Source organism: Atractosteus spatula, chromosome 3, assembly GCF_055471065.1.
Source record: "Atractosteus spatula isolate fAtrSpa1 chromosome 3, fAtrSpa1.hap1, whole genome shotgun sequence".
Taxonomy (NCBI): domain Eukaryota; kingdom Metazoa; phylum Chordata; class Actinopteri; order Semionotiformes; family Lepisosteidae; genus Atractosteus; species Atractosteus spatula.
The window spans coordinates 61,188,094-61,260,182 of NC_142708.1; the positions used below are offsets into that span (position 1 = coordinate 61,188,094).

Genomic DNA, 72,089 nt, shown 5'->3' on the forward strand with positions numbered 1-72,089 from the left:
CTGCTGGATAAAAAGAATATTGTTATTAACAACAATATCAGAAAATGTGATGTTTTCATTGAAATTAGTTCATTGTCAAAATAGTTTGATTATGTGCATGATAATTAAAATAGTGTTAAAAAAGCATATACGTTACACACCTGAAGTACTGGGAATGAATAATAAATAGCTGGCATTATCATTAATTTATTCACTCAGCTTTCTCTGAAATGCAAACTAATCCAGACATGCATTATTAACTAATATGGCACACTTCCTCATTCAATAATTCACAGCAGGATAGTCAGTGTTTTTGTTATAAAGGTTTAGATCGCTTAGCTTTATTGAATGGGCTTGAAAAGAATACGAGTGCACAAGTTTAGCTGTGCCACAACGTGAAGTCCATACTAATGCTACAGTATATAAAGCTATTATACAGTACTGTATATCAGATAATATTAGAAAGGAAGGTGTTAGTTGTCTCCTACACTGACAATAAATAATTTGGAAAGATATCAACAGAAATGTTATACAGTAAGGCAGTTTTTGAGGACAATTTTCAATATTTTGTGGAGCTGCAATGTTCTGTAATTTTGGACAAAACACAAGATGTCATATGTCACTCACAGTATGACAAAAGTACCTTTAATCCTCCAATAATCTGCTTTCTGTCCCTTGTCCTCATGCTATACTCTTTTGAAGTTTTCTCCATCATGATTTAAAGAATCAGTTTTAAATTCTTCCTGTGGTTCAGTACGGGTCTACACACTTTGGTTATTTGAGTGTTCCCTTATGGAAGAACATTTTGAATGAACTGTTATAGCCTTTATGACTAGTGAAACATTTACAGTACCTGTGCAGTATGTTGTCTCTTTAAACCAGAGGTGTCCACACCTGGTTCAGCCCCAACCCAGTAAATTTAGGTAGGTAACCCTACTGTAAATCATCATTCCCTTGTAAGTTACTGATGCATTTAGCAATGAATTTTTAATAACACATTGTTGCAATTAATTATAGCACACAGTGATAGCTGAATAGAGAGATGGAGATGTGCCTGAAATATGATTTATTAAAAACAGTTGTATTTTTAAAAATTATCTATCGCTGATCAGTTAACTTCTTGGTTCTGAAAAGACTTATTCGAACTTAGCAGAAGCTATCCCAGCAGGCACAGGGCAAGACAAAATCCTGGACAAGATGCCAGTTTGTCAGGTACTGTACACATACATTACATAGGCATTGTGATGTACAGTATATTAGGTAGCATATGTAGGGATTGCTAATATACTGTATACAGTATATAGTTTTAAGAATATATTTTAACTTTTCATTTGTTAAGCTTATCACAGAATTATGCAGAAATTTTATTTTTATTTCATGGTTATACAATGACACTGAAAAAAATAATTCCAGAACGCATTTTAAATATTTTCCAAGTGATCATCATCATAAACTACATTTACAGTAGTTTAATATGAGCAATTTGGCATCCAACAATGTGTCATTTGTAAATTCTTCTAAATTAAATGCATTTAAAGCTGACAATGTGTTTGTAGCTCAACAATGGCACAATTTCACAATAGATTGAAAAGTCAACAAATACAACAATAACTTGAGTATGATGACTTGGCTGCATTAGCTTGAGTTTAATGTTTAGGATGTGCTTGTTTCAGGACAGCTTCAGTCAATTCAAGTCTTTATTATGATCCTCTTCGGGTGATACAGATGCAGTTCTAATTGTCTTAATGTAAAGTCCTCTTACTTTACTGCATCTTCTACAGTATATTGTATATGCATTTGCTAATTCACCTTTTAATTACAGCTTGTCGGTCACGTATTTTAAGTCCTGGCTCTGTGAGATTCCTGTGTTCTTTAGTTTTTGCTACTGCAAAGTTAATAATCACAGCCTAAATGATTTCAATTCTCTATTACAGGCCTATTTTAAATGAGCTTTTAACGGTTAAGAATTTGAATGGGATATGTTACTGGTATGAACTCTGCTAACTAATTTAGGGGAGCCAGCAAAAATATGACCAATTTCTTGTAAGTAAAAGGAAAAACCATCACTTACTGTGGGAGGGTATGATACAGCATCATTCCAAGCTGTGTCTGTTCATCATGAACTGGTCACCAATTAAAAGCTTTTTTGTCCAAAACAGGACAATAAATTAGTAAGAGATAGTGCATGAAAGAATACTTACATTGTTGAAAATAATATACTTTTAACTAGGCTATTTTGAAAAGAAGGCCTAAGTGCAAAAATCAGTGTAAACCAGCAGGCAGATCAGCTATAGGCACCAATTGAGATAAGATCACTTTTTTAGCCATATACAATTTCTTGCATTAGGAATTTGTCTTTTTCACATACCCCACCTTGCTCTCCATGAGACATAGACACACAGACAGAGAGAAGCTTAGGGTCGGAGCGCAGGGTCAGCCATTGTGCAGCACCCCTGGAGTAGCTGGGGGTAGGGGCCTTATTCAGGGGCCCAACAGAGCAGGTTTTCTCTGCCAGCCACAGAACTTAAACCAGCAACCTTGCAGCCACAGGTGCAGATCCTTAGTCACAGAGCCACCGCCCTACCCCAATAAGTACTGGAGATTAAAGGTCTGATTGGAACAAAAACCAAAAGACACAGGGGCCCCTAAGGACTCAGACTGAAAACTACTGATTAAGGGTATGAATACATTTGGTGACTACTATAAGGTTAAACATTTACCTAATAGACTGTATTGTAACATCTGTTACCTTTACTCTGATGTTGTACAGTATTTAGCAGTTGGTTAATTTAAGCAATAAAAACTAATCAAGATTGCAACAACAATAATAGCAATTAAAACAATAAACATATTTTTGTGACAAAAGTAGACTCAGCTTGAAACATGGCATAAAAAGCAAACAAAGCAGTTAGACAAGCAAGCTAATTACAGTCTTCGAAAAGCAGCATTCTGAATTACATTTTATATTTTGTACTGTCATTTACTACACTTGCTTTTTACCACCTTACTGAGTGCAGATATTATACTATGTGACATGTATACTGTAAATTAACTTTTAAACCAAAAAACAGTGGTTTCAGACAGATACAAAAGGTCTTTCTTCTTCAAGAAAAGTCAAAGCCTATTTTCTCTATCCAGAACTTAGGTTTCTCAACATAAGCATCATCTATCACAGCTGACAAATTTATCAATGGGTACATCTTAAATGTTTATAATGATTAAACTTGGCGGTGCCTGAAAAATTGAAGGAGGTACAATCTCTAACCAAGTAAGTTGATACTATGAGAAACATTGGCAACACATGAGGAAACAATCGAAAACTGTCTGAAGCATTATACATTTGACGACCAGATAAATGTGCCATTCTACTTGAGAGCAGAAGCAGTATTCAACCCCCTTGTCATTTCAGTCTCTTGGTGGGAAGATTTACAGAAGCTGTCTGTAAGCAAGAAGTAATAACTGTTGTTTGCAATTAAGGAGCTCCTACTTTTACAAAAGTCTGCATACAGTATGTCAGAGTACTATTACCATTGTTTGTTGGTATCACAGAGGAAATAATTAAAAGTGATGCATTAAAGCATGGTTCTTTTCACTGCTCTTCAATAAAACATTAGGATACACTCATCCACATTATACACAATAAATGTTCAATCACACAATTATGCATCATGCTCCTTGGTCCACTCATAAACAGAATTATTTCCTTTCTAATCCCTTGTTGCAGCAAATATCTCTATGAAGGCATGCACGAACATGTTCGGTAGGCAGCTGTCCAGTGTCTTTGCCTATTCTGTGTGCTTATTTTGTACTGTATATGACAGTATTAGGTAGGACTAAGCATGCAACCAAGCAAAGTGAATGTCATAGCAGGAAACTCCAGGATTCTCAAAGTATGCATGTACTGTACAGTACTGTACAGTATGTGCATGCTTGTACCATATGTACTGTATGTGGAAACTAGCACTTACTTGACAAGAAATTGATGAATGCATTCAATGAAGGAGAGGGAGGCATTTTCTAAGCTACTTACAGTACTGTACAGTATAGCAATCAGTCCCACTGTATTTTTACTGTACATATACCCCTGTCTCCCCAGCTTTCATGACACTATTCAAGAAGGATTTACAGCACACCAGCCCCTACAACAACATTGCAGCTGATCAGGCAAGCTAAGCTTTAAAAATGTTGCTCAGAAGGCAAGTGGTACATTCAAGGAGGTGGTCTAAAGTCACTTCTGCAAAACAAATGAATGCAATGCTTCGTAAACAGCTACTCACACTTCCCCGTTGAATTGCAGAGTTTTCCTGACTGCTGCAATTTGACATTATACATACTGTATTGCATCAAAAATATATTTGAAAAATTTAAGAAAATACACTTATCATTTATTAATCAGAAATCATGTCTCTACCTCACTTCAAATGTATATTTTATAGAGAGCCTTTCTTCAGAAAGGCTTTTACTTAATTGGTTCTGTGTCTGCTCCTTGCACCTTCTTCTGCATTCTAAACCCTTTATTTTAATTGTGCTGATTTTGTTACCTCTTCCCCCTGTTAGATTTTTTTCTTACTATAAAGTGCTTTGGGAAGTTACTTTTAAAGGCGCTACATATAAAATCTAAAATAAAACATAAATATATGCATATAATAACAGAATTTCTGAAATAGGCTCGGAGTGAAAAAAAAACATTAGTGAAATGATGTTTGGTGTACAGTATGTTAATAGGATTCCTTACAATGTTGCCAAGTTCTGCTCCAACTTGTCCTTTACAGTACAATAACCAGATTGTGAATTATTTTCTGCACAAAAACTATACAATCATAAGCTTTTCTTCAGCTTTAACATTAAGCTTTGCTCTGAAGTTGTATATAGTGTTTCAGTTAGTAGTAGTAAGCCGTTCTCTACATTAACTAAGCCTCATTCACGATGGAAACAACAACAGCAATAAGAAGCAATAAACATCAAAGTTCATGAGACAAAAATGCTCTTAAACAAAAGGCCATGATATTTAATTGAAAAAAGATCAAAATCTTTAGCTGCTTTCAGTGAGTCAACCATCTTGGCCTGCAACCAAGACTTACATTGCACATTCTTTTTGCAAAAAGCTTTTTTTATTTTTCTTAGGTGCACTGTACACCACATTTGAATATTTTAAGACAGATTACAGTAGGAATGCCACTTGCAAAAAAATAAATTCACCTGGGATGAAAGACCTGAAAAGTAAATCAGGCCAGTGTTGTAAGTGGACCAGTAGGTGGTGCTCTTCCCTCTGGAACAGAATGAACACTGTAGAGAGTGGGGACACAGTAAAGAGGTGCTGTCTTTCTAATGAGATGTTCAGATCCTGAAGCCCTGGGTGCATTAAGATCACTTTATTGGCCATATACAATTTCTTGTATTAGGAATTTGTCTTTCCACATACCCCCAACTTGCTCTCCATGTGACACACACTCACAGGGAGAGAAGCTTGGGGTCAGAGCACAGTGTCAGCCATTTACACAGCATCCCTGGAGCAGCTGGGGTTAAGGGCCTTGTTCATGGGCCCAACAGAGGAGGATTTGCCAACAGCAGGATACAAACCGGCAACCTTTCAGCCACAGGCATAGATCCTTAGCCACAGAGCTACTGTAACACCCCTGGTTTCCTTGGTTAACTCCACTGGCCCTTAACATGATCAGGAAATTACTCAAAAGGCTCTGTCATTGGACTTTCAGCATATTAACTAAATCCTTATTCAAACGAATGATTTCATTAATGTGACCTTTTTAATTATTCATACTAATAAAAAGATGCAGTTCTCACGTTAAAACTTTTTATAGACTAATTAAAATGTCCAACTGAAGACAATTCACAAAGGAAAATTTAGTAAATTAGTAATTAAATTTGGAATTCAAGCAAATCACCGTTTGAACAAAATCAAGTGGACCCTGAGGTCTTGAAGACCTGAATTAGGTAGTCCTAGTAGAGACCTTTCCATAAAAAAAATTGGTGTAAAGTTAAAACGTACTGTAAGTAGTTGGAAATGTACTATTTTTGTCTAATTTCACCACTAAAAAATAAAGTCATCATTTACAGAAATCAAAATGTGGCTTGTGATTTCATTCATATTAATTTGATGGGCTTACAAAAGCTAATGCTTTTATGTCACCAGTTTGAATAAAATAGGTGCTTGGCTAAGCAAATATGTATATATATGTCTGAACAATAATGAGTGCTCAGGAGGGAGTGAGGAGAGGTTAAAATCTTGAAAGAATATTACACATTTTGATGCAAAGCAGTAACAAATCAAAAATACAATTTTACATTTTTATTATGTTTTTGCAGGTGAAGTATGCTTTAATTTCAAACAATGATTGCAAACTTTTCTAATTTGTCATTTCATGCCTTATACAGTATATTTACATAAGGTAGCTTTGATCTCATTAGACCTTTAAGACAGTCCAGTCTCATTCTGTATGTTTCTTTGGCGAGGGGGATTCCTTATTTTTAAAGGCTAATTTCCTTTGCAGTTTTAAACTTGTAAATCACAATTCAGTTAATCCTGTGAAAAACGCTTGAGAATGACAAAGAGAGGGAAAAAAATGGAAACCTCCGGTCTGAATTCTTAGCCTGAAACAATTCTTTTCAACCTGAACAGTGGAACAACTAATAAAGGAGTCTATTAAGCTCTGATTATTGCTACTAAAAAGCCAGGTAGAATTTCACCCCCTTTGAAGTAACAGAAAATGATTCAGCCCTCATTACTGAGATAAAATCTACATTCATACACGCATGTTAGTGATTCAAATCTATTGGGACAGATTGAATTCCGCTAAATAGTGCTTCTTTGCTAGGGAGATGTTTCTCAGGTTCGGCCAGTAGGTGAGTGAACAATGAGAATCACTGGAGGACATTCTGAGTCTGGCTTTGGCTGAAAACTAAAGCACTAAAGCTTATAAAGAAAGGACAGGCATCAAGCCGAGTGACGGATAAAGGATTCTTGCACACAATAAACATCTTACATGAAAAAATAACAATAAGATACTTGCATTGTAGCAACCTTATGGAATGTTGAAAGGTCTATAGATGTTCAGGGAGAGTCAAAAGCAGGTAGAGATTATATTTAAATGTTAATGTTGTCCTTGTGAGCAGTACCTTGTTGAAGACTATACTGCATATTCCTTCAAAGAATCCAAAGCTCACAGAAATCTTAGGGGTCTATCTTGCAGAAGGACTTATGAGTCTTTGAGAAGAGTCTTCTTGGCAATCTAAAGATGTCATAGTGACTGATTTCTAGGTCTGTGAATTGTTGCAGACTTTCTGAACAAAAACAATTGGCCAGTTCTAACAAGTGTTACCCAGTTTTCTGAAGTCATATCTTGACGCTGTGGATCATTAAAGTTACCAAGATAGTTGTAATAAGATTAGCTTGTGTTCTGACTGATATACTGATTTATACTGTACCTTAATGTCTTTCTTTTAATTATCAAATATTATGTACTGTACCTTGCATTTTTCTTGTCCAATCATTTAACCCAAAACATTGACACCCAAAAACCTTGTAACATAATTTACTGTCCTGCTACCCCTACTTGGCCTTATCTTGTGGCCTTATGAGTAAAACAATACTTTTTGTCACCTACAGTACCTTACGGTAAAACATTGTCTCCATATCTTACATACTGTAATCATTTTTCTGATATGGTTTTCAAAGAAACTGTTGTGTGCTCTTCTCTATTTTCAACAGCTGTATGCAGTTTGTTTTCTGCTCTGTTGGTGTGTCTTGAATTTATATCGGTGAGAAAGATGCATTAACTCGGAGAGCTTGAATGACCGTTCACTCTGAGCAAAAGTGCAGAGAGGCACTAAGAGCCACAGTATTTGTTTGAAACACAGAACTTTGGCAGAGGTTACTCAACAATGTCTCCCAGCCTGCACTGAAGAAGGGGGAGGTATGGACTGGCCCAGTTTTGATGACAGACACTGTATTGCAATGGCCCATCGAAACAAAATATTGGTTCTCCAAGTTGTAGTGCTGAGTAACAGGATAGCTAAGGCATTAAGATGTCCAGCAAATTGTTTTCTTGTGTGACGAAAACTACTTTACTTAAGGTTTTCTTTCCAACATCTGAACTTCATTAGGATTACTGAAAAAAAAATAAAGCTTTTACAAATACTGAGTGAAATCTGCAAAATTAAATAGCAGGTTGTCTCTTAATCGAATTGGTGCAGAGGAAGGAGGGTGCACTGCAATAGTGCATGTGAACAGAAAAAAAGCACAAGCCCTAAAAATTATTCAAAACTATTTTTCAAAGAAACAAAAACCTAAGGTAATCAATTGCTTCAGCGTGGATCAATTGACCCTATTTTATGTGCACTTTCTTGCTCCTGCCAAATTGCTTTTACTGCAGTGGGCAGGCAAACACAACAAAAGGAAGCTAATGATAACATCATTCCTTTCCTGAAGCAGAAGATTAGACACTAAGCCGACAGAGCAGGCTAGACCTGAGAGCCATGGGTGGAGAGAAGACAGATAGGCAGGAGAGAGGCTGACAGTTGAAAAAAAGTAAGTGCATTTTAACTGTAAATAGAAGACGGGCCTAGAACATGTTACGTAAGATAGGATTCATCTAAAGAAGAATAATGTCTCATTTATCTCCAAGATAAATTTCCTGACCCTGTTATAAACATTTACCACACTAGGGGGACCTAGTGAAGTTTCTAAATGCTTCAGTCTTCAACCCTGTACAGTATTTCTCCTGAGGCAGAGTATTTTATAAAAGTGAAAAACTTATGACCTTTTCAGAAATTTAACACTGACTTAATCCAATCTTCTAAGATATATGTTTCACTGAACGGCACAGTTTTGGCATTGTTACTGTGGCAAGAAGCTGTTTCATATTTTATTATCAAGCTAACAAAATTCTCCGGAGGTAACTTTCTCTTCTTTGTCAAACGAGAAACAAAAAAAATTACCTCATGTATAGGAGCATACAGCTTTAGGAAAATGCAAGATTAATTTATTGAAAGATGTACACACATAAAACAGCAATTCTTTTAAAAATCATTAATTTTTTAAACTCATGTTACATTAAGTGATTCAAATCTAAAATAATGTCTTCACTCTTCTTCAAAGTGTGCTAAGGGTCATTATTTGCTCAGAAGAAGAGGTTATGCTTAATTATTTTCTTAGACCACATAGTAGAAATGCTGTCGTACTACTACCAGTCTGTTTAATTAATAAAGATAACCAGCATCAAACTTCTGAAGAAAAAATCCCAAAGATTTGTTGTTTGTGACTATGGGTTTGTTGTCTCCTATTATTTTAAATAAATTGCATATGTGGAATACTAAACTTAACTTTAAATTAGATATCTTGTCAATAAATTATCTATTTATCGTAACTAGAGTTAAACTAGTTTAATTTCATTGCACATAAAATTAAGTTTGTGAAAGTCAGTTTTCACATGTGTAATTCCTAAATTAAATCATATTCATAAGTGCATTCAGCTTCAGAAAGTAATCTACAAATCTACTAAATATGTTTAATAAGAAATCATAGAACTGAATTTTTTTACATTTTTCATTTGAAAACATGTGTGGCTTTTAGGTGCATCTGTGCAACATAATGAAGTCAGTTTTGTTTCCAGTTTCTCTGTGGTTCATAATAACTGTCTCTCAGGGTCAGTTAAGCTACCAGGGACACGGCTCAAACAGATGCTGACTTTTCTTCTTTTCCATCAATTTCTACTGTAGGTTGATTTTTTTAAGCTCGCCCACTGTAGCATCTGCCTTCTGAGGAACTGTTATAACTCTTAGTTAGTCTAGTTACATACAGTATATAGTTCCAGCCATAAACATTCCAGCCATCATAGTTCACATTGATGGTTGTTAGTTGTTATATATTACAGAATCAACACCAGATGTATCTCTCTGAAGAAGATCAAAGAAGAATGATTGAAACTGAATGCAACAATACTTGCCATAGTTTAAGAAGGAAAAGGAGACAGAATAACTTAAGGATCAATTTCTGATTGATATTTGTCTCAGTTACTGGTAATCTAGTGATTGAGTAGAATCTATTTTAGGCACTTGCCGACAGTTAACATACTGTTGTGGTGCATTCTGGCACAAAAAAAGTGAAACAGAATAATCATGTTTTAATTTCCCAAGTGAGTAGTCCATTTGGTTCTTTCAGCATTATCTGTTATATACATACTCATTGATCATTGTTTGCGTCATGGTTTATGTTTAAAATACAGTAGATGTATTTTCTTGTTTGCATTTTACTCTGTTTCATCAAAATTTGTAAACTTTTGAATATTCGTTCCCTGGGTTTCACTTTGTGTGGTGTCTTAAAAATGATATATTTTATATTTGTTTGGCTAGGGTTTGAGAGAGGGAATTTTGTTACTGTAACAGAAGGATCATAAACTTTTCAACCCCATTTTTTCACCCATATGAATTCTACTCCTTTTCCAGTCTGGTTTATCTGGAGGATGAACTGGCAGTAAATAAATGCAATATTTTGAGTATGTTTTCATGCGGTTATATTGACAATCTTCACCTGCTTTTACCATTATTAAGGTCATTCTAGCGTTTAGGATAACATGAAATAAATACAAAAATTTCAGTAGATGATGATTTTGTTAGAGAAAAAATCTGACTTCATACTATACCTGGGTGGATTGTCTTTTAAAAACTAGCAATGGTCTGATTTACAGGACTAGGAGAAGCTGTTCTCATGCATGAAATATAACCCACAGCTCTGGCAGAGAATCAGTCAAAACACAAAAAATATTTATTTGTCTGCAAAAAAAAAAGAAAAGCTGTTTAGAAACAGGTAGTGAGAGAAGCAGTGGAGATATGGTTTGAGAATAAAATGTGAAAAGGAAATTAAACAATTCAGACACTGGATTCTAAGACCAAGATTTTATGATGAGATCTTTCAAAACACGGAAAGGTCCCTTTTCGCTCTCATGTTAAAGCATTATTTGGCAAATGGCTCGTTAGCATTTGCAAATTGTTTGTGTATGTCTGTTTTCTTTCTAGAAATCTGGGGGGGGGGAGGGGAGTGGTAGAGGATGTTATTGGTGGGTCTGGGGGCTTGGATACTGTTGTGGAAACAGAAAGTAAATATATGTATATTAGGAGATGGGATGTGAGGCTGTTGGTAGTGGCTAACTTTAGCTTTCAAGTTCTCGCTAATTAGGAAAAGAAAGAAAATATTTTTTTTGTTTGTTTGTTTTACAGACAGTAATTTATCTGGTCCGGCTAGCCTGCTGTACGATACTGCATTCCGTGCACAGAGGGCGTAAATAAGGGAACCCTCTCTCTCCATATCGAAAAAGGCAGAAGAGACGAAAACAGAGGATTAAAAACCGAAGAGGGTGGAAGGAGCCACTAAGTTAGGACACGAAGCAATGTGCTCCAGGTGGCTCTAAAAACAGTTCAATGCCAAAAAAGTGGCCACTGGGAAGTCTGTCCAACAAAGAGGCTCCCTAGAGGGAGCTGGATGCGGTGCGAGAGACAGAGAGATTAGCAAAGCCATGAGTACACAGCCCATTCTGTTGGCCAGCCTTTAGTGGAGGAAAAAAAAAAAGAAAAACTGAGAGCAATTAGCCAGGGCTGAAAGTCTGCCTCAAAAAGGGGTAGCAGTTGGGAATCTTCTGAACTTCCCCTCCCCTCCTACCTCCCCCCCACCACCCGCTCCAACCCCACCCCCCTCCCTTAAGGAATTTTGCAACTCTGCTGCCTGGTTTCAGATGTCTTCTTTTGCTCTGACCCAAGAGACTGACTGACTACCACCTCCAACTACCTCTGTAGGCACATCCCACCTCGGCAGAATAATCACTGACATTATTCACCAGTCTCTGACCTGTTTACTGCTAAGCAAGTTGGTGGTGGTTGGTGTGTGTGTGTGTTGGGGGGGGGGGGGTGGGGTGGGGGGGGAAGAGAGAGAGAAAAAACACGCTCACTCAACACACACACACATCTTCAAAGCCAACTGTTTTTCATAGACTGCCAATTAGCTAAAGAGATTACATCTGGTCCCTGTGCTGAATAAATAAGGTGAAAAGAGTGACACGAATCAGACACTTCGGAGAGGAGATCGGCTGTGTTCAAGAAACCCCTAAGTGCTTCAGCTGTGGGGGGGGGGGGAGAAGCGTCATTCACAGAGGGAACTCCCGACAATATAAAACCCACAGACTTCAGAGGGATTACACTTACGGATTTTTCTTTGCTTTCCTTTTATTTATTTTTTTGGGTCCAAGAGAAAATTTATTGTGAAAACTTTCTGTTTCAAGGAAGGAGCCTTCAAGGGGGGGGAATTCAGGCTGCACGCTGGAGGTGGTTTGAGTTATGGATGTTGGTGCACTCCGTTCGACAGAAAGAGGAGCTAGAGAGGGGATAACAAGCGACGGGACCTCCACTTGCCTCCTTCCACTTCTCCCCAGTATTCCAGTATGTTTCTTTCTGTGAGACTTTTTCCAGTCCCAAGAGCTTCAGTACAATGTGGAAATGGATACTGACAAAGGGTGCCTTAGCCTTTTCACACCTGTCCTGTGTCTCCCTGCTTGTCTTGATCTACACTGTGTCTATCACCTGCAATGACATCGGCAAAGACATGCATTCAGCAGGGGTCACCAACTCTTCTGTGGTTGTTGGGAGACATGTGCGCAGCTACAATCACCTCCAAGGAGACGTTCGCAAGAGGAAGCTCTTTTCCTTCCAGAAGTTCTTTCTCAGGATTGATAAAAATGGCAAAGTTAATGGGACGAAGAGCAAGGATGATCCCTACAGTAAGTAACTTATCCTAACAAATCTCTTCCAGATGTAGGTGAGAGAATGAGACTAATATTTCCACCCAAATGTCCTGAAAAATGATTAATGTAATGTTTTAACACTGCAAGAAACTATTTACAACTGTAGATAATACCCTGTTACCTCTTATGTTTGGTGTCTATCGTTTGCGATAGAAAAGGCAGTGAAATAATTTATCACAACGGAAGCTGGAGAGCTTGTGAATTTGCCGTTCTGTCTCTTCCATTTTCTATTACAGCACTAAGCTCTGAAAATGTAGAAAAAGCCTTGTAGTTTCTCTCATCAATAGGGTGCCTTTGTGATATTTTTTTACATTTGCATGTTTTAATCAGTGGCTGTTCACGTATGAAAGATGGAATCTGAAAACAATTATGCTGTGCCATTTCAGTGGTTTTTCTAAAAACTTTAAACATTAATTTCTTTAGAAGAGAAGAGGGTCTCTTGTGGTTTAGATATTATTTATTTCTGCACTTCATGCTGGTTTGAAATGATCAGAGAGTCTGAAGAAGCTAGGCTGTAATGCACCATGACCACTATTTGTCTTCATTTTCCCTTCCCCACTGTAACTGTATATTAGTGTTCATGTTGCCAGTAGCACACATGGTGTTTTCTAATGGTTTTTACTATTAGTTCTGCTGCTAAAAAATAGACTCCCCATCATACCAAAGTACTGCTCCCTCATACCAGAGTACTGCTCTTTGAAATCAGTGTTGCTCTTTTGTACCAGAGATCAGCTCTTTTACACCAGAGTGCTGCTCTTTAATATTAGTGTACTGATCTTTTAAACCAGAGGAGTGCTCTGTTATACCAGAATACTGCTATTTGAAATCAGAGTGCTGCTCTTTTATATAAATGTACCGATCTTTTATACCAGAGTAGTGTTCCATTATACCAGAATACAGCTCTTTTATAACAGAGTACTGCTCCATTATATCCGAGTACCGCTCTTTTATACCAGGGTATTATTCTGTTATACCAGAGTGCTGCTCTTTTATGCCAGAGTACTGGTGTCTCATACCAGAGTACTGCTCTTTTACAGCAGAGTAGTGTTGCATTACAGCAGAGTACAACATTCTCTGTAGAATAAACATTTCTCAACTTGAGACCCACCTGGCCACTGTTCTTCTACCATCAAGACTTTGGTTACACCTAATGCTCACATTTCTGCTCATTAATTAAAAACTATCTTGTGAGCTACACGTGGTAGAAATTGTACTTAAATAGAGAAGTATTGAAATGTTGTTTAACTGTACTGGATATGGATTTAAGAAGCTTGAAGAAGAACCTGTATCTTCTCTTTCTTTGTTTTGTAATGTTAAGCAAAAAGTAATCAAAATTGATTAGGTTAATTCGTTTTCGTAAGTGGATTGTGCAGTCCTCTTAAATTACCCTTGTCTACAAAATGAAAATTAGCCAAGTGCACTAAAACTTTAGAAGTGCTCAGGCACTGGTTGATACATTCTAAATAGTAAGTGTGCATTTTTCAATGAGCAACAAATAAGTGCTTTCTTATTTATAGTGTGTTACATAATATAGCAAGAATAAAAAGTAAATATCGTTCACAGTAAACTTTATATTAAATTTGAGCTACCAGATTGAAATCTTCTGAAGTTTATAATTTAAATACAAAATTAGTTTTCCATGAAAAATATAAAATGTTGTGTGCCCTGATTCTGAATTATCAAAAGGATATCATAACATTTTATGATAAGGTGTGCATATGAAAAAATATCCTTGTTTGTGATCTGTTGTAAATGTGCAAAACTATCAACCTATTTTTCTTTTTATCTACTTGTTTTCTACTCTCTCTATATATATATAGACTAAAGATGAATGCTTTGCATTATGTACTGAATACATTGGTGGTAATAAATTTTGTTTCTGTGAGAGACAACTAAAGGGTTAAGATGTACTAAATAATAAGAAATAATACATTTCATACAGTATACTAAATCAAAAAAAATTAAATTGGCAAAAACACAAGTAAGCAGGAAGGTCTCCTTCAGTAGACTTTGACTTGCTCAGGGGCATACAGTATAGATGTAAGGCAAATGAGTTTTTATCTGACATAATAGCCTTGTAACAGATGCATTCCGTGCAGAACAGATAATCCCTCTTATGTTTATGGTATCTGTGGGAGCAAGAGTGTAAAACCATAGATCTTAGTGCAGGTTGGTACAATGGTCACATGCTGCTCTGTTCATGTAGTGAACGCTAGATGGTGTCCATTTGTATTTTTCTACATATAACTTAAAGTCTTTTTCTGTGACAATGTACTGATACCCTGGTCTCACATTTGATGGAGATATGTAAAGGTTTTTTAACTACTGCCAGGCTTTAAGGTCTGTGAACAGTGTTTACTGGCACCAGCAGCCTATTAGATAGTAATGTAACAAAAAAGGCTTTAACAGTGTCTTGACATCCTTTCGCACCAATTCTGCAACGAAATACCACTATAACTACCCATTATAATGACCTGAAGACAAACTCATCAAATTAATCATAGTCCCACTGTCTGCAATGGATATTTCTGGTGAAATCATACTATTTTTACACCTTAATTTTATCCAATACATACAGAAGCAATACCTTTATTTGTATTTCAACTTATTGCAATAATATGTGAACACCACCTATACCATAGGCTATGTTCTGGTGGAATATTCTGAATTGCAGATGTAGAAGCACAGACTGAGAAATACCTGATAACGATTGCTCCTCTGTCTTCCTTTCCAATAACCAGAGTACTTTGGATGATGGGAGAGACCGAACTGCCTCTTCTGAAAATATGCAAAGTATTTTCATGAGAATTCTGTCTGTTAGCTACCCAAATATATCTCCACTGCAAATACAGCACATGTGCATGTTAGTTAGAGCATTTCCAAATAAAACTACTTAACGTGGCCGGTCCAAAACGATCTTAGCAACTATTTAAGGCTAGCTGTCTTCTTTTTGAAAACATCACATTGCAAAGTTGACATTTTGGATCCAACAGAATCAGGCATGGGAAGTTCGCCGATATTCATCTCACAATTATTAAAACTGACAGAAGCGAAGAGTTCAGATAACAGGAGCTGAAGATGGGGGGGGGGGCAAAGAGGAAGTGAATGCGGAACATCTAAAGCTTCTTTGTGGAACAAATATCTATTTTTACACCAAAGCATTCACAATCTCTTCTCCTAAAGGAATGCAGGAATAAATATTTATGTGTCCTAGGGTTTTACTTTATTTACAGTTTGCATATCAAGCTTTTAATGTGTTTTAACTTGTATGCCTTTGTTTTGCAACATTGGCGCTTTTCCTTTACACATCCAGATTATCTAGTGTAATGAACTGCACTGCTATACGAGTTCGCATATTTGTGCCAGCCACATCTGTTTCAATTTAGAATACCCACACTTAGTGTTCCTAACCAAATGTAAAGAGACCACTTATTTCCTATTCACTTTTAAGGTAGTAGAATATGGTACCCTGAGCCATGTTTATGAGGAATCTTGATGGCAAAAGAACATTTCATATACAGTCATTTAAACCTCTAATAAAAAATTTTTTTGCATTGTGCCCACTATTCTGAAAAACCCATCTGTTGTAGAGACCTCATTGTTAAATAAATAAGGACAGCCTTAATCCTGAGACTTGTATGGTACTGTAGGTTAAATAGATTCTCAGTTGGAGTTTAAGGATTTCAGAGTTAAATTCTGTGACTTGAATACTCTTGCCCCCAATATGCACCACAACCACCACCCAAGTCATGTTAGAGGGGAAACTAACCAAAGTATAACTCTCTTTCATGAAATGGGACAATTGTTCCAATTATGCTGTCAAGAGGCACTGGATCCCATTAAATGATCATAAATCAACCAACTTAATTCAGAAGATCTGATTTCTGGCAAAATATTTCAGCAGGTCTCCATGAGTATTATTTAAATTGACGTTTTTTGTTGCTATATTTTTTTGTTGCTACAGTACGTGCCTTAAATTAACTTCTGTTGTCTCTCAAAATACTTTCTACTAGGTAATGATGATGATGATAATGGTGATTTCTACGGCGACTTTCATAGAAAGACATCTCAAAGCAAAGATTAACATTATCTGCAGTTCTATTAAAAATAAGGAATGCTTTTTTCCAAAACTGTTAAAATCCTTGTCACTCAGTATACGGTTTCTCATGCTTTAAGTTTTACCAAACAAGAATCTAAGGAGCTGAGCTGTTGGGGTGAAGTGAAATAGCCCAGGAGTTTAATTGTGTAGGGTTTAATAAATTAGAAGGATTATAACATGTACAGTACCCTAAACAGAGACACAATACAGGGAGGACGCCATATTGGAATCCTAACAGGACTAAGGTGTTTGTAAAACTTAGGTCTGATTAAAATTCTAATTGTTGAACATACTGATGCCTGTCGATGGTAATTTTAGAGACACCAGCAAGCAGTGCTTAACAGTGATCCAATCTGGTGAAAACAAAAGAAGGAAACAGCATCTCTGTATCTGACTGGAACGAGAGAGTTTTAAACGAACAGTATTTTACAAGGAAAAAAAGAACATTTCTGCTGATGTAACATCTAAACATCGGTAGCCATGCTATTGATGCTAAAGTCATTCAAGCATTCATTTTAAGCAGTTTGTCTGCCACAAACAGTTTAAAAGCTTACAGATTGTGTGTGCAATTTGTGAGAAAAATTACTATTTACTATCACTAACAATTTACATACACAATGCCTGAAAAGACATTTCTAGCATGCAAGTTGAGGTTTTTTGTGAGCTTCCTTGGTGCAGTAAACCTCTAGTAGGCTATGTTCTGACAATGTAAGTGCCACTTCATTTCAGAGCACTCTAACTCTGCTGCAAGACTGAAAGGAATGTTAAACAGTCAGCAGTGGTATTTCACTGGCAGTCAACCTCATCTCTCACTGGTCATGTTCAGCTCTGATTCCAGTTTGGTTAAGGTTTATATGGAGGAGAGCCTGAGGTTACAAAACAGCTAGTACACTGAATAGTATCCAAACTAATACTGTAGGTGAACTCTTGCTACAGTACAAAAACAGTAGAGAAGCCAGTTAGAGGCAAATCCCCTCAGAATAAAAATAATAATCTGAATGCTGGATGTACATAAATATAGGACAAGAGATTATTTTCAGAACCTTTTATTATATTTCATGTTAAAACCTCTTTGTTAAGCATTATTAAGACATTCACTCAGTTGGGTCTATAGCTAGTTATTGTTCTTACAATTCAGAAAAAGAGATGGTTGTTCCAATCAATTCTAAGACAACATTCACTTCTCAGCAATGATTAAATCCTCTTTTTTCCCATCTTTTCTTTTCCTTCTGAAAACATTTGCGGGGGGGGGGGGGGGTAAGTGCTTTACTAAGACTTTCAAGAGTCTGTGTGTGTTTGTAATCAGAACACAGCCTGGAAGTTAACATAGGCCTCATATGTGGGGTCATTAAGATATTGTCTTAATGCTATGCAATTACATGGGAAAAAGCCACTATAATGGCCACAGGGTAGCCTGCCCACCAAATTGTAGACTATTATGGTCTTTAACCTCTGAACCTCTGTAATACCTCTGTATGGGAGCAATATGTTTCGGGTGGGAGTGCTTGGGAAGGTGGAGGAAATCTGATAGCCAATTGCTAATCAAAGGGGTATTTAATCAAACTGGTTTGGTTTAATAAAAGAAAATTCTTATTTAAGCTTAAGGCCAATGAAAATTGAAAATAAACTATAGCCAGTGTAGAATGTAACAGGTTTCTGAAGAACAGAACTACACTACCCCCCAGACCTTTTGTGGCCTGCACTGTGAGGCGCACTGATAACCCAGACCCCCACCACCAACACACACAAACCACCTCCGTTTTAAGCCCTTGGGGCTCATTAGGCCCCAGGAGGTGCTGTTGCATTGGCAAATCCCTCTGGACAGCTGCACCCCATCCTGTCCCTATATAGTACTGCTGCTGAAGATGCCCGGCTGGAGTCCAAACTAATGATTCCAAAGTTATGAGGCACATCCTGTGCTCTGGGCAGGGGGGAAAGAACCCAATAGGGATGCACAGGCCCAGAAAGCAAAAGTAGTTTTCTTGTTTATTACTCCTTGGCCAGTGCTGGATGCTAGCAATTTTTCTTTTGATTAATAAATTCCAAGGCCACATACATAAGCAGAATTCAGATCAACATTGTTTACAAAATGTTTAGTTTTTCTCAATTGCTTTGTATACTTCAAGCTTGAATTGTATGGTCTTTGGCCATGCTCTGCTCTTGACAATAAAACATTACATTCTTTTCTCTCCTGAATATTGCTACTATTACAATATTATACTTGTTTTTCTTAGTTATTTATTTATTATCTCTTAGTTGTGCTTGTTTCCTTTTATCTATAGTAAGCACAATGCTTGGTAAATTGCAATGTATCCAGATATGCCCATATTTAATTTTTCTAAAAAAAGATTGGAAATGTGGAACCTTAATTTCCCCTATGTGGAATGGAATCAGGAAGTCTAAGATTAGCAGATGGTGACAGTGGAGATGTACTATACAGGTGAAAAATAACATTGTTGTAGGTGAAATATGATGAATGCTGTGTTTATTCTTATTATCATGAACTAATCATTGAATCAGACTTGACATTCCCTAACCTAAACACTGTACATGCTGTTCGCATGGCTCATTGCCATCATGTCGTCATTATTGTATTTCACCTACTCTTTTTCCAGAGCATATTGTCTCACAAATACAGTACCGTTTCTTCTGACATCAAGTTATATTCTCATTCTACTTGTACTTCAGTGTACAGAACAAGCTGCTGAGCCTTGCTGTTGAAGCTGATACGCTTGCTTCTTTCAAGTAATGGCTAGATGAGTTTCTTGGAAGTGTTACCTACTGTACTAACTGCTAAACAAACTAACTGATGGGAGGCTAGATTATTTAACATTTTTATGTGATTATGCACTTTAAAACCTTTGATGAAGCCATACAAAATTGAACTGAAGTATCTCTTGTGCACAGTGCTGTCAAGATTTCTTGATTAACACACTTTAGGTGAAAATTTTAGAGGCATGATTTTTATTGTTTCCATTATCATTCTTAAAACACACATAATGGCCCTTTCAAAGTGTTCAAAATGAATGATACACTTGTATGCTTTTAGTGCTGCAGATGTTAATGAGGTTTAGACATATCACAGGTTCAGTAAAGCCTGCAGTATAAATTTGGGGATTAAGGTTTTGACTTGAAATTGTTCTGATTAATGATTGACCTGCTATGCTTAACATCTCTAGCAAAAATAACACTTAAATTTTAAGCAGTCTAAAAATTCAAAATTAAGACATAATCCCTTGGAAAAGACCAGAACAGAAGAACCAGAAGTTAAATGCAAATTAAAATGTGTCTTTACAGAAAATATATATTTTTTCTGCAGTAAGCATTTGGGACAAATCAAATTAAATATAACCACAGAAATATACAGTAAGTGCTATTTTAGGTTACCTCTATATTGTCATGCGTTGAATCTAATTCCCCCAAATGTAATCATTTGGTAGAGTGATTGAGTGAAATAAGTAAATGCATCTGTCAAACTATCCAAAGCATTTTTAATGAAGTGTATATGTATACTGTATGTACAGTACCAACAATGAAATGGTCTGTTTTATGAAACTTTTTCCATTGTAGCCTTTAACTGAATCGGATTACTCTAAGGACAAATATTATTGTTCCAGCGCCACTTAAAGTCTAAGTAAAAACAACCTTTTCATCTACTGAGACAATTACCCCCAATCAATGCAAAAGTAAGTTTGCTGTGCAGAAAACCTCAATACAGTTAATAAGGGGAATCATCTGAAAACACCTGACTGTTAGTGCTCCCAGGTAAAAAAAAACGGACCAAAGAAATTGGTGCATTGTCTGGTTTTCTTCAGAGTTCAGCCTCTTTTTTACATTTCAGTCTTTCTATGCGGTGGGGTGTCTGAATATGTGAAAGAGCCTTCTACATGCTGCCTGAAACCTAATACTCCTCACTTTGTCTCATTCCTTTTGAGGTCCCATCTGCACAAGATCATGGCTGCCTTTGTCATGTTGTTTTCAAAAGCTTACCGTTTTTCTGCTTCACACAAGACTCTGTGTGAAAAATGTTTACAGTGGAATTCTGACCCCCAAACTTCAGCAAAATATTTCAGATGTCACCACAAATACAAGGGGAAGGTTTTCTGTGCTCGGCACTGTAGCTCTATGAGGTTGAACATGGTTAACTGGAAAAGTATCTTAGGACTTAAAATACTTTAATAATAATTATGATGATGATGAGTTTAAGTAATAATTATGAGTAATTATAAATATGAAAATAAAAAAAAATGGTGAACGTTTGCTTCAGTATAGAAATTTTTGGTCTGTGTTTGCACATGTCAGATGCTAGACGTAAAAACTTCTAGCAATTTCGTATTTATTTGTTTTTTTAACAAACAGGTAAAAGTTAATTCCATAAAGAAAAGTTAACCAAAAATATATATTTTGAAGGTTAAGACTTCTATTGTGGTGAGGTTGTAAAATGATTTTCTGTGCACAACCCTATCATACACACTTACAATAATTAAAATTTTCCATAATTACATAATTAATGCATTTACCAAAAGAGATGTTGAAAATCACACATACCACAGAGAAAACATACAAAAACCAGGATGAATATAACAAGTTCCTAATCATTATGATTGTGTAGATAACATGAAATGTCTTACATGTTCTACAAAGGTAAGAAGAGGTACTGTATAAGAGAATCTTAAAAGGCCTTAATAGTGTCATACACATTTGACTGAAAGTATTTAGCAGAACACTTTCATGGGTTCAGGGTTCAATTGTTTGCTAGATGAAAGGGTCAGAGTTCAGAAGGTTCACAATCATGTTGTCAAATTCACGTTCTGCACATTAAAAGGGGTTTTAGCTATTGCTACCTTTTCCTCTCTCACCCACTATCAGATTTATTTAATAAGCTTCCTTTCACAAAGTGTCAGGGACAAATGTGAAAATAACCTCTGCAATTTAAGGTTGCAATACAATAAAAGAGTTGTTAAATTGTATTATAAGTATTTACTAAAGGCCACGTTGTTATTTTGTTATTCATAACACATTATTGTTATTCATGTACATTACATTTAATTAAGGAAAATTACAACAAGTTCCTAAACTAAATACACATTCCCTCACATGGTGAAAACTGGCAGAATATCCATATGTTCTCTATGGTGGAGAATCAAGGCTTTCTGTGTTACAATTTTGAAAACATATCTTCTGAACATTGTGTCATTGCTTTAAATCTTATCGAAAGTTTCCCACAATCTCCCCTTTTTAAAACAATAAGGAAAATGTTGCGTCTGTGAAATGCTTCTGATGGCGATTGTTTTCCTTTTCAAAGGAAACACATTTACCAAGTCATCGGGATTTACAATTGTTCAGAACTTTTTGATATTACAACAAGAGGGGAGTCCAAGAAAATGTTTTCTCCTTTGAGTTGGTTTTATGGATCAGTAATATATTTAATGTGTCTCCCTTGGCTTGGTTTGCACACTGAATGATGGGTTACTGAAACAGATACTAAAGAAAAGCACTCAATTGAAAAAATGTGTGCGATTGTCAGAAAAAGAATTACTGTTAGCAGCTGAATCAAGTACTACTGTAAAAAAAGAAAAGTGAGATAAAGAAGGTGTCCAGGAGGTAATACTGTCTTCAGTTTATGACTTTAATTATTTTATCTCTGCTCAATGTTAAATTACACATTAGGTTGTGAGTGATTTAATATAAATGATTTAATATAGGCTTCCATTCCGGCTTGTTTTTGTTTTTCCATGTAATGTTTCCATCATTGCCAGCAGTGTTTAGTAATACCTAAGGTGAGGCTCTGGGTTTCAGGATCAGAACAGGGGGGTTGTTCATGACACAAATCCTGGGTTTGATGCTGCTGTTGTAGTTTTGAGCAAGGTCCTCCACTCAAATTGTTCCCACACATATTCTGCTGCTTAAGTGGGTCTGCAAGAACATCATTTGTGAGTTGACGTACCTGGTAAATTATCTGTTGTTTTAAACAACCACAAACCCAGGACTTTTTATTCTTGTTGACACAGGACATAAAACTTAAAACAATTTATGATTAAATATTAAGAGAGCACAATAAGAGCTTTTGCAATCTATTTGGTTCAATCTTTCTGATTTTACAAAGAAACAGAAAGCTATACTGTAGGATGAGCTGCACGATGTGGAGATTGCTGGTTTGAATCCAGCCTGTGTAACTGTCCCAGCGAGAACTAACAGAAGATTAGACGAGAGTAGGCTTTTTCAGCCCATGTAGTTTATTCTGCTGCGAGTAGATAATTGATCCAAGGATCCAATCCATCTGTTTTCTGAAAGAAGTCAGGGAATCAGCTTCAACAGCATGGCTGTGTAAGTTGTTTCAAACTCTCATTGTGGGGAAGCAACTATTGTACCCAGTTTTAAGTTCCCTAGCTTGACTTTGTCAATGCCTTCGAGGATTTTGAATGCATGGTTTAGCCCCCCTGTCTAGAGCAGATGAGAGCCTGTAGGGCTGTGAGCTATTAATAACTGAAAGAGTGGTCAGAGATCTGGTTCACCACTAAGTCCTAAACATACCTATTCTAGTTTGGAATGTGAAACAAAGTAAGCAACCTGGTCACACCATGGAGAGGAACAGGGTGGCAATTGTCATTCTTTTGCCCATTGCTGTTTGGAAGCAGAACACATGGCAGAGTGCAGTATCTGCTGTTTCCTACAAAGTGTATGGAAAATAACTGGCAGATCCTGAATTTTCGTTGCACTAAAAATGGGTCAGCAAGTTTCTGTTTTGGATTTGATGTGTCAAAATGATGCAAGTTCTACATTTCTGACTCCAAAGAGATCTCAGATAAATTTCCATATATCTATAATGGAGTGCCAGATCTAAATATGTCATTAAAAATATATAAATAAAACTCTTTTTCACAGTTTTTTTCTGGTCTTTAATAGCAATATATTTGATGTTAATGGCTGCCCCCACAATGACAAAAGCTGAAAAGCAACATAAAGGTCGCCATCCTTATGGGGGGCTGCAAAGGTGCAGGGAGGAAGTTTTTCAAATTTAGTCTTTTCATTTACTCTGTATGGAAGAGTCTAGTGACGATATTATACAGTTTAATATACAGAACAATGCAGCTTGTAAAACCAGGAACGGACCAAAGTGCTGTGCAATGGCAGTGCTGTGCACCCATGCAAGCAGACAACATGTATTCTGTGCTGGAAGGAGGATCATTGAGGCAATTGATGATTCCAAAATCAGGCACAGAAAAAAAGCAATTAGACATTCTAAATTTAAAATGGCAGCTACATCTTTCTTCTAACACAATTTATGCACCCAAAAAGAAATACATGTACTGTATATTGTTTACATGTCCCCTCTCTTTCCATATCTTGCAATATTGTGCAACTGCAGTTTTCTGTTTTTGCTCAATAGCATCTTCCAATGGAGATTTTGAAGCACTGTATTTAAAAGGTGATAACCACCAAAGGACCTACATTCTCTACAATGGACTCCTCCTTGCCCTTTGTCACCCTGGATAACAAGCTGTAAGAGTCCTAAGTAGCTGATTTCACAAGGGGGGAGTCTGCCAGCTTGATAAACACTGTGCTGAGCAGACAACAGCTGAAGCAGAACTTGTGGAACAGAAATAACAGGATGGGCAACAAGTAACTAATCCTTTAAAGCCCAGAGAAATTGACAAAACCATTACAGCTCTTGACATTTTCCCATGTTACCAGATGACTTGACAGCAGCACCTGAGAGGCAATGGGGATGACACAGCACTTGTGTTCCATCAGTGAGCATTAAACCAGTGCTGGAAACAAGACAGAAGCCAGACTAAACCCAATTAACTTTCTCCATGGGTAGAAAATGCTGTGCTATGCTAAATGGATTTGGTTTATCCAGACCTAGTGTTCTTAGAGGTGAGGTTGCTTGTATTTCGGGTTGGCATCATGTTGAATCATCTTCTCACATGACAATATGAGAACCACTTATGTTATGCAACAGGTCATTTTCTGCATTTTGCATTTTATTTTTCAACTGCACACAACAGTAAAGGGAGGGTGAACGACAGAGTCTAATGCAAAGTTATTTTAATAACATTTGACATTGCGGTGCAGGGTAGCTTTAGGGTTGTACAGTATGTGCAGGACTCTCCCCTTGTCCTGTAACTCCTTGCTAGCCACCAGACTTTCAGTTATGTCAGTGGGAGGATATCTTTTGGTTGGTGACAACTCTTCTACCAAGCATTTCAGACTTTGCTACATGACTGTGATGGGAGAATGTGCAGGTCTGAAAAAGCACCTATCCTTTTTCCTTCCCCCTGGGAATTCCATCAGAGTGAGCTGTGATGGAAGGCAAACTAGCATAGATTTCCAATGGACAGATGGAAATGAAAAAAAAAATATCCAAAAATCTTTCTCTTATTTCTCCTTCATGGAACTGGCAAACTGAGCAGCCAGGCTCATGGCCTCAACCTTCATATCAGTGAGCTCCTTCTGGCTGTGTGCTGTCAGAGCCACTTACCTGTGTTACTCTCAGCCTGCAATGTCAGGATTAGCAACAATCTGATGACCCATTCCTCACTCAAGCACAATGTCTCACTCTCACAGGAGGCACTGTTGGAAAAGCTACATGCAATTCTGCCATTTGTAGAAACATCTCAATCTATGTTAAAAGCATGGCTTTACAGGTACAGCAAGGGAAAAATATCTTTAAGCTTAATTCAGTGTGTATTGAGAAGAAGCAGTATAAGAACAAACTCATCTTTTGTTTGTAATAATCAGGAGTGGGTGATAGTCCAATCCAGCAATGGAATGACATAGCTGGAAGGCTATGGGATGAGAACGGACCTCTCGTGTTTACTCACCATCTGGTCAATTCCTGCTCTTTCCTTTGGTTTTCACTTCTCGCTTCTCTTCCTCCATCTCACAGCTGCTTCTCGTCTGTAGTGTCTGTGTGTCTCAGGAAGGTGCTCCTCCATTCACAACTTCCCCGTCTGCCTCTTTTAGTCCAAATACAGCTCGTGCAATCGAGGCCATATGGTCAAATGTGGCAGCCTTCACGTTGTGTAAACTTCTGCACAGATTCCTTTCTGTTTTAATGGTTTAATTTTATTTGGTTAGCTTTTTTTCTCGTTTGTTTCACAGTGAAATGTGTTTTATTTGGATCATTGTTTGTGTTAGTCCATCCACAAATCACCCTTCCCAACTCCCCAGGCTATTTAATTGTGTCTCATTGAAACTATTTTGTTTCAATGAAACTAAACGGGTTAAATATTTTAGTGGTGGATGTCTGACTTAAAGCTGAAACTGGAAGTGTCTGGGTTCACACACAGCATCTGCTGTAACTGTGTTTTCATTGACCTTCTTCCCCTTTTGCTTTTTTCATAGTTTCTTTTATGGTTCTTGTGGGAATTTGTAACCACACATACAATAAAAGAGACATATGAAGAGCTCTAACTAAAAGAAAAGGTTGACATGAATATTCTTCCTTTACAGTTTGGCCACAATGTCTTTATGGGCTCTTTCTGTTCAAAGCTTTACTAAGAGAAACTGAAAACACTTTTGCATTAAATTGGACATCTGGGATTTTTTTAATGCCAGTAGCCTAGAGTATAAATTTAATTTTGTGCTTGTGACAAGCTATTGTTTCATTTTTTATTTTTTCACTTAAATAGGAGTGGTGGCTTTTAGCAGTGACTTATTTTGAGAATTTTCTCTTCTTGTCCAAGTAGTACTGTTTCTTTTTTTTATCCATATAATTTGATTCTCTGTTTAATTGGCCATGGCAGAGTCAACAAATATTTTTTAACAGACACACCATTTGATGGAGTTTGATTTCCACTCAATACAGTTTAAACCTAGGACTAAATTTCAAGAATTTGACACCACCACGCCGGTGTGACGGAAAAGATGCACATGCACACTCCTTGCTAAAATCAAGATTTCAAAATAGGAATTTAACAGAAGCATATTTACGATCTACTGTCATAAACTAATATGAACAGTGTAATAATCCAAGGTAAATCATACCTTAAAAAACTAGAACCTTAAATCATAACTGGTATTATTACACCAGAAATGCATATTATTCCATACATTCATCTTTTTTTAAAAACAATAAATATACAGTCCAAAAACTTTTAATTATATAAATGAAGAATAAAAACAAAATAATTTCCTTTTGCTAAATGAAATACATTTGGCTGGTTTCCTACACAGGAAACGTGTAGGATTATTATATCTAAGCGCTAGTTATCCTGCCATTCCAGTGCAATGTCATCACTCTGGACTTTACTCAAAGCCTTCTGAGGTTGGGAATGCAAGTGTTGGACTGCATTGCTTCTTGTTTTCTTCCCTTCAGGTTGACATATCTGCAGCACTCAAGCGTCACAAGGGAAGGTCGATTCCTAAGTGGAGAGCCTTCTGTTTTTCTGAGGAGTTTGTCCTTTGACATGCTTTGCCTCTTGTCACTCGAAAAGATCTTCCTTTTCAGCGCTCCTGATGTGCTGCCAGCGGAGGTGAATAAACATTGCCCCCCCCCCCACCTCGCTGTATTGATTCTGCCACCCTTCGCATTGACCTCAGAGAATGTTTTTTTATTTCCCCCCCACCAGACCCTGTTCTCCTTTTGAAGAGGAGCTGGCACCTACAGCTCATATGTCACAAGGCACTAAAAATGTCAGAGTGCCACAGCAGGCCTGGAGTTCAATTGTTATTATCCCCTGTCTACGAAGGAAACAGTCTAATCTTCTGAAAAGTAATGAAAGCCAGGCTCAATAGCAGCTGGAGAGCTTTAGAAGGCCGACCTTTTTAACCAGGTCCTGCCTTTTTTCCGCGCCTCTTAGCGTTAAACAGCCAGCGACGAATGAGTCCTGGTGCGGCACCGTTGCAGGAAGAAATTCAGGCAACTCTTTATGTTCCTGTACGCAGCATTCTCATTATTATTTCTGCTCTTGTCTCCTAAGTTTAAAAGTTCAAACTGGGTTTCAGAAGTTTGAGAGACCAGATGTACATCTAACCTTTTGCCCTCGTTATTTTAATTGGCTTGTGTTTTAGACAATTTGGAACACGGAAAAATTGACTTGGTCTGGCAGTTTTTTTTCCTTGTTTATTTATTTTTCCTGATCCACACAGCATTCAGGGTAGTTATAGCTGTTGTAACTATAACATGTTATACTGTGTGTTACAGTAGTTATAACCTTCATGTTATATGCAATAGCAATTATAACTGCAAACAAAAATAGTTTTAAATTTTTTTTAGCGACACTAAGAAATCACATTGATCAGCATAAATTGATTAAGCTTTTATTAAAAGAACAGGCATGAGAATCAATATACAGTATTAAGCACATAATGTATTAACCTGAACCATTGCACTAGTTGAATCTTACCCCCATAAAATATTCACAGGCACTTTGTAGATCATCTAATATTTTTCAAACACAGCACTTATTTTCAAATTATATAGCTGTATCATTTTAAAATGAGCTCCCCAATAACATAAAATTTTCCTCAGTACTTCCACTCACGTGGTGTAAATAATTCTTTATGTGTTTAACATTTCACATCTGTCACTCGACTGATCACTTAAACCTTAATTTTATATGTAGGCAAAGATGGATTCCATAGAAACACTGTTTTGCATTTCCTGTTGTGTGAGTCAAAAATACATAGAAGACTCTTATTTAGTTTGTTTTGCATTGTTGGTTTAACCATGGTCACCAGAAACATCAGGGGCACCAGCATTTCAGAATTTTTTTTCTGTGATTGTACTAGCACCATACAGACTTTTACCACAAGAAGAAAGGAAGCTGCCGTGATATTGACAAATCAATTTAGTACAGTGTCTGTCACTGATGTATCCACACTTTCTTGGACTGGGTTATCAGCTCTAAAACTTACCATATGCAAGAATTTCTTCTCCTTTCACCCAACCAGCAGCTGTTTTTCTCATTTCTTTTCATTGTGTATAGCTACGTATTTCTGGCTATAGCTAGTTCTGTACACGCAATATTACATTTGTAACTATTATAATATACATGTATATTACCAATATACATGAGTCGGTCACTGAAAAGAACTGAGTATAGGCCTTTCATTAGTTAATCTGAATTTCTGTGAAAGTGGTGAAGTAAAGTCATTCATAAAATTGTATGCCTTTAAAAGAGTAATAAGTGCCAACGACATCAGAAAGCAATTAACTCATCAGAAGACAAAAAACAAGATGTCTGAATTCATCTACATTTATCATGGCTTTTTGAAAACCAAAAAGGGAGTATAAATTAAAAGCAAACATGAATGAAGCCAAATATCTTCAATTCATGTGGAATTAATTCATGTGGAATTCATTCATCATGAATTTGACTTCTAATGAATTTGAAGCTCTTTCATGTCACTAAAAAATACAGTCAATGCCTTAATTTAAAATAATTCTGTTGATAAATGCAGGTGGGTGGATTTTTGTCTGTGAGATAAATTATATTTCCTGTTGTATGAAAGAGAATAAAAATAGAATATTTCTTTGTAAGTCAGTATGCATAAGGAAAAACTGGATGTTATCCATTCTTTGTCCTATAGGAAATTTTCAACATTATACAATACAGAGATTGAACACACATTTTAATTTACCTCCTGGCAAATTAAACTGATTTGTATCAGTTTAACAACTTTTTTCTCCAGTTCTGACAGCTACAGACATTTTGCCATGTGTTATGTGAACAACATATACTGCACAGTATTGCACATTCTTAAAGTAATATGTCCCTGTAATTGGCAATTATGAACTTATGATTTCTTTACTGTTGTGTGAATTTATAGGACGCAATAAAAATTACCTTATGTGATATGCGTTTCCTGTCAAACTGATTTTGGGTTTTGCAGCAGTCACACACCAAACTCCACAGGTATTTTTCTGGTAATAGTTACCCTGCATCACATTTTCCCTAGAATATATATTGCTAAGAGGTTATGATTACAAACAGATTAGGATTCTGAGGTTTTTTTAACCCTCTGTGTAGACACTGACAGGTTTATATTCCATTCTAGAAAGTTAAAAAAGGGAACTGAAAAACTACACAAGAAATTCAAATTGCCAAGACAGACTAATCTCTAATTCAGGTTTAGCATGAGGAAATAAACATAGAAGTGAATTTAATACATGTATTACTTATTACATTCTGCAAACCCATCTTAGATTAAACTAATTTAAAACTCTAAAACCAGTTTGACATTTCTTGGAAGTTATCTTCTTGGAATACAAGCTTCTACCCAATCATTTTTTTTCCCAGATGGAGTAATGTAATTGATTGGAAAACTGGTGCTTATTCCCAACCATTATTTCATCTATTTTGTGAAGATGACCAAAACCAGACATCAAAAATGTTCTGCGCATTTGCTGTCTGTGGCTTGGTACCCCTTTTCTCTTACTGTTTTAAATGAATTCCACATGTGGAGTATTAAGACCATGAAAAAATAGGCAATCAATAACTGGTGTGCTCTGGGAATTTTCTGAGATTATCGATAACAGTTTATACGGTCCGATACCATGGAACACAAAGTCTGGTTGTGTTATTAATCGGCAGTTTACTTTGGATCTAAGTTTTTCGAATACTTATAAATCACAGATGGTAAGCTGCTATATTGTTAAAAAAACTGCTTAACCAAACACTCTATGATGCTTGTTGTCACAACGGCTTAATAGCTAAGTCTGGTTTTTATCAATGACAGTTTAATGTAATGTGTAGGTCTTTCACTGCCAAGGGAACATGTTAGTGTGGTTTTACGATGAATCATTGAAAAACTGGGTACCGTCCTTAATGAGAATAAGAGATGCCAGAGCTGTCCACATCAAGAGGTGCAGCACACTCAACAACCAATCCGGAAAACAACACTGTCATTAAGACAGCAGAAAAGCTGACTGGGCCACATACCCTGAAGGTTCTTTCTCTAATTGTCTTTATGGTTCTGAAGCCTCCTCTTGTCTTTTAGTTGCTACCCAGCTTGAATCCTTCCCACAGTTTTCTCCAACAATTCAAACAAATTTATTTACAGATCTGTAGATCTGTAGATCTCACAGCAGATACCTGTACATCAAAACTGCAAGGAGTATGTACAGTAAACTAAAATTAAAAGACATGGAAGTTTTAAGAAATTAAAATCAAAAGTAATTATATTAATGTGCATACATTTATGTGCACATATATTGTGCAAACCTGAAGATTCCAAATATCTATAAATTCAAGCCAAGGATATTTCATGCCCTGAAGCAAGCTGAAAAGAAAGTTCTGAGCATATTTATACTTCTGGGACTGCATCCAAATATGGAACATAACATAGTTTTTCTCCATGAATACAACACCTATACAAGCCCTTTACTGTACCTCAGTATTTGAGTGCTTAATTGTCCAATTAGCCATGTATCTGTTGTGAAATCTATTTAGTTTGTTCTGTTGGAAGTATTTCAAAATAAAGGTACAAACATTTTAGTACATGAACGACGATTGCATTTACAAACTAAAATCGTCCAATGTTTCACAGCAGGTTCCCGAAACAGCTGACTGGTCAGTAGTTGTTAGTCTCCTCCCTACCTCAGAGGAGGACCAAAAACAGGAACCATTCAGCTACTGTAGTTAGAACAACATATTATATCAATTAAGAATGAAAACAAGGATGAATACAATTGAGCTGATTATATACTGTAGCCCTTGCCACAAACCTTCACAGAGTATGTACAGAAATAATCAAAATCAAACCAGTGACCCCTTGATCTTGGAAATCTATGAATCCAGGTCCTGCAAAAACAGTTTTTGTACATAACTACAGATATATCAATTCATCAAAATGCAAACACCATTTGTATAAGTAACAATTACATAATTACTTAATGATAGTATTTAATGTGACATTCTAACTGACACATTACAAAGAAGCAAAGGCACAGTGCTGTTTACCAAATGCACTGATGAAACACATGAAAAACAATAGCTAAATAATTTTAAAAATAAAAAAAATCCTATGCATTTAGCAGAATACATCAACTTAGATAAAATGCACAGCAACTGTTGTCTTGAAGTCTTGAAACAGCAGAACTGAGACTGAAGGTGAAGCCTATAGAACAAGTAAAAATTCCTAATTGTAACTAATTTAAAAGTGTCACTACCTTAACAACCATCAGAATCTAAGTATTAAATAAGTATCGGCCAAAAGAAGTTTAATTTTAATTAACTTTAAACAGTTAATTACTCAATGATATTGGTCAATATTCCACAAGTGAAACTGATTTCACTGATGGGCAACAAAAACACAGATCTACTCAGTAAATCAATGGGTGTACCTTATAAATGGCCTCAGCTGATATAATCTGACCCCTTCATTAGAAGTAAAATACATTGCATGATCTGCATTAAAACTGATCCAGTTGAGCCAGTAACCAGCTGGTTTAGTTCTTTACAAGATATGCAAAAATGAAATCCTGGAGATACACTGGCCAGGACCAGGACTGACAAGCCAAAAACCCATACTGTACCACACAACAGATACTGTACCACACCATTGTTCCTCTAAGAACCAGATGAATCTTATTATTCAACAAGTAGCAATTAGGAAGAGATGTTTTAAGTAGGATAACTCAATCAATAGTTTCTCATGCCTAATGTTCTTGTACCCTAAGGGAAGATTTTGACAGATTCACTACTTTCACATTGTTTATCCCTTACATAACCCTTACATTGGCAGGGATGATTATTTAGTATAGCATGTGCATAACAGATCTTTGAGATTTAGATATTTTTTAAATTGTTTTCTCACAATATCCATATTTAGCAAGTATATATGGAAAAGATAGATAGTGTATAATTCAATTGGTTTTCTTAATACTTAATTTAACCACATACTGTAGGTTATTGAGAACAAACTCTCATTTACAATAATGACCTGGAGATCCATTTGTACTGTACATTGGTGGATTTACTGTGTCAGTTAGTGTGAAACACTTTGCAGAAGGGTGCAGCAGCAGCCCCCTATTCAAAATTTATACTCACAGTCATCTAGAGCCATAACTCCTTCTGGACTTCCCTTTGCTTATCTTTCTCACACCCCTCCTGCCACCCCATCTATACCCTTGCAGCAGCTCCCTGGCTCATTCCTCACAAACGTGAGTGGGGTTCAGACGGGCTGCTAAGCAGCTTCGGTCTCAGCTGGGCAGGTTTCTCCAAATAACCTCAAATACATTTGTCCCTCCATCCCATTCATTAGGGTGTATCTGCCGAAATGACTCTACTGCCTGTTTATTCGAATTGCAGATTAATCAGTGTCCCTCTACCAGACAGTTTTTTTTGTTTGACTTTCAGTTTCTCTGTTTCTAACTACTGATGGTATTAAATAGGTACAATTATCAGACTGTTGATATGTCCACTTAAAAATTTCCATGAGTAACCAGATATCGAAATGCCATCACGGCTGACTGCAGCACCTGTGTTTTAAGGCAGGGATCAGGGCCTGGCTTAAGGACAAGATTAAAGCAAAGAATTAGAGCTACCTAAAAAGAAAGCTTCTTGTGGTTCCTATTGTAATGTACTTCATTGGAGATCAAATAATGTGTTATGTAGTGATCTCAGGCATGCATTGAGAAAAAAAAGAATAAAAAATAAAAAACAAAGAATAACTGTGTTACCTTTTAAAATGAGTAAACCATCGCTAATTTGATGCAGCATGCTGAAGAAAAGCATGCAGCTAATTCAAAATCATGCCGTGTCCAACAAAGTTTGTTTCTTTATGTCGTAACAACACTTAACACACAGCAGAATTGAATCTATTTTTTTAATTTAAAAAAAAGAGGTTTAGAGACTGATGGGCTGGTTTCACCAGTATTATGCCGCATGTAAGGCTGTCATCTAGTTTGTTTCTCCAAAAGAAGTTTTGCTCTTTGTGTGATATTGAAATGTGAGCTTCGAGACAAAATGTTGCAAATATCACAGTAAATATGGAGGATAAGATTATTATACAAAACATTAACCAGAGAAGGTTCAGCAAAAGAATATATATATATTTTCTAAATGATCTGGGAGCACCCCGTATGTTAAGATAAAGTATGAGATATTTAATCTCTGACCTTGATCTTTGTCACAGTCAAACAGCCTCATGTCCCAAGCTGTGTTGGCTGCCGGCATTATTATCTTTAGGCTTTTGTTGCTCAGATTTGAAGTGAAACCTGTGCTTTCAGAGCTTCAGAACAATTAACAGGCTCTGCAGAAATGTGCTGTGCAGCTGTTGATATCCTATTCTTTACTTCTGCAAATTGTGCATGAAATAGGCATTGCAATCAAAACCAAAAGCAGGAATTGCAATTTATTAAAAATAAAGGTATGAAAATCATTCATTCACAACATTGTTGTTGAGCTTCAAAACGTTATGCACTGTGTTGCCTCTTTTGCTTGGGAGCTCCCCTTGTCCTTCCTGCATTCACTGTGTGTACGTGTGTGTGTGAGAGAGAGAAAGAGCAAGCTTGTGTGCTTAAGAAACACTCATGAAAATTTATAGCACTGGACCAGATGAGGCAGGGGTATTTCTGCTGGAAATGTGACTTCAGGCCATTCCCAGACTCACTGCTGGTAAGTCTAATGAACAGAAACAAGGGACTGGTAAAACAAAGTGCAGTGAATCATCAAAGGTAATAAAAACAAGATCAGACCAAAAGCTGCATCTGGGAGAGAAAAAAAATTAAGGAGCTGGCAGGAATGTGTACTAATTATAGTACTGTTAATACATTGCACGTGTTGATCAGGAGAGATGGTGTGACTTGAGGCAGGCAGTGGCTTATCCAGTAGCCCTGGATATTATCCATCGCAGATTCTACTTTCTGCCTCCCACTGTTTTATGCTTTTCTAATGCAACACGTTCCCATGTCAGACCCTTTAGTCTAGATGACCGTCCACATTGTTGAGTGCTGGCTTTGACATTTACGGGGAGGCTAAGTCCATTTTCTCCTGCTGTCTTTCTCTATTTTAACATTAGCGTGGTAGCACCCTTATTTTCAGTGGTTTCAGCACGCTCTGTTCGTAGGCTGGCTCTCGATAGACAGACACACAGAAGCAGCAATACAGTGCAAAACAGTACTTGTTGGAAAATAAAAGCCTAGGTCTGTTCTGAGCACCTGAGCTTCTGAAAGGCCACAAACAAAAACAGCAAACAACCAAAATTCAAATCACAAATCCCTGTAGCAAGATCCAGTCCTTAACACCCTGTTCATTAACCCTTAACACCCTGTTCTCTTCTTCAGCTCATCCTTGCACTCTTTCAGATCTCTTTCCCTCTTGTGAGGGTCTGCTCTCTTCCACCGATAGCTGATTCCAGAGCTTTCAGTTTGTTCTTATTCTCAGTCTTTCATGCAGCACATCGATGAGGGTCTGCACCCTTTTTCCAGGTAGCAGTAACATCTGTTATATTTTTAATGCCTCTGAGTATGTATAGTTATTGACACATATAGTATACAGTACTTAGGGCAATGTACAGTGTAAGTATGTAAACATTTGGGTTTCTGTGTATTGGAGGAAAGAGCAGTAGGAACAACTTTGACTAAATGCTTTAGTTTCTTTGTATTTTTTTCAATTAATGCTACAGTTCTAGACCATAACTTTGCACAAAAACAATCTCCCATATTGCTGTACAAGGTACTTTCTCAGTTACATCAAAGGACATTCAGTTAATAGACATTGTAGGTTTAAGCGATAATACTTAGCCCATCAGGCATTACCACTGATTACCCAGTGGTTTTACGGCATTAGAGGAGCTTATGTGCCACAAGGCAGTAATCCTTCAAAAACTCCCTTGTGCAGGACTATTATTATGATTAGAAGATTAAATGTAGTCTTTTAAGTTATAGTTTTTATTTTTAACCTTGTTTATTTTTTTAAAATCTTTTATCATGTGTCAGTGTTTATCCGTTAGACAATCAAAGTCATAATGCTAGGATGGCTTCAGTTCTGCTGTGGATTTCAGAGACTTGGTAACTGTGAAACCTAACAAAAAAGGTGATACAACAGGTTCACATGGAGGATACGCAAAATATACAGCAGCACAGAGAGCAAACTAACGAGAGTGCATAGCCGTGGGTTGAATATGACTTAATAACAATGTTTGGTAAATTAATATATTAAGTGCCACATGCTTTGAATTGTAATGTAAAGGTAAGCTAGTGAGTTATTCTTGAAACATGTTGTTTCAGAGGTAATTTGTATTTTATATACAGCAGCTACCAGCTTTAAAATCTCATAAGTTGAATGGTATCGAATTCAATTGCAAACATGTGACTTCAACCCTGTTCTGCTTTTTGAAAATGCAATGTTATCATTCATATCGTCTTCTGTTCCAGTCTGACTTTCTATTGTTTGTCACAGAGTTGCACTGATAGAATGCTGTTCTTATCTGATAGCATTAAAGTGATGTTTACACAGCTTACTGCAATACTCCTGACCCAGGTGCCTGATGGTTTTTCTTCCAACTCTCATTTTCTCAATCAAACCCTTCCCTGAACAACCAACTCGATAATTAGAAAAAAAATTGTTTCCTCATCTACTGAAGTGGGATTTATTATTTATGATTTTTTCCTTGCTGGAGATCCCTAGCTGCTTCAAAGCTGACAACAATTAAAAAGCTCCAATTTACTAATTATTAGTTGAATTAAGGGTTCAATTAAGTCATTGAGAGTTCAGCTTCAATGAAAACCAGAAATTACAGGGGTCAAGTGGGTGCAGGTCTGGGAAAAAGCAGTATAACTCTTTCCCCTGGGCTTTAGTACAACCTTAAAATAAACGTATATATGAAGGTTTTTACAAAGACAATAACACAGCATTTGAAAAAAGCGAGAAAAAAGAGATCAAACAAGTGTAGAAAAAATTGACATTATATCCAGTGTCACAGTTCAGCTTCCTTGAAAAAGAAATATGCATTCTATATTTCTATTCTATAGATCAGACAGACAGACGGAGAATAATGTAAATTTAGAGGCAATTTGCAGGTCAAACAATTTAGACACACAATCTAATACTCTGTGCTTTCCCCGGGCTTTAATGGAAAACTGGAATAGTGGAATGTCACTTTCTCTGGTATATAATGGAAAAAAGTGGTATAGCACTTTCTCTGAGATTTAACACCTAAAGGGTAGCCCAGGTTAGAGATACTGATGCCTGGCCTTGGATATGGCTGTCAGGTGTTCGGGTTTTCAAACACCAGGAAAAGGTAAGGTTCAGGCCAAGAGCTCATTTAAACCCTTTTAATGTAACACACTGAATCATGTTCGCACCATTCTTCACATTGCATAATCTCCTCACCTGAGGAGCACCCATTAGTTAATTAATAAGCAGCAGCTTCCAATGAAGCATCTTTACAGTTTCTTATTACCTCAAGAAGAGCAGTCGCTTCTTGCTGTGCATTTGAATTGTTCTCCTCGTCCAGAACACTTCTGCCCAGCCTTTGCTGTGATAAAACATCAACAGGAAGGCAAGAAAGCCTGGAAGAGTGAAGCCAAAGGCCAGTGAAGAATTGTCGCATTTGTTGTCTAATATAATTAGTTTCTTATCATTTTCTTCTAGAAACTTACAGGGCTCAATTTTTTACGTTTTTTTTTTTACCTAGAGGACTGTGATGTTTTTAGTCTTTATCTCAAAATTCCGGATATATTTGTAAAATGAAGAGCAGAAATCACAAATGAATGTTTTCTGCTTTGATTGTGTAGTGCCAAAAAATTAGTTCTACTGTTGCTCCAGTGGTAAAGTTTCTAATTTAAGGTTATGTACAATAGTGCACAATATGTGTCCCTTTCTATGGGACAAAAATCAAAATCCTAGAGCATAAGTAGGAGATACGATGGTAGAAAATTAAAACTGGAAAATCTGATCTGGAGACAACTGTGTAACCATTAAACTTTGCAAATCAGTGGCCTTATCAATAGGAAACAGTTGATATCAGTAAATCTTATCTCTCAATGATATAGACCAGAAAAAACATTGGTGCTTCTTTTGAAGTTCTATTGAAAGGGTCAAAGCTGTTATCTTTGTGTAAGTATACAGAAACAACTCCATTTTGAACTGAAAAGCTACTTGCATTCTTCTTTTTTGTTTAAATAGACATAATTGAATGAGTGTGCCACAGCCAAAGTGTATTTATCCATACAAAAGTATTATGTACTTTATATACATTACTATGGAAATAATTTATTTTAGAATAAGCAGTTTACCAAGATGCCTAAAAAAGAGGTTTTGAAATACTGAACAATGGTCATTCCTCCCCAACTACTGTAACTACCAAGGCTCTTTTGAACGCCTTGGACACCTTTACCATTTTTGAGTGTTATGCTAGTCAGTTACCCTTTTCTATGTTAAAATAAAAGGCATTAATTAATTGAAGCAAAGCTCCACCCCTCCGCTGTGAGTAGCAGCAAAGCCCCTGTTGTAAATTGGAAACTAAAGTCTCCTTCCTGTTTGTCTTTCTTAGTCTGTCCTCCTCCCAGCTCATCAGCCCTGCAGTGGTTCCCCACTATGTTGGGGGGCTGGGACTGTCTACCAACTATCTAGCAGAGGGCTGCCTCGTGGGCACTAAAGCAGACTTCTGGCTCAGGTTGTTATCATAGTACTTAACATCTGAGAACAGCTAAAGAATCAGGTCTTTTAATTTTGATTGTAATCAATGCTGTTCTCCACAGAAAACACACTGTCCTAATAAAACCATACCCAGACTTAAACATTGACCATATGCTAACTTATTGTTGTTATTTTTAGTGGGCTTCTTTTGAAATTTTACTATTTGATTTTTGGATTTTGGTGTTTACATGAAGATCAGGTTGGGGAAGGGTGTCAGGAAAAATGTTACACAAAACATGGTTGACATTTAATCAAAGATCAGAAACAACCAGAAAGGGATGGTAGTGAGTGGACATTTCTAACAGGTATTTCCTTTGTTGCATGGCATTTAAAACAATGCCAGACTTCATAATATATTGTAACGCATACGGCCGACATTACAGGTTGTGAGAGCCGGCTTACCAGCGAGGTGACGTCACCGCCCTTCCCTGTGGATAGCAGGGACCTCAGCCGTCGGGCTGAGAGGAGATTTCCCTTTAGCTCAAGTAATCCTGGAGGCCCGGGTTTGAATCCCTAGCGGTGGGGGGCCGACCTGAGTCGGCAGTGGCAAGGGCGCATACCCACGTGAAGCCGAGAGCACTACAGTATCTTAATCTTGGAAATGGTTAATCAAGGTTAATTTTTTTGTGTGACACTGTGGATGTTAAGCTGCACCACACCAATTTAAGCTAAAGATAAATCATTTTATTTAAACTAACATATGTTGCAATATTTTTTGCTTTATTTTTGCTTTTCAAGTTAGGATATTTTATGACAGGATACTCTTGCTTGTCCAGTTATCCTCTTGAAAGCCATTATAGGTTAATATATCAAAGGCCTATATATCCTAAGTGATTTATACTTCAAAACAAGGAGTTATACATTTAATTTATCCCAAACTGATCAAATTAAAAAAAAAGGTTTTTAAGCATTAAAAGGCTTCTGTATGGGTGCTTTAAGAATACGCAAGGGTTTACTAGAAAGCCCTTTTTGTCTCAAGAAACGTGTTGTACGCTGTTGTTATTTGCCTGTTATACAGCCAAGGCCACTTCTTTTTTTGAGAGCTTGAATCATCCCTTATGTAAGAAAAGGAGATGTCTGACATGTCAGTCAAACTGTAAGGTTTTCCAGACAGGCTGAAAAAGAATTTTTGTAGTAGCATTTCAAGAACAGAATCTCAGATGCTAATTTAAGTAAGAAAAACATATTTAGCTAGATACCTGGACTCCCAAATATCACAAATCATTCCTAAATTATGTAAAACCAGAGGCAGTGAGGCCTGTTGTCTTCTACAGAGGTCCCAGAGTCAACAGCCAAGCAAACAAAAAATAATTTGATTCTTTTTTTAATTCTTGTGCTCATTTTGGGAACATATAGCCCCTTCTTCCCAAATAAGCAATTCTGAGTTAGATCTTATGATCTGAGGGAAAAAAAGTTAAATGTGTACTGTACGCGCATGATGGAAAACGTGACTACCAAAGAAAAAGGGAGGTTAGCGCTGTTTTTCTGTCCAGCAGAAAAAAAGGTACAGAAACTTAAAACCGACCAGACTTTGATGAAATTTTAAAAAAGGAAATTATTTTAACTACTATAAGAAAATGCAAGTCTCTGAAGTCCGTTATTAATTCCCCAGCCATATTACACCTTGTTACAGCACGATTACTCAGCAGAAACAAAACGCCTCCTGAGTGAAACATGTGGCTCTTAATTTTTGCCAGGCCTGAGAACAAAAGCTTCAAATGTGCTCCAGCAACGTACTGTACATGTATATACTGTATGGATAGAGAGAGTGTCAATATGCTATTTAGCATATCTGTGTCAATACTTCTTAAAAATTATAAAGTAGTGAATATAGTATGTTAAATCCTAAAAGCTAGATTACAGTATATGATGTACAGTATAATAGTATTTAGTTTAGGCACAATATTTCAGAAATCAGAAAAGCCTGCTGAATAGTTCAGTATTGGTAGCAGGGTTTGGGAAAAAAGACTACTATTTCCCATAGTTCAACACAATAGATCTGGAAAATATTTCTTGATATTTTGAGGTGCAAAGGTGTATGAAACATTGTTCTTAATTCACTGAATTTTCTTCAGGTCATTTTGTTTGAGTCTAGTTTGAGTCATTGCTAGTCTTCAATGATCAGTTTGGAGGAAGCAGTTTGGAGGAAGCAGTTGAATCCTGCAGAACATCCACTAACTTTTGGACATGCACAATCAAGCTTTAGAAAATTGCAAAACTCTGGGAACTTACCAGTCTGTTTTGGGCAGTGTTGTGGGCCCTACCGTAGTTTATCTTGTCATTACACTTCTGATCATTCAAAATCCATAGTGTTGACAACAACACATTGCTTTTCTCGAAACAAAGAAAATCAGATCTGTGCATAGATTAATCATGCTGCAGGAAAAAGGCAAAAAACTTTTTTGTGTGCCTTATGGCTTCTTTCTTCGTTAGCCAACCAGTATCTCCTAGATTTAGTCATGGATTAAGTCAAAACTTTAATCCTCCTGTGAACAGCAATTTTCAAACGTGTCGATTGATGGCAACTTTTTGTTGGCCAGAGGGCATCGAGCAAACAAACAGCTGTCACCAAGCAGGGGGTTTGGAACTTGGGATTGGAAGCCAATCTACAGTACTCTTTTGATGCCCACAAGACTGGGAAGCACTCCTCCACATCCTTCATGCTTGTTATGCTTTTTTCCACCAAGATGCAGGCTGTTGTATTCTTCAGTCATCTAAGTAGCATATCCTGGAAATACTGTTTAGACACATTTAGGATTAGATATATCATATGGACATGTAATAATGTTATGTTTTAAATTGCTCTTAGTTCATGTTTTTTCTACTATTTTCAATAATTATGTACAGGAGAAAGAGTGCATAGAGTCTTTTCTTTTCATTATTATTGAATATACAGTAATGTTATTTGCCGTCCTATGTTGGGGTCACTCACACAAAATCATTTTAGGATTCCTGCAATGCATTATACAAATCTGCCAGGTTTTCTCTCAAAGTTCTTGTTGTTTTGTGAATCCCATTAGAATGTGTAAGTATTTTTTATGCATGTAAGTAAGCAGCACAGATGTATCATATTGTGTCATTGTAACAGATTGTCACAACGTGGTCTTTAAAGAAAATCAACGCGAGTGTAAGAATTTCTTTTAACAGCCATCACTCACTTGTTGGTGCTGAAGAGTTAATTAAAAGTGACCTTGAATGCTACATAATGAGTATAGCTCCTGAAAAGAACAGAGTGGAGCTTCTACTGAACATTTAAACCACAAAAGCCTTCCAGCAAGAGGCCAGCAGAGACCAGATCAAAGGTGCCAGTCACTGTCATTAAAAAACCAATGCCAGGTCAACAGAAATGACAGTTTTTAATAGGTAATCTGTTCATTTTATGACTATTGAGTCTGTAAAGTAATTGAAAAGGCATGTCAATCAAAAGACCATACCTTTTAACCAGAAGAGCGTCTCATGTCAGTTCCCAGGCCAATTACATACTATGGAGGAGAAGCAAACAGTTTTTGACAGGATGATTTGAAACCAGACAGGCCCATTGACACTATATATAAATATGCTTCAAAATAAGGACTGATGATGGTGAGTGGAATGGACAATACTTACTGATCATGTGTGACAAATAAGGAGAGGACCTCACAAAATAATATGTATCTATAAACTCTCATTAACAATAAGAAAAACTCTTTTAAACTACCTACTTAAGAATTTGTTAATAACTCATTAAATAAGAACTCTCACTCTCTCTGGTTTTCATGATGAAAAACTAAACAAAGGCAAAGTCAAACATACTGTACTTGGTATTGCTGACTGAAAAAAAAATAAATGTATCACTTAAGAGTTCAGGATAGATATTGCTTGTTTACCATTTTAAGCATCTTAGAGAATCAGGGAAATGATTAACCTGCTACTGTCTCGTGCTTGTAAAAGTCAAGTTTAGCCACAATGCAGGTTGTGTTCATCAACAGATTTGTCATCTTAGACTCTAATTCTCAAAACATATGCTAACGTGGGCTTTGTCATCCTGCCAAGAAAATAACCTTAAATTTCAACCCATGGAAAGGCCACCAACAGAGCTGTTTTGCAGTGTCAGTTTGGATTGAGGAGTGCAGACTGTTTCAAGATGAACTCTTCAAAGACCACCAGCACACATTTCATAAAATAACTCATCCAAGAGACCTGATCACGTTCAGGTTGGGGATTCAGTGTTAAATAATGCCAGTCAATAGATATGATGGGTTTTCTGTTTGTGCATCAACATTTTACGAGACCCTGGAGTCATAAATTCTTCTTGAGCTGAATTATCAATATGAATTTTAATAACAGTGAAGTCTAAAGGTGCTATTTTTTATTTGGCTGAGGTTTTTGTCCAAAGATAATGGTATTTGCAATAATTTACAGTACACAGCTGGATATTTTACTGGAGAAATTCAAATGAAGTACCTTGGTCAAGGGTACAACAGCGAAGTCTCATCTGGGATTTGAACCTGCATCATTCTCGTAATGAGTTTGGAAGTTTAAAAAAATTCCAAAATATCCATAATTTTCTTTCATTTTGCTTTATATCCAAAAACAGATTTTCTGGTATTAATAACTTAATCTTGAAGACTACCCTAAAATGATCTGAGCATGGGACTCTACGTTAGGTTATATTTAAGTTGTATTTACAGTACAGTAAGGTATCTAGATAAGTGCATAAGGTTTATAATGTCTTATAGGCACATCTTGGTGCCTTACCACCAAATAACACAAGTAAAACATGAACAAGATGTTTGCTGTTGAATATATGTCTCTTGCTTTCTTTAAGACAATCAGCAGTTTGAGGTTGACGGAAACGTGACCATGCTGCTATTACACAGAAAGAGATGGCTCTACAGCTCATTCATTCACACATATTTTTAACATCTACAGTGAAAATGAGTCAAGTGGGCCTGAGGAATTCATTTTGTTTTCTTTCTTTGAAAAGAAGTACTCTTATGGTGCTTTAAACGGGCTTAGCAGAGTTAAAAGTCAGCCGTGCAGACCAAAATTAAAGCGTTAAATGTCATGCCAAAAGAAATATCCCCTTTTGTGTGTATTGTAAAATAAAACTAACAGACATTACTCAACAGATCCTCTTCTCAGATGTGTGGCCCCAGCCCATGAAGTGTCAGAATCATGTTTGTTCGACTTCACAGTCAGATGGAAGTTTGTTGCAATTTAAGCCTTTTGTTACAATTAATGCCTTTCAACTCCCGGAGCAGACGGGGAAACGGTACTGAAGTAGTGAATGAGAGAGAGAGAGAAAGAACTGCTGTTGGTTTAAATACCACATCAAAGCTTTCAAAAGCAAATTTCTGGAACAGGTGCTTTTAGCGACCCTGCACCATATCTTATTTTCAAATCACAGGCTTCAGCAACAACAGCTCGTCTCTGATATTTGCTAGAGAAAGAGTTCTGTTCTCACATTCATCCCAATCAGGTGGTCCTCTGTGTGCTTTTCATGCAATCCTTTTGTTGTCCCAAGTCCTGGCATCTTTGATCATTAAGGACTCTGTAATCTCCCACCATCTTTCAGTCATCTCGTTTCAACTCTCCTGCTTTTATTTACTCCTGTTCTTGAACCTCAGGCATGGGAGGGGGGGAGTTATTGACTTACATCTCCAGTGATACAAGGAACTTGATATCTTAGGAAGGAACCCTCTCAGTTCCTGGAAAAAAGCCGGTGCTAATCCTCTGTCATGTTGTACTTAAGCATATTACTTTGTTGTATGTGTCACTGCTTTACAAGTGTTCCAAATAAGAACAAAAAAGCTAGGCTAGAATTTTGGTTCTCAAACTGCCCATGAAATTTCATTGACGAGGAAAATTGCTTTGTCAATGCCCCATACTGTATTTAAACTTAACATTTCCACTTAAAAGTCTTAAGTTCATGGTTTGTTTAACTGTGTGTTATATGCATACATATGTACTCTTTCTGTATATACACACATATGCTTTTTGTCTCCTATAGATTGTTTGGCCCACAGGACTGTAGATGAAATTGCTCTATTTACAAGATGTGTGGCAAGGTGAAAGGTGCAACAGCTAACAGATCTCAGTTTCCCAAATGGATTAGTGAAACTCCAGTGATTTTGAAGTCAGTCTTAATTAGAGAATAGGACCTAGAGGCTTTGACCCTACCAGAAGCCTAAGTTGAAGGCCAAGAGTTTGTGTGCAGAGTAATGTAACCCACATGTTCTTGCAGGAAGCAGCTGCCACTCTCTCCAAGCTCCCCCTACTACATCCTCCCCCCCGATGCCAAACACACACTCACACTTTATTTAGCCCAGTAAAACACGTTGCTGTGAATATTATCCAGGAAAAGCCTTGAGCCTTTAGCCCTGAAGATGAAGACGATCAGTCAAGAAAGCTGTGACCATGTTAAAGGCAGACACCTTTAGTAATGAAATCTATGATCAAAGAATTGTGCCAGATCAGCTCAGCCCCCATCCCCCAGCACAGACTCTTTCTTAAGGACTATAAAATTACACTGGGCAGCAGGATGTGGCAACTGTACAGCCCAGGCGTGAGAAAGCAGAGACCAAATGCGTCAGTGAAGGAGTGAATAAACATTATGGCATTCAATAAACCCAGAGGGCAGTCACAGGCCACCATGTTGTTTGTAAGGCAATATCTTTAATGGTCGCAGATAAACAAGCACATTGAGTGAGAATACAAGCACACCACTTCCTTCTCTTCTGTTTGGCCTACTTAATCTCCTAATTCCCTAACACCAACCCTTGATATTGGGTTATTGTAATTAAGTGAAAACAGTGAGCTGCTGCTTGAAGCCATAATTGGTTCAAGATACATTCAGATAATAAGGAGGGCAAATATCACTGCCAGTTCCTCTGCTGTGCCCAAAACCAAACAATCCTTTCAAACCAAAAGATCGCCAGTAGCTTTCACACAGGCTTGCAGCAGCTGAGAAAGAGATCGTCTCACAGTGGTGGTTTTCCCACATTACGAACAGCAAGCTGACAGTTCTGCCACACTCACCACAGGAAAGGGGGGCTGTGTATGGATTTTTCTGATTCAAAGAGGAGTTAATGGCCTGGCACACCTTAATACTGCTGGCAGTCAAGGGGGATTAAAGTATTGGTATTCAGCAGAGCTGAACCTGTCAACAAATGAGATGCCGTTTGGAGAGAATCAAGAATACATTGCGTTCCACGTTGTGCTTATCAAAAAATCCCTAGAGAACAAGGAAGTCTACATTAAGTGATCACAGCCACTGTTACAGAGTTTGTGTCATTTCCCATGGTTCACTTACAATGACTTTCACCAAATGCTGTCTTTTTGAAGATCTAAGAATTCACTGCCCAAGGCGTACAGGGATCGCCTTGTCAGAAATCACAAAGAGCTCAGAGCTCTTGGTTTAAATATCAAACAGTACGACTTGTCATCATCTGATCACTTGCATACTGCTGAATATTGCTTATTTTTCAGTATGTCATAGTATAATGCAATTGTAGCACATAAGGCCTTTGATTAAATAATTAAAGCTTTGGACAAAGGGAAAATATGACATCCCGAAGAAAGGAAATTTTAGACACGTGAAAGAAAAAGGAAAAAAATCAGATATCACATTACCTTGCATTCTGTCACAGAGATAGTCTATAATCTAGAGTTCTTAGGCTTTACAAGACGGCATGAAACAAGAAACCACTGTCTTTCTCTATAACAATCTGTTGGACAGTTTCACCACAGTTATTTTTCTATGAGTGCATGAAGTAGGAAAGAACAAACACATTTACTAAACAGATACCCACCTAAATTCTAGATGTTTTCCTGAAAAAAATCTCCTAAGAGCATTTTTACTTCCAAGAGCCCTATTATGAAGGATAAATATTTGTATCCCATCCAAAAAAGGTAATCACTTCAAAACATAACAGTAGTAACTAATCGGATATTTGCTTCTTTTGTTTTCAGATATACTGGAGATAAAATCTGTGGAGGTTGGAATCGTTGCAATCAGGGGATTGCACAGCAACTATTACTTAGCAATAAGCAAGAAAGGAAAAGTGTATGGAGCTGTAAGTATGCAATGCAATGTGTGTCATTGTGCATCAATGTAACACTCCACATGTCCTGTAATATGTCTAATGCAATTCGCAACACACTCCTTATTCTTTAGCATATTCTTTATAAAGTCTTTTGATCTGGATCACTACTTTCCCTTTTAAACTATTATTATTATTAATATTACTATTACTATATAATTACTGTAGCTTGCCAGCATATCACTTATTCTTATTCTGTTAATGTTCTTTGATTGAAGCCAGCTCTGGTTCCAATCTGTAGATCACTGATCTGAAACTGTAGGCTCATTTCAGGTTGGCGAATGAGACCCTTTTCTATTTTTTTCCAGCCCTTATAAAACAACTCTGTGAGGTTATATCGAACAGTTCCACCCCATTGCACTTGAATAATCCACCATCTGAAAACGAGCTTCAAACGACAAGCCGCTGTCTTCAGCTAGTGTGCCCTAAAAAGAATGCCTTCGGTAGGCAAAGAAGAAAAGAGCCATTCCCATATCCAGCTTATGTTGGTTCTCCTCTCTTTCAGCATTAGGGAATACTATATATATTGCTGTCTTGTTTTAAAGGCTCTTGGGAAAAGTATTGGCACTTTTCACTCAAATAGTCTCAAAAACATCTGTCAGATATTTTTTTGTTTGGAATTTCTTTTGAAAAAAGCTTTAGACATAAAACATTCTGATGTTTTTTTTCTCTCTACCCAATCGCACTTTTTTCAATCTGAAAAAATAAGATCGAAACAGAACGTCTTTAAATATGTCTTTGTTCTTACTTTTCTAAGATTCATATAGATTTTTGTTTAAGAAGTAGCTACTGTCAATTAATAGAGAAAAATTGTTGTAGCACAAAAATGGGACTGTAATGATATTAATTTCTATGACCTTATAGACAAATCAATATTAAAGTCATACACTCAAAGTATTTCTCCTGTTAAACTCCACCTAATTTTATTAAACTATTCTAACACCCATCATATACACTGGCATGGTCTATATGATGATGCTATACTGTTGCATCAGTAGTACATTTTTATGTAATCTACATCTTACACAGTGACTGACATACTTGTAAAACATACTGTTACTGAGTATGCTACTGGAGCTGTTTTTGAACTTTTTGAGTTGGACTATTTATTGCCAAAAAAGTTAAATTGACTGGTCTTACTATAGCTATATATATATACTACTGTATATATACTATAGCTACTATCTTGCTATTTTACCATCTAACAATACGGTATGTACAGTACTACTTAAGCCTTTGCAATTAATTTAAATTAGTGATGAGCAAATGTTAATACTCACTGTTGAAATAATATGCAATGGAGCTAATGACCAAGAACTTAAGGTCTAAAAGGCAAATAAATACTGGACGAACACAGTATGTTCTTTGTTATCATGTCGAGGTAATAATACAGTAAATGTTTCACTTGGATTTTACCAAAGGCTACTTGTTAAGCGAGGTGTGGCTCTTCAGTCTTCCATGTCAAAGTCTTTTGAAGAATGTGTCATATCGTCACAGCATTCATGGGCACACAGAACTAGTGAAGTATGGAAACAGCTTGTGACTTCAGCAAGTAATACAGTATATTTTCACGCTGTCATACTGGAGACTGACAACTGAACAGTTGTGTCCTTGAGCCACTGCCCACATTTTCTTACTGTACCTGTAAATGTAGTAATTGCATGGAATTCCAAGGAGTTATTATCAACTTCACCTTTCCGTTGTTTATTAGAGCATTTTTGTCAAAAGAAAGATGACAACAATTTTTTTCACGTCTGATTTCTCCACTGTCTGTCTTTTAGAGTGAATTTGGCGTCGACTGCAAACTGAAGGAGCGAATCGAGGAGAACGGTTACAACACATATGCTTCTTCGGAGTGGAAGCACAAGAAGAAGCAAATGTTTGTGGGGCTTAGTGCGAACGGCACGCCACTGCGAGGAAAGAAAACACGAAGGAAAAACACTGCAACACACTTTCTCCCCATCGTGGTGTAGCAGCTGGGAGTTGGAAAAAGGGTATCACTGCACTGAAGAAAAGATGGACCTGAAAAGTTTGCAAATGGACAGCAAAAAAGGCACTATTTGAAGACAAGAAATAGCCTAACCTGACAGCTTTGACTGCAGAAATTGCTTGTTGTGCTATATATTAATATATATATATTAAGTTAACAAGACTGCGTAACCCTTATATCATTGCATTTGGCACAGGAGGAAACACTGAACATTTTCTGTGCCAAATATTTTATTCTGCATCTGGACCAAAGGAAAATGAAAGAAAGATGGAACCTGAACAGATTGTGAACATAATCCATTCCACCTAACAACTTTGAAGGACAGGCCGCTGCTTAATTGTGGAATTTTGTTTGTGTGTGATCTTTGGGAGCAGTTATTTATGGAATACTAACTCATATCAAAAGACTTTAAATGCATGCTCAAGCTTAATGATCCAACGAACATCCAGACACGCAAGCTTTTTCTGGAAGCGCTTGGGTCAGACAAAAGAGCAGCAAGCTTGAGAAGTGGCTGGATGAAAGAAGGGATAGGATTTAGTTAAACAAATAAAAAAGTTTGAAACTACTCTAACAAAATGAATGCTCCACTAAGATTACATTTTTTTTCTATTCCTTTCTTTCGTAAATTATTTATTTTATGTGATATTTTAAAAAAAACTTAAGTCTTCAACTGGAGATGCTTTCCTGCAGCAGGAGAAAATGACCACTTCATCTATTACTTCCCCCAGACTCAGAGAATTGGAAAGTATACATATTAAACCCAAGGCAAGATGTTTTTCAAAGTAATATCATGATGTTAAAAGAGCAAACGATCAAAGAAACCAAAGATTTTGTGCATTATGAGCTTATTTTATCAGATACAAAGCACAAGAGTCATTAGAACTAATTCTTTAACAGAAAATTATGAAGAACAGGCACTTGCTTTCAAGTGAAGCTAAGCATCTCAAGTTTCACAATCACAGAGTTAAGTTTTTTTTCTTTCTTTGCTTTTCATCTGCATATAGGCAGATGGGGAATCCTAGAGCATTAAGATACAAGCTTATTTTGTTAGAGTCCGTCAGAGAGTTCAATGAAAGAACAAAAAACTGATACATACTCACTTTGTATTCCATCAAGCTACCACAACAAAGGCCTAGTTTTCAAAACTTGGTAAATCATTATGAAGATATTTCCTTCAAACTCTTAAAATGAAAAAAGCATAATACACACTAACACTGCAACTCACAGAGTAAAACCTATAAGAAAATACACATTTATGTTCTGAAACATTAGAGAAATGAACTGGTATACTTTAAAACTAGGTACCAAGTTTGAAAACTCAGGACTTTCTTCTTTTCTGAGTGTCACGTAGTAGATTTAATATTATTTTGATATTATTATATAAAATGATAACTCTATGAGATTATATTGATCCTGCCATCTTTCTTCAGAATTGTTGTTTTGAAAGTCTGTTTTATTTTTATTGTTTGGAGACTGTATTTTTTGGTACAGAACTGAGTTCTTTTGGAGAGTCAGATATATTTAAGTTGAACTTCTTGGATTGCTGGTTTTGGTTGATTTCTTATAAGTTATTGTTATGTTTTGCCAGCTCTTCCCTCTGTTGTTCTTTCAGCTCATATAGGACCTATACAATATTGCTACCCAATGGTAACTAGGATGTTGAATTATTTCTACTTTGATTCTTAAATAAAGATCAATGTTCCCCTTCGTTGCATACACACTTAATTTAGAGATAGGTTGATTAGTTACTGTATACAACATAAACATCTGAACTGCATTTTAAAGATCCTCCTACCCTCCCTATTACTAGAATATACTTGTGTTTAAAAATGTTTCTTTCATGTTGGGGAGGGGAGCCTGTCTGTATACTGCATTATGTAATGTACCCCTGTGTTTAATTAAAACCAGACAAGTCATCTGTTTCATTTATTATTGTTTCTGGGTTTTGTTTCTTATTTAACTTAAACATTTAGATTTCTCAATTCCACAGTGAGAATTCTTCCTGAGTAACTTTGTACTTGTGCTGCACCACTTTTATCTAAATAAAGGGAAAAAATAGAAGATTTTCATCAAGAACAATGCACATGTATCTTCATGTTGGTACAGTATGCAATATCATGATATAATTAAGAACATTGCATTTTAATTGCTATAAAAAGCTGAGTTTTCTTGGAAAAGCCAGGTAATAAACTGTCATTGTCATGTATCTCATTATATCTTCCACCACATTTATCTGGAAAGAATACATGGCCAGCAACAATTAACTGGCTTGAACCTTTTGAGAGTGATACAGTAAGATAAACCATTTAAAAAATCTACGTACTGTATAATCATTTTTTGCTAACCACATCCAGATATCATGGCAGTTCCCATCAGTAACATCTCTGAACCATTTCTGTATGTGTAATTTTGTATTTCCCTCTGTGGTTTTGACATCAGTTTATTCCATTGGACTGTAATAATCATCATTCTGCCAGTTAAATATTGTGTCCGGTCAAAGCTGGAGCTGTAACTGGCCTTAACAGTATTTACCTTATGGCTTCAATAGCTCTTCCTAGATAGGTGAGTGTCTGTTGCTCAGGCTAAAAAATGTTCAAAGCTTTAGTTTTGTGCCACTGTTGCACACACACACTCAAGTTCTTTTTTAAGATGTTGCTTTCTTTTTCTCAATTCTCTTTATATCCTTCCAGTGTTTTGTTCAATCTTTTTATAAATCCATTCAATCTAGTTTTTGCTGTACCAAAGGAGAAAGGTGGATTCACCATTACAGAAGGTTAGATTATTCCCACAACTCTGGTTCCGTGAAAGAAAAGAATAGTCTCTAATCAATTAGAAAATTGCTGATCACAGGGCAGAAAACTTACCAGTCATACCAATGCCACCTACTGGCTGGTCAAGTGAATGACATCCCATCTCAAACCTGTATAGGGACTGCCAGGTGTCCCAAGAGGATTGACAGCTACTCCTCTCTTTTAGGGTGTCAGAGTTATATGTGTAACCTAACACACTCTTTTATTTTGACGTTCAACCAATGCTGCCACTTTTTAGACCTTCCTGTAATGTGGGTTGTAAGAGTAGTCAGAAACTAATCTAATCATTAGGACCAGGATGTCACAAAGTCTCTATGATGGCCACTGACTACACTAGGGCCACATTCAGGTGATAACGTGCACAGTAGTCACAGCATAGATGTCAGAAAAAGAATGCACTGAAATAGGGCTCATGGTCTGGTCATGCCTCTAGGAGAATACTTTCTGGGAGGTGAAAGCCTGTGATTTTATAGGTCAAGGAAATTGCATCTACCTTCCAGGCACTGGACCACAGAGCAGAACACATCTGGAAAAACTACCACTTTACAAGAATAGAGTCACTTCCTAGAACATGCTCTAGCTGGATGGTAAAATGACAGAGCCAAGCACATACTTGACAGTGCCCCTTCAGGGCCAAAAACTTACAGTGGCCAAACTGCAGGATTCAGTTGTCAAATGGTGCCTCAAACCTAAGTCAATGGATTGTGCCACAGCAGCATTTGCCAGCAACCACCAACCAACAACCTGTACAGTTACAGATTGTTCAATCAGAGCCTTTAATGCCCTGTCCCTGCAAATGTCTTGAGCCCAGAAATGCTGTTGTACACCACCTCTGCAAGTTGTAAGTCTCTTCAGCAAACCATGTTGCAAAATCTAGGGCCCCATTCTGAATTGGAAAATGGCCAATCACCATAATTTATTTCAGCTCCAGTGCTCTCCATTTAGCTGCTTGTTTCTAAGACATCACTCCACCAGGCTACCTAAGCAATTCAGATTTTTTCATGCTGCTTCGAATCATATACTGTAACAATGAGAGATATTGGTGAAATTTAGTACTAAGTGAATCACTCACATATTCCACAGAGGTCACTTTCAAATCAAAACCATCTAGAGTTTAAATGCATCTGAAACATTTTAAATACACAGAAAATAATTAATTAAATAGTATTAACATATCCTGTACATTTTTGACTGCATTTCAGTTTATGACCCCCAAAAATTTTTTTCTATGTTACAATATTAATCTAAACTAAACTATCTAGTTTAATCTAAACTATATTTTCACAATATGTTTCTGTACTTTTCTCTGTTGTGAGGGAGAGGTGGACAAACAAAAGAGTTAGCTTTTCAACCTTTTGATAGTAAACAGAGGCCAGAGAAGGTTAACTAAGGATGTCTGCATGTACTGTAGCTGCAGCGGAAATGTGATAACCTAGCAAAAAAAAGCTTTTAGGACAAAAAAAGCTCAATCTGAAATTTAGTAATGTCACCTGTGTAACACAGAGAATTGTCTTTAGATGAAGAAAGGGTGCCTTGTGTTTTCAGCAATCACTTTTGCAGTTGTTGCTCTGCAAGGACCAAAGTTTAAGTCCTGGCATTTTAAAAAACATTTTTTAATCCTCTTGCCCCCTGCTATCTCTCTGCACTTAACAGAATACCAGGATGTGACGGTCATTCATCTTCTCACTAATGCACCCTCACTCATAAAACAACAAAAACAAGAACAGAAAAAAATTGGCTGTTTTCAAAGATGTGTTTTAATGGGTTACGTATGCGAGCAGGTAATTTGCATGTTTAATAACAAACAAATGCTTGCTGTGCTTAGTAAAAAAAATTATTGGTCATGCTTCCTTTGAATTAGGATTTATGCGGCCTGCATAATACCTTCTCAGCGGCTACACGAGATGTTGAAACAACATTCATAACCCTTTATGACTATAGTTCAAAAGGTGGCAGAGACTCCTAGGAGGATTAAGCCCTTTACCATTTTTCAACCACTCTGGGTCATTAAAAATACTGAGGACGTAACACCCATCCCACTGGGTGGGATGCTGGACTTTCTCAACTTAGCCTCTAGCAAATGTATCTTTTTATTAAGTCAGAGTAGACAAGACCAATCAGGCCAAAGCACCTTGCACAAGGATGCAACAACTGGGTCTGAATTAGCACAGCAGTCCACACCTCACGGGTAATTGCCCCAGACTCCCTAGCTCTCCTGAAAGGCTTAAATATTGGCATTTTAATAATCAACCAAAAAATGGAAAATTAGTGTCTTTGGTTAATTAGGTTCATGAGCACTACCAAATTATTTGTAACCAACACAGAGCAAATGTAAATAAATGCTCCCTTCGATAGTACTAAACACAGAGACTAATGCATTGTTTAGAATGGCAGTGTCAATGGAACCAGTCAACCCTGGTTTGAAAGTTCACTGACCTTAAGAAGTAGCCCAGGGCCCAGATCAAAGCTGTCCTAACGGCAGGGTAAATATAGACTGGCCTTGGGACCCTTCACACACACAAACGCACACACAAACACACACACACGTAGCTGAAAGACAAAAAAACAGATCTCTTTCTGCAAAGACAGCAAATATAGCAAATAATCACATCAAACTTAAAGGTATATAGGTTTCCATATATTTAAACTTGCATTTTCTTCTTGATTATAACTGCACATTTTAATAGGAAGGTCAGAAATTAAACATATTATTATGTTTTGATTATTTCATGTTATACCCACCTTACTGAGGAGAAGATGTGCTTCTGCAGTACATCCCTCTCATTCCTTTGGGCTATTCAGAGATTTGTTGCCAATTGAAGGAGAGACACATGCCACACTGATGTCACTGGCATCCTTCTAAAGCCAAGGAAGTCACAGAAGTCACTGATTATCTGAAAACTGAGAACACTGGAAAGTTACTCTCAACACTACCCCCAGCAGCTCTCTGTGCCCCTTGGGGAATCACAATCTCGGTGACCCAGGCTTGGATTTGCCATGCCTTGGACCACAAAGCTTCATCTGCACTTGGGAAAAGCACTGTAGTATTACTGGTTGAACTACTGCAGAGCCAGACAAGTTCATGTTTTAAAGTGGAACAGCAAGAAAAAAGGACTACCTTACTGAATTGATAAGAATAAGCATTTCTCTTCAATATGCAACATTGATGAGATGGCAACTTTATATGAATCTCAGAACAGCCATGTATCACATGATCATACAGTAGGAGTACTGGTTACAACATTTCATTTTTCCAGATATACAGTACATTTGTTCATTACTGTTTGTTAAGACAGTTCACCTATTTCACTAAACTTCTTGGGATTTGGACAAACCTTTTCCTTTAACTGAGAAGCAAGTTAATTTGGTGTATTAGAAAAGCAATCCTCCAAGTATTGCTTAAAGCTTATTTAACAATGCATTAATATTAACTAACCTGCTTAAAAAGTGAACCAGTAAATAATATCAATAATAGCTATTCATCCACCCACTTTCTAATCGCTTTGTCCAGTACAGGGTTGCAGGAGAGCCAAAACCTATCCCAGCAAGCAATAGAAACAAGGCAGGTTACACCCTAGAGGGGATACCAGTCTATCACAGGGTCACATAGACACAAATACACACCTGGGCCAATTTTCCCAGAAGCCAATTAACCTACTATTATGTCTATGGACTGTGGGAGGAAACCCACACGAACATGGAGAGAACACAAACACCACAGAGGTAGTATCCCAGGTCAGGAAATGAACCCAAGGAATCCAGCACTGAGAGGCTGATAACCACTTTCCCACCATGCCACCTATAAATTATAACCATCTCATATGAATTCAATAAATGCATTTTTAAGATATGGTCTAGAAATTGTTTACAGTATATAAACATCAAAGAAGAAGGATCAATCCAACCTGGTAAAGTGCTAAGTCAACATGAAAAGGTTAACATGGTTTGAAAACAGCTATTAAGTTTTTAGTTACTAGACATTTGGCAGCACGATAGCATTTAGATTCCTTTTTTGTTCTGTCGTTTTGTTTAGCAAACACAACTAACAGGTGTTAAAATGATTTAATTAATCATCTGTTGCTGCCAGTTATTTTTGGTGGGCTGTAAAGAAAAAAATGTTTGGTGTGCTGCCAAAGGTGTCTGGAACATTCTGTTGTAGATGCTGAATGCAATGATCTGATTTTCTTGAATAAGTGCACTACAAAAAACACATTTTTAGCATTAGCTAGATGATTTTGTTTTGTTATATGTCTTTTTTCTATCAGCTTTTGCTGATTTAGATTTTAGAAAGTCTGAAATCATTTCACCAGCCATGATTATCTTTGTTTTGTAACCCAGGGATAAAAACAGCTTTTGCTTATCGTCCTTGAATTAATGTGTTAAAAACACAGTGTTTCAAAGCAACCAAAGAATTATTATACTTTTGATTACTGTGTTAAGGAATATGCAACTTTCGCAAATGGTGTGTGCACCTCTAAAGGCAAGAATATTTACTGTGCAATGTTTTTTTCTCTAATGCTTGTCTTTCATGACCTACAGTAAGTAAGTCACACACTGATCTAAGATATACTTGCTCAGACCTTGAAAGGGAAATATCATCACAAAAACAGTGGCACGCTAATGTGTCACAATCATTAAGAAGTATTCATAACTAGTAAATATAAAAGCAGAAAACTGATATGTTTCTACCATGATGTGTAATACAGACATTCCCAACAAAGGGACCACAGTGATTCATAGCAGACAAACGATTCACATAGCACTCACATGAATTTTTAAGCTCTTTTTAATACAACAGGATTCCAAAGCACATTAGCAGTACTGCAGGATTGCATCTTTAACCAAAAAAGTACTTTAACAAACCAAATAGAATTCTTCCCTTTATTCTATCAGAAATGCCTGACAGAAAACAAAGAGGTCTTCTCACTTCACAACAAACACTTGTACAGTAACTGTGTTTTCACTAATTATTCTTAGATTTAAAGTGAAAATGCGTGGGGGAAATGACCACACTGCTAATTACAATCATTCTGTAAACAACTACAGAACCTACTGTAGTATTTTAATTATACCATATTATTTTATTCCAAAATAAAAACAAGAGGAGGACCTGACTGAAAACTGGAATTACCACAAAAACATTTCAAACAGCTATAAAAGGTGCAATTTTTCATACTTTAAATTTGCACATAAAACAGTTTATTGTCGGAAAAGGACTATTTTATCCAGAGGAGAGACATTAACAGTTCAAAAGATAATTTAGTGGTTTTCAACCGATTAGCAGAAATGACCTTCAGTCCCTGAAGAATCAAACACTAAAAACACCTGTGGTTTCATGATATATTATTGCTTTAGCTTGACCTTAACTAAAATCATGTGTTCAGAATGCAACCTGACACAATGAAATAAATGTATAATAAGGATCCTTATAAATCCTACCAGTGGAATGGGCAACAGCTTCATAATTCAATGTTATTCATGGTGGTGTCATGGACAATTCTGAAGGAATAAGGTCTTTTTTACATAAATCAAGTAATATATCAGACCCATGATGAATTTGTATGCTGAATTAATTTGACCCTACCTTTTTTGATTTGATTCTACCCTTTTAGACACAATTAATATTAGATTTTATGTAATCAAAGCCTTCTCAACATTAAAAATCTCAATCAAAGCAATGTTACTTGATTAAGTTTTTCTTGAAGACAAGACAGGTGTTTTAATTTTTGTGACAAATCTAATATACTGTAGTGGCCAAACCTTGTGATCTATTGGCATAATTTTCCCTGATACAGCTTCATCCTTTACTACTTCCATCTTTCATGAATGCGTGATAGATTCATTATTTCTCTTGAGTCTCTTTCTCCCAGGTTTGAATTTTATAGGTATTTGAATATTTGTAAAAAAATAATCATAACTATTTCAGTTTGTAGTCCCAAAACCAACTGCAGTTATGAATCATACTCAACTGTTGTCATGCCCTATAATATATCGGAGGCATATTAAACTTGTTTTATTTGTAGGACTGAGTAATAGAATTTAGCAAAACCTTGTTCAAGAACAACAAGGATACACACACACATATTGTGAGAAAAGCAGGATTATTCTAAATTTAAGGCTTAACAGAGGAGCAAAGCTTCTATGAAAAGTTTTTAAAATTCCAGATGAGACACAATGTTACCAATTACAGCAGACGCAATAAACACTTCCCTAGAGATTTCAAAAGATCAGGGTTCATCTGTACACGTCTTCAATAAAACACCCATGTGTTTTTTTTATGATTGTTCAAATATATAAATAACACAGGTCCACATGATTCTCAGTATAGAGTGACCTATACAATGTACTGTATACTGTACATACAGTCAAGTCTTCCTTATCTTTCTGAATAGGAAGTGGCTACAGACAAAGAAAAAGAAATTATGCAATTGAGTGAGTGACTTAATTGAGCAAAAATTTTGCTCAAATAAGGTGATATTTGTAACATATTCTTGCACAGCAATAAGTTAAGACAAATAATAAGAAATCAGTATATGTTGGAATAATCTCTCATTTTCTTAATGTGACTGTTTCTATCCCTGATTACACATTGGTCCAATCAAAATTGTTCCATCTAGTGGTTCTGAAACTATACTAAATTGGTATTAAACCATAAACCATATTAAATTGATTGCTTGAGTTGTGCAGTGCTGGTGTGCGTATGCCATTTTGAAAACAGCAAATTCAATCATCATTCTTCTCATTATTGCCCATAAGTAGGACATGAAAATGTATGTGTGTCTACAGACTTAATCTCTTGTGTACCCCTGGCAGCACTGACCATGGTGGTAAAAAAGAGCAGAGACAAATGTAATTAATGTGAACTGAAATCTTAAGAAAAACCATCTGAGAGAAACACTGAATCTATAGTTCATCTCCCAAAGAAAACCAATGCAAAACTCTGAAATACAACTGACTGCTGTGAATGTTGAGAACAGAATGAGAAAATGGAACATGAATTGGGTTCTGCTGCAAAAAATGCACATAGCTATGTATTTAATATACAGTATACAGCTTGCATTAAACTATAATTAGGTCCCAACTGGTTTTAGAAACACCCCAATGTTTTGGAAAACACAACATTGGAATGCATTGTGTAAAAATGGGAAAGCAGGAAAGCCTCTGTGTTACTCTTTTTCATTTTACTGTAAACTTCCAAGTCCAACGTTTGGTCCATTAAGTAGGAATATAAGAAAAGAGACTGGACACTCAAAACAGAATTTAACTTGTGACCCCTTAGTTTTCTTTTATCATAAAAATAAACTTGTTTTGGCATGTGCAAGTTGTAAAACAGCACACAAAACTAGGATTTAAAAGCAATTAAAAGAGAGAAAGTGGGTTTGCCGTGTGAGGTAGGGTGCCCATGCTACTGTATATGAGGATCATGTGGAGTGATTCGAGAGCAAGAGAGTTGTCATGGCCTCCTTCCACCTTTCCTACCAACCTGTTGCGTGGTTGAGTGTTGAATATTGACAGAAACAGTTCTCCTCGATGGAGAGTCCCAGTGTTATGGGTTTGCAGAGCACCTGTTTGGATGCGTCTTTGAAAATTCTTTCTCTGCTCTGTACTATAAGCATAGGAAGAGACTGTCTATGACCCCCCACCCCCTAAAAAATCTTAAGGGTAATAGAACATCACAGCATTTCTGTTATGCAAAGATGTCACATGTGGTAAACAATATCATGTGATTGTCTTCCTCTGACCTCATGGAGTGGAGGGGCAGATCTTGTAGACACCAGCTGGAAAGGATCAAAGGTTCTAATCTCTGGTTCATGGGTTGAGGTGTCCATTCTGTTGGCTTTTGTTAATCTGAACACAAACATGAACATTTCTCTTGGAATGACTCTGTTATCATTTGACAGCAGATCATATGCAGTAACTTGGGTACAGCACTTCCTAACAATTTCAGGGGTCATCTAGCTGCCCTCCTGAGAAACTCTCGACTGTGGAATGGATGGCTGAGAACTGAGGTGTTCTTTAACTTGTCCTGTACAGACAGCAATAATGAGCTTATCATTTATCTGCAATAGAGTTATTGAATTACAGGGTGTGCCCATTTATTTCTCAGCCTATCTTTGTATATGAAGACAGAAAGAGAAAGAGAACTTTTGACATTGTTACTCCATTGTTAAAAGGAATCTGACAATTTTTGGTGGCGGCTGCAGCTTATGTCAGACAGATCTTGCAGGCCATAGTCAAAGCCCAACAGGAGACCATTGCTTTTATGTGCAGTGCAATTAGAGCTTTTCAGAATTTGACTGATTTATGTCAGGCTTCCTATAAAGAAAAGGGGAACTTGTTTCACTGTGCTTTTTTTTGATAAAAATGTCAAAAGGTTTTTTTTTTAAATAAATCCTATCTTTTAATCTCCGTCTTTGTTACAATTGCTCCCAGACCTTATTGTGGTTTCCTGTACAAAATTACATCCTTGAACTGCCAGTCTGGCCTTTATTGCACAAAGAGGACAATAAAAGAACAGCCTGCAGCAGGAGACAACATGGTTTACATGTGCAGTTAGATTTGCAAAGAGCTGGAAAAAGACATTCATTTAATCTTTCGGTATCTCAGTTTCCAAAGATTTGTTTAGGAAAATGCATTTTGCGTTGCACTAGGTAATATCTCCATAATTTCCTAACAAATGTAGTGTTGTTCTGGGTTCTTTTGTTTTTAAATTCTGGGGGAAACAGATGTATTTGGAAAAATATTACAAAAGACTCACATAAAATTCAATCATGACAGTCTTCGTAGTTATGTAACTAAGACCCTACAACAGCTATAGATAAAATGAAGACAAATATTTAAAAAATGTTTTTTGCAGTGAAACATATTTTGTTAAACCTTGCATTCCTTTTCACTTGCATTGATAAAAATACCACTGGCCTTTTAGAACACTGTGTAGCTTTATAAATATTATTACATCTACAGTGTAATTTCCCCTAATAACACCATTAGTTTAATAATGAGTTTATTTTTCATTTCCTGTCAAGGACTTGATACAAATTTCTATTCAACCAACATCTGGCAGTGGCATGACAACATGACAGGAACTAAGTTCTCACAGATGCTCGAAGTGGACGTCTCTTGGCACTTCTTATATGTCTGAAAGCACACAGTGATGAAATTGTTACTCATTATAAACACATTATCCTAAGGAATTCATATTGCTCCTTTCAGTGCTATTTCGGCTCCACTTTTGAAAATTGTAGCACATAATAAATACTGAGATCCTGACAACAATTTTCCTCTTTTCAGTTGTTATGTGCATTTGACTGGAATCATGGCTGCCCTGCTTAGCTTGTGGGCCACTATTCAGAGGTTAGTTAAGGTGATTCAGCACAAATCGTGCCCTCTGAAGACTGCTGTGTACACGTTAACTCATGGCTAGGAATGGATCATGGATAATCACCAATAAATTTCGTATACAAACACCCAATTTAGAGTTCCCTTATACTTTATTTATACAACCTTTAATTCTCTTTTGCTGTATGAACTAGAGGGTATGATCCTTTGACACCATTGTCACAACTACAATAATAGGCCAGCTCCTTTCATTTTTATTTCAAAGGACATCAAATTATTTCTAAATAAAGGTGGGGACCCTCTTCACCATCCACTGAGATCCTCCACCTGTGAGATAATTTTATTAATTATTAGTCATTGAAATGACTTCTGAATTTGCCTTGTAATATGAAAAAAAAAGATTTTAACAGGGTGACATGGTGGCACATTGGTTTGCATTCTGCTTTACAGCGCTGGGGCCTGGAGTTCAGTTTCAGATCTGCGGTGCTATCTACATGGAGTTTATGCTGTATGTTCTCCCCATGTTCATGTGAGTTTCTTTCAAGTGCTCCAGTTTGCTCCCACAGTCCAAAAACTGTGATAGGTTAATTGGCTTCTGGAAATAATTGGCCCTAGGTGTGAGTTTGTGCATGTCTGTGTCTGTGTGTGCCCTGCAATGGACTGGCATCCCATCCAGGGTGTATCCAGCCTTGCACCTGTTACTTACCAGGATAGGCTTCAGCCCTAAATCGGAAGAAGCTGTTAGAAAATGGATGGACATACTGCATTTCCTTTTAAAAAGAAAAGGACAGTTTCAAATATTGCTAAAACCCATTGAAAAGAAAAAACAGTTCCAATTCAAGCCCAGTAGAACATGAAAAAACATTCATCTATAGCACACCTTTCATATCATAAGAAAACAAGACATGCTTATTTAGTGCATGATGATGATTCCACCTTAATACTGGTGGGGTGCAGCAGACAGTTTTTGACTTCCAAGAAGATGAGGCCCTGGGACAAACACATGAGTTACTCATTCCTATTAACATTGTTTCAAACAGTACTGTAAAGGCTTTGGTGCAATATTATCCAAAGAAAATGAATTAAATTAATTAATGCAGATGCTTTGGGACAATGGACAGAACTGGTCATGGCTCTGGATATACCCCATGGCACACTAGCTTCAGAACCATGGACAGTTCTTTCCCTGATCTACTCCTGGTGCTCACTGCAGTTCAGGGCACCACATTAGGACTGCCTCTACCTGCATGTAATCCAGAGATGAATCATCACATTTTAGCTTTCCTTGGCATTTAGAAATAAAATTAAGGTTTGCATAAGACCTTGTGCAGATTTACTTAAATTAGTCAGTAAAATGTGACTAGGATCTAGAAATCCAGGAAAAGGCTGGATTGCCAAAAAAGATGGAAGAAAGATTCTTTACTAGGAAGCAGAATATATAACACAGTTGTGAAAGTCTATAGTTCCACTGTGAAACAGTGCAGTATATTATTCCCAAAATGTATCTTGGAGTAAAAAAATGCTTGATCAACGCAACTAAGGTCAAATATTGTTGTTTTAAGAAGATCTCACTCAATCAATGGTTTATTAATTCATTTGTGTCAAATTTCTACTTAGCTTTAATCTGTCTGTAGAACCTGAAGATTCAGTTATAGGAAGTGTGTGGTTCTATGAACACAGGAAGGAAATAGTCAGAGCAAATCGACTGAAAGAAGCAGATGTTCATTACCTGAATGCAGAAACTGCTTCATATTCTATTAAAGAAATACTGTAACTCAGTATAATATTCTTAGAATTATATTTGAATTAACGTGATGTTTTGAAATGTGTTTTTGAATTTAAAATGCTGTTATTTTAAATTCTTCTGATTAAAGAACATCAAACTTTATTCCACTTCAGTTAACTGTGAATTCCGATCTATGAATCTATGAATTGGCTTCATTACTCTGCTCTCCTCCCCACTTCTTGCGGATGTGTGGTGAGCGTTCTGGCGCACTATGGCTGCCGTCGCATCATCCAGGTGGATGCTGCACATTGGTGGTGGTGGAGGGGAGTCCCCATTACCTGTAAAGCGCTCTGAGTGGAGTGTCCAGAAAAGTGCTATATACAGTAAGTGTTAGCAATTATTATTATTATTTTTATTATTATTATTATTAACTGTGTTTTCCTGTCTCCCATTGCTCTTAACTCTTATTCATTCAACAGGCATCATGCACAGATTTTGCTCAAGGAAGGCTTTGTTTCATTTATTGCTATAGAAAATGGATTCAGGGGATTTCTGTTTCTATGATGTCTCTAATGTTAAGAGAGTTAAATGTACAATCCTCTTCTGATATTCATTATTCAAATAAATCCAAAGCCTTGCCAGGTCAAGATCGGCTTCATAGCATTAACTTGCTGATTTTCTGACTCTGCAGCAGGATTTTAAACTTAATGAGTGAAGGTAATCAGCACTACGGTGGGTATGCTATGATAAGGTATTAGGCTTGAGAGGTTTGTTTTGCTCATAATTCTGAACCACTGGCCAGGCATCCACCTCTAGGTGAAAATATTTGAGATGCCCCGGCGTATTCTTGTGTGAAAACATTTTTCCCCAACTAAATGTGACAAGGCTGCTCCAGCTTGTTAAACTCCCTTGAAGTCCCTGTGGTTGAGCCAAATAACTTGTGCTTCCTAAAGTGGTGTGAATTCACACTAATGCAAAGTGACTGTGGAAGAATAGGAAAAGACAGGAGGCTGGAAGCTATAAAAACATAAATCCCTTTGACCACACTTTAAATCCCGTGGTGCAGGAAGCCATGAATGCACCACAAAGAATGTGAGAAACCTTGTCAGGGTTCATGACATATCTCTGTGTTTAATGAGAGTATGGTGTGCCACAGCACCAGCTCATTACTTTGCTTCATAGCTGAAATTCTCCTGCTCTGTTGCATGTGCAGGAACTAAATGTATTTACAACATTCCAAAGCCCCAGCAGAATGGGCCACTGGTACAGTAAGGATCCCACAGCTGTCTCCTCCAATTAGTCTATTGGAATTTCTAAATATGCAAACAACTACTTCTGAGTTGATGGCCACATGGATCGGGGCTGCCAAAAGTTATTTTTGTTGCCTGTATTGTTCTCAACATTCCAATGTTAATGTGCTCCACTCCAAATAAATATTTGTGTGCGTCAGATAATTATACCTTTGGTACAATCTCATGGGTTCATCACCTCTACAGCCAACAGTCTCAGAGGGAGAAGAATATGGCAAACATGGAGACTGACTTTGCAATGTAGTGCAAATGGAGTGGAAACCTGTATTTTCGTTGTACCACTGAAGCCAACATTTCAGGTTTTTACAGAGAACCGTCTTTCTGTGCTGCACAGTGTCAGTCATCAGATCCACAGGCTTAGAGGGATGCTAACCTTTAGATAAGCAAGAAGATCTAGTGTCAGAGAATCCATGTCATGGAACCAGACTCCTTCTGAATCTATTGATCTATTGATCTTGCATGCAAGCTTTTGTAATAGGCCTCACAAGCAGTGTTCGACTATTCCATGTCAATGCTAATGTGATATTCGTTAAATAGAAGAAAAGCATAAAATTACATTAACTTAGAAAAGAAGTATTTTGGGAAAATTGGTTATTGTGCTTGATATTATATTCAGGAAATTGTTAATATAAGGTAACAAACACAACATCACACATAGTTTGCAATTTTAAAGAATTACTATAAGATATTATTTAAAAAGTGGAATTCCATCTTTCGGGTAGCAAAAGGTAAATAAATGGTAGAAAATGTATGCCTGTGTTAGTATTTTACAATAATTCAAGTGGTATAAGACTTGTTTGCAATTGTTTCTCATGCGACGCAAATTATGCTTAGGAATGCGAATGTATCTTTTACAGCTTGATAGATTATTTTGGAAATCACAGAAATGTAGTAGTCTTGTAAACTATAATGGTTATGTTAGCTACACAGAGAATAGAATCCTAAAGAAATTCACAACATCAGTATATAAGTTGAACCTGTCTTGTGCTCTCTTTCATTAACTGATGATGCAATATTCTGTACATTGTTGTCTTTGCAATTTGTGTGTTGTGTTGTACCTTGTGACCTTAGGCTTTTCTGAGATAAAAAGCTATGAGGTGATTTGTATTGATTTTGAGTGTGATTCCAATTGGTAATGATTTTAGTGTGCATTTTACCAATACAAATAATACAAATTATAAAAACTGCTTAGTTTCCCATCATCATATCTTGCTTAATACTTTATGTGTATAGCGAAATGTATACTTTAAGTGTATAGCGTGTGGCACTAAACAGGCCATTTACAACATTGTTATCTCTTGCACATTTAGCACCTTAAACATTTTTACCAGAGTAATTCAAAAGAGATACTGAATTAATGAAGTAATGCAAAACATCACAAGTATTTAAGCAAAATGTAAGTAAAACATCAACAGTACAAAAATGCTTGTCAAAAAAGCCAAATTCATGGATTAAATTAGTAAATACCCAGAGTATTTTGTGAGAAATGTATAATAAATTATTCCTGTGTGTTTCAGACTCTGCTATTACTTGAAAATTATTACTGTAAAACTGGCAGGATTTAGGGAAAGTCTATTTTTATGGAGAAAAGCTATTACACTCAATAATACAACAGGACAAAGCCCAAAATTAGCTTAATGCTGAGTCAGTCAGTTACAGTTTTCTTACTAAAGGAATGGAAGGCAGAGTGCTGAGGTGGTTAGGTCTCAAGATCAGATTTAACTCAATTTCTTCAGTCCACCCAGCTGAACAAATGAGTACCAGCATTGCGGGGGGGTAACCCTGTGACTAGCCATCTGGACTAGCACCACAGCTCAAAGATATCTCAGGCTCTGAGTGTTCTTTATGCTATGCAAAACCAGGATAAAATCAAGCCCTAAATGACATCTACGTTCAACAAGAAGTTTAACCTTTTGCCATTAGACAAAAAAGAAGAGAAACAGATTTGACTGGTCAAACGCCATAAATTTCAGTGTCTATCTGCAGTGGAAAGACCAACATAAGTCACTTTCTATTTTCAGGCTTTGGTAGTGACACAAGCTTACAAAACCTCATACTGTACCGTATAGGCAAAGAAACTTTGAAATGGAAAATGTACTGTACAGGTTTTAAAGGGCTTTGACATGATAGGCCAACTGCAAGCAACTTTCTTCAGCCTTTCTGTTAATTTAACTTGGAAAGTTGATAAAGGGTTCAAAGGTTAACATTCTGTGCTTTTTTGTTTGCTCAGAAGAGTTTAAATCAATGAGCAAGGCTTTATTCTAAAAAAAGAAATCTATTCTGGTTTCAAGAAAGTATGAAATCAATAAAAACAGTTCTGGTCTGAGTATAGTTTCATTTCTCTTCTTTGGTAAATGTTTTTGGAATGCCCTTATATGCCATATATTGTATTCTACAGGACATGCATAAGTAGTATTTATATATTGGTGACAATTTAAAATTAAAATAAAAACCTAAATTAAAACATGAATAACCAAATTATAAACTTATTTGGGCATATAATATTTGGGCAGGGGGTAGTTAAAAAACACCCCTTTGTGTAAAATCTGCTGACAGTGTTTCAAGAGCTAAGTGACAATTCTCATCTTATACTTTTCAAATACAATATGCACTGGAAGACGGTTTTCCTGAGCACTTGAGATCACAAGTCATGTTATCTGATGTATTTTGTCCACACAAGACAACTGAGTTTTTCTTCTGATCCTGATAATTCAGTATATTTAGTATTATATTCTCAGGTTTAAATAAACTCTATAAGATGGGATTTTTGCATTTTAAGCCACGTCAAGCAATTTCTACGTGTATGCTTTATTTAAAGTTAATTAACTAAGGGACGTTTTATGATTTATGTTTTTCCTTCCAAATAAGGATTGTTAGTTTGTGACTGCCATTATGAAACAGAAAAAGAATTTCTTCACTACTCATTGAAGCCAAGGTCATAACCTGTTTCAGTAAACTAAAAAAGTGAAACTCCGACTTCAGAGAGTGCTTTGCACAACCATTTTGGAAGCCTCTGATTATAAGATTCCACACTGACATTGGTGATTGAACCATAAGAGCAATTCCATCAGTGACTGATTTTGCACTGCCATCTTCATTTGATGAAGTCTGATGGGATCGGAAAATTTATTACCTTAAAATTTTTATGTGTATGCATATGATGAGATGTTAAAGTACATCCAAGTACAGTACGGAAAGTACAGTACACTACATCTCTCTTCCCGTGTAAAAAAATACTAAAGGTCACATTCAGAGATCATTGAGGATTCTGGAGCTTAATCATTACAGATTCCAGGAAGTCTCCTGTGAAAGTCATTGGGGTATACTATACTTTATTTTTTTCCTGTGTAATGGACTATGTGGGCTTCCCTAAAGGAGTCCTGAAGTAAATTTGCAACGTCCTTGAAAATATCTCTGCAGGAACCCATAAGATTCTTTATTTGTGTGTTTCCTGAATAGATTTTGGCAATGTAATATCAATTGCTGTGGGATTGCCAATAAACCCTAGAGCAATGCACAAAGTGAACAAACAGAACAAATCTGGAGAAAGAAGGACTTGTACTTCCTAAGTGAATGTAATATCTTGGAACATCTACATACCAACATTACAGTATGTAAAGCACTTATAGTAGTGCATATCTTATAAAGTTGACACCTTTTAGATAAGATAAGATCACTTTATTAGCCATATATAATTTCTTGCATTAGGAATTCATCTTTTTGCATACCCCAGCTTGCTCTCCATGAGACAAAGACACTCAAACAAGGAGAGAAGCTTGGGGTCAGAGCACAGGGTCAGCCATTGTACAGTGCCCTTGGAGCAGTTGGGGTTAAGGGCCTTGCTCAGGGGCCCAACGGAGTAGGATTCCTCTGCTGGCTGCAGGATTTGAACTAGCAACCTTCCAGCCACAGGTGCAGAGTCACCACTCCACCCCCACTATTACACTATTGTGTTGAGCACAGAAATATCCTCCCAGTGAAAAATCAAAATATGTTACACATCAAAGTCACCATTACAGAAACTTAGCCTGAAGTGTATTGTTTAGGGGTCAGAGATGTACAGTATCTATAAATATTGAAAATTTGTTATGTCTTGTCCATTTTCTTCTAGGAAAAGCCTTTTCCTAACTCAAGTACATTAAAGAAAATATGTTCAGGAATAGCTAGCTGGTTTAATGGATTGAAACAAAACTCATTGTCCATCCAGAGAATAAAATTACCAGAAACTGATGACATCCATTTAAGTATCAATTCATAACATTGGCAACTTAAGTATAAGAAACTAAAGCAGGCAAATCAATGATTTCATGGGTTTTCTTAGATCCCTGTGGACTTGGATGTTTTGGGCTTTAAAACTAGGTTTTAAAGGGCTGTATTACCTCATAAGAAATGAGAAAGTGGACATCTGGCTTTGACATGAAATTTCCCTCTTATCACCTGCATGACTGCAAAGACAAAAGTCTGTTTTATTTCAAAAAAAGTGTTAGCTCAATTCTGTAAACCACTGCTTCCTGAAAAAAGGAATGAGTTTAAAAGAGAAAGAAAAGGCTTCTCAAAGAGGTTTAATTGAAAGAATTTGAAGTTTCTTAAGCAATTTAAGAACACTTTGAGAACTGATCCCTTCAATATTATTTTTTTCATCATCAGATATTACTTCCCTTTACTATCCTTATCTGCATAAAAGTAGACAAGCTGAAGCTTAAAAACTCCATTTGAATTCATGTTTCTAGCATCTAGTCTACCGAAAGTGAACATAGCTGATGTGTTGTCTAATAGGGTGTTCAGTTTGTGCAAATATTGTGACATAAGTGTCATTGAAGTCTCAAAGAAGTGAACGGATACAACACCTGTATAACATTAGTATATAATATTAGTACTTTAAAGTGAGGTTGCCATGGTTTTATTTATTTGTTGTTTGTTATTTAAATAAAGTAAAAAATACATTTTAATGAGCTAATAACCTATTATAAAGACAGAATGGTAGTGTCTACAATTACAGTCCTTTGTGCTTGATAGACAACTGTGTGGGGGCTTGACAGTTATGGAAATGTGAACTTTCTGTTCTTAATTGTGATAAAGTGAATCATCTTATGAATTAATAAAGAGCAAATGAATGGTGCAGGGTAAATCTTTATTTGGCATTTGTAATGTATAAAAATTTTGTTTCAGCAAAATTCAACAGATTTCTTTGTCCAATCTGTATGTTTTTGTTTTTGGTGTTGTACAGTATATGTATAGAGTATGGTGTATATTCCTGAGAAACATTCATCATGGATTTCCAGGGGTCTGGTAAAACACATTGAAACCATATTGAAACCATAGAAAACCACAGAAAAGATATATTTAAACCACAAAAAAATTGTACACACTCCATGGTAGTTTTACTAAAGTGAAGTCTAATAAGATGAGCCCCAAAAGTATAGGTTTTCGGTTGCAGTCTGACTTGCATCAATGGTTAAAGCCCTACTGATAATAGATAGATAATAGAAGAATGTTTGACTGTCGCAAATGTTTCATTGTCACAAAATGTCTATAGTTTCCCCCAGTCTTCCTCTAATCAATGCCAACGGTGGTCAGACATTGTCAGTGAAGTCACTAGGGACTTGTGAGAAAAGGTGGTAGGAACCTATGCGGTGCTGAGAGAGTAGGTGTCCAAAATCCTAGGAGCGAAAGGCAATATGCGAGGTCGGGGTAGGCAGGCTTGGTCGGGTTTCCGGAGAGTCAGATCGAGAGTATACTAATCCAAAAGACACTAGGTAGATACCAAGTCGAAGCCGGAGACAGAGCTGGGTCGGGTATCCAGAAGGCAGGTCAGAAAGGTATCCAAATCCAATAGCCGCTAGACAGAAATAAAGACGTAGCCAAAGACAAAACATAGTCGGGTATCCAGAAGTCAGATTAGTAAGGTACGCGCACAAGAGAAAGGCTAAATTCGATCTCAACAGTGAGCGAGGACTGAGAGGAGTGAGAGGGTATAAATGGGTAAAAAGGGTGTGAGCACTGCTAATTGCTTAACTAGGGCACTGGTGTTGACGCCGAGAGGAGCACGCGGGAGTATGGTTCGTGACAGACATGCTCATAACAGACTTCATCTGCAAACTGTCAATGGACTTTCTTTGGACACACCATAAAGCAGTGCGGTCCTTCCTGATTTATAAGCATAGCCATTCCCACTGAATTGTATTTTCATTGTCTGGTCAGAGTAATAAATAAGAGGTTTTATGGGTGTATGAAGTTAAATACCTTGCAAATTGAGCATGAAACTATTGAAACTCTAACGCCTGCTGTAATATTTCAATTTGTAATTTGACAACTGAAAAAAAGAAATGTGCAGACAATCTGGTCCGCCCTTTTTTAGCTTACTTAATAAGACACAGATTTTTTTTTTTGTCTTAAGGTCAGTCTGTTATAATTACTCTGACTCTTTGTAATTAACAGCTGTTAGTTGACACGTGTCTTCGATTTCTTTTTTTTTCCTGGAATGTGTAGCTTGATTCTTTGAAATACAGATTGACATAGCACATTTTGGAAAAGAGTTGGTGTAGGCCTACTGGCCATGGAGGTAACAAATGACCTCAGATTTTCACAAGATCATTTTATAAACATTTTTAAGCCATTCTTCCAACAGCAAATGTTTAGCGGGCAAATGTCAGTTGTTTCGAAACACACATGCCGCAGAAAACCATAAGAAAATTCTTTGGTGAAATACAGTGTATTTAAAATGTTTTCAAATACATAGATGTACAGTATATGATTTAATATTTTTTAGAGGCCATTTTGTTTGTTTTACAAAAAAAACAATTATCTTCTCTAGAGCCACTTGTATTCGAGTTCCGCTTGTTTTATTTTCGCTGTGTGAGAGATATGTTGAAAAAACAAACCACAATAGACACAAACAAAAAAGGAACCATAAATTCTACTTTGTTTTCTATAAACACCCACACATTGATCATTAAAAGAATATAAAAAATTAAACAGGCATGATGGAACATAATGTTAACAACTGACTTGGCTTCTTCTTCTCGGCTAACGTTTACCACAGAAGGCCTGTGATACATTAACATCAGTTTCATCAAGGAACCAAAATATGTTTATCAACCAATTTTACTTGCAGCCACACAGCTGTAAACAGACGGTGGGTGTTTCAGCTAATTGCTGAAGCCACCTCGATTTACAAATCAAGGTCTAAACAGGCCCAATTGCTAAACAGGCCTAAGTTAGCATTTGGGTTGATATGAGGAGGCATAATTTTCCTTCCTCTTCACAAGTCCACCTTCTGAAACACAGTGTGACTTTCACACTGCTCATCCTACCGGTTCCAGAACTACTGTGGACTGTAACTCAAGGTTTCACTGTACTCTAAAACCCTTTATAAGACCAATTTTATGATTTTTTAAAACAGAGAACAAAAGCCTTTTTAATCAATATAAGCAGATGGACAGGACAGCCAAATTTCGAAAGACAAAAGCTGCAAAAAATGGAGAAAAAGAAAATGTATGCGCACGCCACTGTCAAAGAATAAATAGATGAGTTCTTTTTCAGAAGTAAACAATGAGACTAATTGCCTGTGGGTTGCAAGACTTCATGAGGTCAGCTCTCGTTGTAGTTAATTATGACATTAAGCAGCTATTTGTTGAGTGAAATGTTTCTTTTTGTTGTTTCTGTTTGGGCAAATGTATTGTTTTTTGACAGATCTGTCTCGGCTTCTCAGGAGAACATTAATAAACTTGTGAATTTAGACATTCCTCCTACAACATGTCAATGTTAGTTTTTAGTTATTAATCCAATAAAGCATAATGACAAATGATGTTATTTCAAAAACAGACATAGTAAATTTAACATTTTTCCTGGAAAGAGGCTTAAGCAACATTTTTGTTTCCAACCCTGTAATTGGTGTCTAGGATCCCAACCAAGAGGCAAACCCGTTGCTTGTGTCTCTATGGAAAAAATCTGAGAAAACCAGCCCAGGCATTGTGTTAGAAGGGAAGTTGAAGAGTCAGAGACCCATTTTTCTATTAGAAGTCAAATTTTTAGGACATCAATAACAACAAAAAAATAAACCATAATAATAATAGGATTACACTCTGGACAGAACACCAGATCATTGTGATCATTACAGAGAACACAGAGATAATTTAATGATATCTGTTGCCCCATCTGACATGTCTTTGCCATGTAGGAGCACACCAGAACCAACCATAGCCCTGTAGCCAACCCACGTGAACATGAGAAGAATATGCTAAATTTATTCTGAAATCATGTGGACCACTATGACTGCACATAGATAGAAGCCACACAACTAAGTGTTTCATTTAACAAAGTAATTTTGTGCACCTGAGCTAATTTATGT

The 72,089-nt window shown here is 36.7% G+C and overlaps 1 protein-coding gene across 1 annotated transcript; it reads left to right on the plus strand.

Annotated features, from left to right (window-relative positions):
• The first annotated feature begins 11,841 nt into the window (after positions 1–11,841).
• fgf10a (fibroblast growth factor 10a) lies at positions 11,842–50,480 on the plus strand. The gene is made up of 3 exons (XM_088912051.1): positions 11,842–12,761; positions 46,434–46,537; positions 48,346–50,480. The coding sequence occupies exons 1-3, from the start codon at positions 12,473–12,475 to the stop codon at positions 48,535–48,537; spliced, it is 585 nt and encodes a 194-aa protein (XP_088768177.1). The 5' UTR covers positions 11,842–12,472; the 3' UTR covers positions 48,538–50,480.
• The last annotated feature ends 21,609 nt before the right edge of the window (positions 50,481–72,089 follow it).

Coding starts and splice junctions, on each gene's coding strand:
- fgf10a (XM_088912051.1), top strand. CDS start 12,473: ATGTGGAAATGGATACTGACAAAGGGTGCCTTAGCCTTTTCACACCTG. Junction 12,762..46,433: donor GAGCAAGGATGATCCCTACA/GTAAGTAACTTA, acceptor TTTTGTTTTCAG/ATATACTGGAGATAAAATCT. Junction 46,538..48,345: donor AAGGAAAAGTGTATGGAGCT/GTAAGTATGCAA, acceptor TCTGTCTTTTAG/AGTGAATTTGGCGTCGACTG.